Source organism: Hibiscus syriacus, unplaced genomic scaffold, assembly GCF_006381635.1.
Source record: "Hibiscus syriacus cultivar Baekdansim isolate YM2019G1 unplaced genomic scaffold, ASM638163v2 tig00110813_pilon, whole genome shotgun sequence".
Taxonomy (NCBI): Eukaryota; Viridiplantae; Streptophyta; class Magnoliopsida; order Malvales; family Malvaceae; genus Hibiscus; species Hibiscus syriacus.
Window position 1 is genome coordinate 829,936 of NW_024062871.1, and position 71,151 is coordinate 901,086.

General features: G+C 33.7%; 6 protein-coding genes and 5 pseudogenes across 12 annotated transcripts; 5 read left to right on the forward strand and 6 right to left on the reverse strand.

Annotated features, from left to right (window-relative positions):
* Nucleotides 1-675: 675 nt before the first annotated feature.
* LOC120141757 lies at nt 676-3,336 on the reverse strand (annotated as a pseudogene).
* A 6,144-nt stretch (nt 3,337-9,480) lies between these two features.
* LOC120141796 lies at nt 9,481-12,128 on the reverse strand (annotated as a pseudogene).
* Nucleotides 12,129-22,021: 9,893 nt separating this feature from the next.
* On the forward strand, nt 22,022-23,395 carry LOC120141797 (annotated as a pseudogene).
* A 1,091-nt stretch (nt 23,396-24,486) lies between these two features.
* Nucleotides 24,487-29,834, forward strand: LOC120141771 (extra-large guanine nucleotide-binding protein 1-like). Of its 2 annotated transcripts, none has more exons than XM_039156573.1 (8): nt 24,487-25,791; nt 25,880-26,017; nt 26,101-26,205; nt 26,303-26,488; nt 27,049-27,229; nt 27,573-27,814; nt 28,575-28,738; nt 28,914-29,834. In XM_039156573.1, the coding sequence occupies exons 1-8, from the start codon at nt 24,631-24,633 to the stop codon at nt 29,491-29,493; spliced, it is 2,757 nt and encodes a 918-aa protein (XP_039012504.1). In that variant the 5' UTR covers nt 24,487-24,630; the 3' UTR covers nt 29,494-29,834. The 2 variants fall into 2 exon arrangements, with proteins under 2 accessions (XP_039012504.1, XP_039012503.1); XM_039156572.1 differs by having other exon boundaries at nt 24,488-25,791; nt 27,570-27,814.
* A 784-nt stretch (nt 29,835-30,618) lies between these two features.
* LOC120141738 (putative B3 domain-containing protein Os03g0621600) lies at nt 30,619-32,047 on the reverse strand. Its single transcript, XM_039156535.1, has 3 exons — nt 31,596-32,047; nt 31,166-31,451; nt 30,619-31,041 (listed from the first exon to the last, which is right to left on the reverse strand). The coding sequence occupies exons 1-3, from the start codon at nt 32,019-32,021 to the stop codon at nt 30,959-30,961; spliced, it is 795 nt and encodes a 264-aa protein (XP_039012466.1). The 5' UTR covers nt 32,022-32,047; the 3' UTR covers nt 30,619-30,958.
* A 121-nt stretch (nt 32,048-32,168) lies between these two features.
* Nucleotides 32,169-33,731, reverse strand: LOC120141798 (B3 domain-containing transcription factor VRN1-like). Its single transcript, XM_039156586.1, has 3 exons — nt 33,659-33,731; nt 32,940-33,059; nt 32,169-32,831 (listed from the first exon to the last, which is right to left on the reverse strand). The coding sequence occupies exons 2-3, from the start codon at nt 33,045-33,047 to the stop codon at nt 32,169-32,171; spliced, it is 771 nt and encodes a 256-aa protein (XP_039012517.1). The 5' UTR covers nt 33,048-33,059; nt 33,659-33,731.
* Nucleotides 33,732-35,656: 1,925 nt separating this feature from the next.
* LOC120141715 (dof zinc finger protein DOF3.4-like) lies at nt 35,657-36,848 on the forward strand. Its single transcript, XM_039156512.1, has one exon. The coding sequence runs from the start codon at nt 35,900-35,902 to the stop codon at nt 36,629-36,631; it is 732 nt and encodes a 243-aa protein (XP_039012443.1). The 5' UTR covers nt 35,657-35,899; the 3' UTR covers nt 36,632-36,848.
* Nucleotides 36,849-52,117: 15,269 nt separating this feature from the next.
* Nucleotides 52,118-53,098, reverse strand: LOC120141743 (transcription factor MYB1-like). Its single transcript, XM_039156539.1, has 3 exons — nt 52,947-53,098; nt 52,693-52,822; nt 52,118-52,608 (listed from the first exon to the last, which is right to left on the reverse strand). The coding sequence occupies exons 1-3, from the start codon at nt 53,077-53,079 to the stop codon at nt 52,122-52,124; spliced, it is 750 nt and encodes a 249-aa protein (XP_039012470.1). The 5' UTR covers nt 53,080-53,098; the 3' UTR covers nt 52,118-52,121.
* A 6,882-nt stretch (nt 53,099-59,980) lies between these two features.
* On the forward strand, nt 59,981-61,727 carry LOC120141741 (annotated as a pseudogene).
* Nucleotides 61,728-64,742: 3,015 nt separating this feature from the next.
* Nucleotides 64,743-68,569, forward strand: LOC120141674 (peptidyl-prolyl cis-trans isomerase CYP40-like). 6 transcript variants are annotated; one of them, XR_005517792.1, is made up of 8 exons: nt 64,743-65,351; nt 66,248-66,748; nt 66,981-67,068; nt 67,172-67,224; nt 67,331-67,382; nt 67,484-67,588; nt 67,929-68,004; nt 68,374-68,410. XR_005517792.1 is itself a non-coding variant. In XM_039156468.1 (8 exons), exons 1-7 carry the CDS (start codon nt 65,181-65,183, stop codon nt 68,228-68,230), a joined length of 1,059 nt encoding a protein of 352 aa, XP_039012399.1. In that variant the 5' UTR covers nt 64,745-65,180; the 3' UTR covers nt 68,231-68,259; nt 68,374-68,569. The 6 variants fall into 6 exon arrangements, 3 of the variants coding, with proteins under 3 accessions (XP_039012399.1, XP_039012398.1, XP_039012400.1); XR_005517790.1 differs by having other exon boundaries at nt 64,744-65,351; nt 67,929-68,259; nt 68,374-68,427; XR_005517791.1 differs by lacking the exon at nt 68,374-68,410 and adding an exon at nt 68,222-68,259 and having other exon boundaries at nt 64,744-65,351.
* A 357-nt stretch (nt 68,570-68,926) lies between these two features.
* Nucleotides 68,927-71,151, reverse strand: part of LOC120141799 — an 8,386-nt pseudogene continuing 6,161 nt past the window's right edge.

Consider the following 71,151-nt stretch of genomic DNA (forward strand, 5'->3'; position numbering starts at 1 on the left):
TTATATAGACCGAAAAAAATTAAAAAACCTAAATGAAAAATAACTTAGCTTGGACACTTTTTTTTATATTAAACATTTTGTTAACATGCTATATCATCATTGTGACGCGCATTAAGGATACAATGGCAAATTTGTGGTTTATCAATAATGTTGGTGACTACATAACTCTTGCAATCTGAGTGACCAAAATAAAAAATTACTCAAACTTAATGACCGTGGATATCGTTTACTCTTAATTCATTTATAAATCAGTGTTTGGAGTAAGATCCCCAACACAAACCTAAGAAGAAAATATCCAACCCCGTATATTTGATGCTTTTGCAAAGTCAGCACAATTTGGCGTCTTATTAATCATACGAAGTAGAAGGGGGCATTCAAACACTATGCCTATCGCTGAATTCTGATTATTATTATACTCCTTCAGTAATTTTGGCAGAACACGGCATTTATTGATTTCAAACCATATTTCAGAATCTCACCCAATCATTTCTCAACTCCCTACCACCACCATTTTGATTTTGTACAACCAGAATTTAGGGTTAAAAATGGAGCCTATAATAAACTAAAAGCTCGAAGGTCACAGATTGAATTTAAAAGAAAACACACACGAGGGAATAAGGCTTTTGTACTCTAAGTTTGATCCAACGTGATTCTTCCACGCAGCATAAAATTAAAATACTTTTCATTAAATAAATCGTCACCCTTCTCCACTAGCCCATCATGACCTGCCCCTTTCATTATTTACATTCCATTGCACTGCCTCAAAAGATGAGTTGAATTAACAAATTTCCCCAAAAATAAGAATTTTAAAAAAAGAGAACTTTATTGTTTCTTAATTGTTATGGAGGAAGGACCTGCTCTATTGTTGATGATGATGTCTTCCCCTTCGTGTCTCCTCAACCGTTGACTCGTGTGAATCACAAACTTGAGTCTTCAACTTACACCCAAACCTTTTATTCAACGATCCTCTCCATCCACCGCCACGTGGACCTGCTTTCTCAATCTTCTGGATCACTTTCTTCATCGTCGAACATTCCCTCTCCAGTTGATGTACCCGCGTCCTCATGCTATCCATGTCCAGTCGCAGCACCTGATTCTTCCTCACAGCTACTCTCCACCTGCTACAACTTCTTCTGCCTTCCTCCCCACGTGACACCGCCACCCTTTCTTCCTCTTCCTCTTCTCCTTCCTCGTCCTCTTCTTCTCCTCGTCTCCGACAATCTCCCCGCATTCATTGGCGCCGCTTCCGCCGCCAACAACGTACCAGCAATGGCGTGGCGTAGTTGCAGCTGCTCGAAAAACAGCACTTGGACCACCGCGCGTAACGGCAACCGCTCGTTTTGTGCAGCGTGCGTGCATGCTTCCAGTGTCAGCTTTTGACAGTTTAACACTCCGCATATCTTTTCCCGCTCCGATTCCGGTATCCAAGGATGCGCCTGCAAAATAATGAGAGAAAAAAATCAATTAATTAACTTCAATCATTTTTTTAAAAAAAGAAAGAATTAATGCTCTTTTTAGTACCTTGAGGTATACATCAACAGCTCTGTAAAGTCCGTCGTCGAAGTTCCTAGCTTGATCAGGAAGTGAAATTGCGAGATTATAGAACTTATCCGGCTTCAAGTTGGCGTCAGATGCGATCTCGGAAAGGTAACCATCGATTAGTTTTCCGACGAGCATTAATGAAGGCAGTCTACTGCTATTAATAATGTTATCGTCGTTGCCTTCGATTTCGGCTTCGATTCCAGCAGCGCTTCTCTCTTCTAATCCATCCAAAAAATAACCTAAAATCCTCTCAATACAATCAACGTCATAAAGCGTTTCGTTGAGATTCGAATAGCTCGGGATTAACAGATCGTCTAACGTAGCTTGCTCTAGCTGGAAACCGATCTTCTTCTCCAAAGCGGTTTTGGTAGGTTCCGATGCGTTTAAAATATTAGCGGTTCGTAACAAACCGAATAAGAACTGCGTCGCTGTTGATGAACGGGTCTTTTCTAAGGGGAGGTTCGAGATAATAGTCTCCAAAAGCTCTCGCCGTTCACTCTCTGAAATAGCAGCAGCCATGGACGATGACGGTTTCCGATTTGACCGAGAAGTTCCAGGAATGTACTTCTTAGCGTAACACATAAGGCAGATTTCGATGACTTCTGGATTCAGATCTCGCCCTTTCAACGTTGATATGAAGCGTTTAAACAACGGTAAACTCAGCAATGCCAGATCCTCAAACCACGACTCTAGATTGTTTGTTCGAGCTAGAGCTTTTCTTCTCAAACCAGTTTCGATTCCATTCCATGAAGCTTGAGTCGAAGCTCCTTTAGCTTCAATCGCTCCGTCATTCACTGGCCAGCCAAACAGAGTCGGGTCTACAGAAGAAGCTCTCGAAACAATCGAATCAATCAATCTCTGAACAATGCCTAAAGATTCAGCTAAGGTCATCACTGATTCACACGATTTTAACGCTTTGATCGATTCTTTAAGGCTTTTAAAAACCGATTGAGAAAGGAACCTTTCGGTTTTGGAAATAAGGTTATCCTCAGAGTACTCATCAGTCATTTCCAGAAACTCGGCGGCGCAACGGAGAGGAACGATGGTGGAGGATGAGAGATCGATTTTAACACCGTAACAGAATTTGGCAGCGATCTCAAAAGTGTCCGAACCACCGGGGAAACCCTGAAGAGATATCCGGTAACGATCTCCTTCTTCGTCATCATCTTGTTGCTCTTGATATTCCTCTGTTTCTTCTTCTTCGATTTCAGTCTCGGTTTCACGCTGCTTTTGTTTGGCAACAGTTACAGTAGATGATTTCCTACCTTGCTCTTCTATTAACTGATCAAGCTTTCGGCTTTTTGATATCAAGGGAAACTAAAAGAAAAGGAAAAGGAAAATTACTAAGCAGAATATAGGTTAGTTTTAATCCCAAAGGACCCAAACTAAAATCAAAACCATACTAACCTTATGGAGATGAAACGTCATATCATCAACCTCAATGATGATATCAGTTGGTAATCCAGTGGCACAAAACCTGTAAATCAAAATAAGAAAAAATAAATAAAGGTTCCATTTTGTGAAAGATGAGAAACGAAAATAAAGTGAAAATCTAACCATGCTTGGCCTTTAGAGCTAGGTTTGTCAGCTGCCATTTTTCTTTCAGATGAAGATCAAAATGCTTTGAACTTCTAGAAACTAATCTGGAAAAACCTAAAGTAGATTCATTTTCCTTCTTCAAGTTTTAAAGTTTGGAGAAGAGCAGAAGAATGAATGGAAGGGGGTGGTGTTAGGTTTAGAAAGAAAAGGAAGAAGCAATTTGTAAAATAAAATTAGGTGGGGAATTGGAATAGTGGAAAACTCGAACGCGACAAATGAAAACTTCCACAAATTTCGAAAAAGGAGGAACAATTTTTTACATAATCTTTTGCTCTTTTGAATAAGAATCTCAAAGCCTCAACTACTCCAACTCTCTGTCTCTCTAAAATGTCAGAAGGGAAAAGGAGGACTGAGAAAAGATAGCTTTTTCGAAGAAAACCATATAAACAAAGCCGCAGCAATTAACCCCATCTTGCTTGGCTCCCATCTTAGTAAACAGTGAATTGTTTTATAATCACTAATTATTTTCTTTTAAAAACAATAATAACCATAATTGTGTTCAAAACAAAAAATAATGAAAGTTATAATTCATTCGAATGTGATTATCGAATTCAATTAGAATACAGTACTTGTAGTTTATCAATAATGACCTTTTAATTTCTTTCTATTGTGGTTACATATAGTCGACTCAAAGCTAAGTTTGCTTAATAGAATCATCAACAAAACTATAGACAGTGAGTAGTGTCTACTCCTTGATTTTGATTTTGTCCCATTTCTAAATATTGTGATTAAGACGCTTTATCTTTTCCATTGTACATCATAGCCAAAAGATTATTGATTTTTAGTTGCTTTCCTTATGTGGGAGCTTAATCAAGGTACAAGGTTTACAAGAAACCAAAATCCCACAAGCAAGAGAACAAAATTGTACTGTTAAAATTGCTTTGGAGTAAACAACTAATTGAAAAGGAAATTGATATTTCTTTCCTCATACTTTTCCGTTGAGTGGGGAAGAAAATTTTGAACTTTCGTGTGTTCATCAATAAAGCCACTGTTATTTAATAGTGTCATATGAAAATAAATGAGCACTGCCCACATTCTAAAGCACGTGACCCGCATAAAAGAGAAGCCCCACAGCTTAAAAATGGTTGAATTTTTTGAAGCTTTAATCCTTTTTTTCCATTTTGAATTTTTGTGGAAATTTCAGGTCTGAAAACCAAAGTTATGGCGCTGGATATCATTAATAGCAACTTGTCCGCCATTGTCAGCTATACCCTCTACCTTGCTTTGCATTTATGAGTACATTTACGAGGGAACTACCGAGGAATATTACATGGCTAATGGCCACCCATAAAAAAATTGAAATTGAAGGAGGGTAAATGGAGATGTAGATGGAAGAGAGGCAGGGGGAAGCATTGGGATTAGACATCGATTATTACTCTCATTGATTACTTCCTTTAATATTGTTAACTAACATGGTTTAGTCATATACATTCAGTTATTAAATATTAAACTACTAATATGATGATCAAATAATTAGGTTAAGATGGTGGCGGTGATGATGTCAAGAGCAAGCTTTTTTTCAAAGTTGAATCTTCTCATAATAATTGCCTTTGAATGAAACATGGAAGATAGACAAGATCATTGAATTAGTAGACTATTTGAAGCACTTTATTTCCGTATTATTCACACGGTTCGGTGAGATTTTTCTTTTTTCCTCTTTTTTTTCTTCTAATTTGAGTTCTTTTTCTTTTAAATAATAGTAGCAGTTAGTTTTAATTTTATTAATAGAAGAATAAACATTTTAATCGCATGGAGATTATAAAAATAAAAACAAATTAATTATGTAAATTAAATAATTTTTAAAATCATTTGAATGCAAAGATTAATCTTTTAAGGATAAAAAATCATATAAAAGCAAATTTAAATAAATAACTCGAACAAATTTTAGATACAAATAAATATTATTATTGATGATGAATGGATAAATATTATCAACACTAACATAAAACTACATATAACAATAATGACTTATTGATAAATTGACATTATTACAACTTAATCAGGATCTATCATCAGTAATTGTGAACGTTATCAATATCTAGTCCAAAGGTCTAAAATAGTGATAGATCAATGGGATAATCAAATAACATCATTTGAATATTGAAATGGAACGTCAAAGCTAAAAAAGGAAAAAAAGAAAAAAATTGTGCTACAATAGCAGATAAAATCATCAATCAATTTCACATAAAAAGGAAGAGACTAACTAGACAAAAAAAACATATATCATATTATCAGAGAATAAGAAAAATCAACGATCAACGATCAATTTAAGACTAATATCATAATTAAAAGTAAAAAAATACTAAAAAAATAACTAGAATTTTGAAACTCACTTAATATGATAAGGTAAGGTTAAATACCTTGTCATTTTCCTTTTATCTCCCACATAATCTGTCCATTAATAAATATCTCATAAAGCTCACTAAGACATTTTCTTTGGCGGGTTGAAGGTAGGAAAAATTATTGGAATTTTTTAAAAAATAAATAAAAAATACTTTAAAATAATAATTTACAAACATATTTTTTAGGAGTGTAAATGTATAGAGCATTTGGTAAACAGTTCGTTTATGTTCGTCTGATAAGTTAAATAAACGAGTATAAATAATTTTTTATGTTCATTTAATAAACAAATGAACTCAAATAGAGATGTGTTTGTTTCGTTTATATTCACGAACACACTCATTTATGAGCTCGTTTTTTTGACTCATTCATTTATGTTCATGAATAAGCTCGTTTATCCAGATCTCTTTTTTTCTTTTCTTTTTTTTTATATTTTAAACACTTGTGAAGATAGGGATTAAATTGAACACATGATAAAAGTTAAATTTTAAACTATGAATTTTAAGGAGTTTAAACACTAGTGACATAATTTTATTATTTTTCTTTAGCTTACCAATGAAAGGATAAAACTAAAAATTTAACCTATAAACGAAAGCTAAACGAACACCAAATAAACATATTCATTAACGCTAAATAATCACATTCGTGAACATATAAACTAACAAGTTCAAGAACATTAAACGAATATATTCGCGAACAATAAATAAACGACACGAATACATTATTAAAAATTTAAGCAAACACAAACACCTTAAAAAAAATAAACAAATAAATAGTAATATAATCTTAATCATTTAAGCTAAGTTCATTTACACCCCCTAAATATTTTTAATTAATTTTTTATTAAACAAAAAAATGATATCTTTTAGTTGACTTGACGTGACACGTAAGATAAATATATGTTCTATCATACGTATCTTTTACATATCCAGTTAACACCTAAAAATGATTTTATTGGTTCAAATAAAAGGTATGACTGAAAAAGCCCACCTTTTAAATTTTTTTCATAAAGAGCGCTTTTGATTTTACACTTTTATCATCTATTTTTACTTCCAATTTTAGATCGAATTTCAACATCACATTTCAAATATAAATTAAAATTTTCAAGAATGGCTATACAACACTAAAGTGCAAAGATTTTCTATCTATAGAAAATGAAAGTGTTTTTTGCTGAAATATGTTTTTCGTTTTTCAATTTAACCTTGTGCATTTTCAAAACAGTTTTATTCTCTTGGTAACAAATGCATTGTTAGCTTCTACGATCAATCAAAAGTGTTCATGAGAGGATATATTTTTTCTTGAAAGAAATTTAGTGGAAACTTGAGAAAAGAAAAATCGACAGAATGATTTCATAGTGGTTCAATTTTTTTTTTAAAAAAACTGTCTTAGTGATTCACATTAAAAATTTTCTCAAATTCACTAATTTATTTACCTTTTAAGGATAAGATATAACATTACAAACTTCTTTTGTATTTATACCACAGAACCTTAAGAATATATTACCTCTCAAAGAGATACAAAAGCAAACAAGAAAATAATCTTTATAAAGACAAAGATGTTTGTGAAAAAATAAAGCACTCAACCAAATAAACAATATAAGCTCACAAATGTTGTTATAAGAATAATAAGACTTTGAAGCTCAACCTACAAATCTCGACTCTAGAATGTTGGTATATGCTTTCTTGTTGAAGTTCAGCTAAACATTATGAACTTATAGCACTTTCACGAACTCTTTGGGCGTTAAACACATTTAATTAGTATTAGGGATATTTTGATAATCTAATTACATATATGACAAGTAAAATATCATATCTATAAAAATTATAAAACACTTCAAAATTTAAATCGAAAAAAGAGCTATAACTGAACGCGCCTATATCCTATGTAATCCAGATATATCATTTCTGGAATTAATGTTGTTTGATGGTTGTTTTCATAATTATATTTGAAATGAGTAGTATTCTCACAAATTATCTAAATGGTTTCCACAATTTTATCACATATACTCTACTATCTCAGTCAACAATGTGCGTCACTCGTATCCTGGACAATCGTTCAAGGCACATAATAGGAATTTGCGTTGAACCAGAGGTTACTTTTTTTCTTTTTGATGGTTAGAACGATATTAACAACTATAAAATCATTGTCAAATACACATGATATTTCGGTGTTAGGTTTAAGGAAGAAATCAAGGTTAAGATGACGATAATAGACAGTCAATCCCTTTTAATCTGGATGAAGAACCAGAATCAATGTATGTAAGGCGAGTGATCGATTTAAGTGGTATAAGGTATTATTCTCTCTTTGGAGAAGAAGAGAGAAAGAGAGACAGAGAATCCTCTCCTTTTTCAATATTGCAAGAAGGATTTTATAAGGACTCGTATTCTTGATATTACATGTGAGATCATGATAGTTGTTTGTAAGTCTTAAGATGAATAAATTTGATCGTTTGATAATAAATTTGACTCTAATATATTATGAGATGTTATTGGAATGACCATCCAGTTCAGTTGGTAGAGCACAAGATTCTTAATTTTGAGGTCGTAGGATCGAGTCCCATGGAATGCATTTTATAATTTGGAGGTCTCCTACGGAAGCTGCACCCAACCTAGTGTTGGGGGCAGTCTACTATCTTATCTCCCCCTTACCCCATTACATATGGGAACAAGGGACATCCATGTCATTCCGAAGCTTTAAATAGACAATAAGTACAAAAAAATTGAAGAACGTGGAGAAGGAACCGGTAAAAATAGTAAAGAAAGGAGGGTTCGAGACAGCGTAGAAAAGGCTGGAGACGGTGGAGAAAGGACTGAAATAGGCGGAGTAGGAGATCAAAAATGCCATTATTTTTGGCGTGTTTCGCTCACATGGATGCTGTGGCGAGAACCGAATTCCTCGGCGTTGTGGTAACTACTTTTATTATTAATCATGGTTTTCAGAATCGGACCGGTTAGGAAATCGGTCATGCTATCGGTTCATTGGTTCAATCGGTCGAATCGGTCCGACCGGTCGAAAGAATCAGAACGTCATAATTATTTAAAAAATTAAATAAAATATCAAAAATATTTAATAAAAAATAATTTTTTATATTACAATTCATATTCAAAGCAAGTCATAACATATATAAGTTAAAAACCATAAAATCAAGTGAAATAAAATGATTAAAATTAACTACAACATAATATTTAAGGTAAAACATATTAAATAATAAATATAATTATATAACTATAATTAAAAAATAAATTTGGGGCTAAAAAAATCATAACAAAATGATATTGTTTGGTTTAATTTTTTTTAAACAATCTCACATGGCTAAGAAACATAGAAGATCATCCCAACTAACTTTTATAAATAATAGAGGTAATTTGGCATTCAAAATCATGGAGCCTTTTGGTAAGCATTGAGTGAACTATTCTTTCACTTCAATCAAGCTCGAATTTTAGGCTTCAATCGAGCTTCTAATTTTTTTTTTGAGTTCAAGCATTTTCGAGTTCAAGTTTCAATATTATATTTCGAGTTCGAGTTAAACTTCATAATTTTTAGCTAGTGAGTTTGAATCTAGTTGAGCTTACTTTTAAATTTTTCAAGTTCGAGTCGAGCTCAGCAATACTCGAGTTCGACTTGGCTCGTTTAACAAACGACGTCGTTTGGTTTAATTTAAAAAAAACAAAATTGGCGGTTTTTTTCCGGTTTTCAGTCGGTCCGGTTTGGACGATTCAGCGGTTCTGGCCGGTTCACTAGTAACAATTCAACCGGTCTAGATTGAACCGGACTAGGCAACGGTTCCCGGTTAAACCGGTTGAACTGACCGGTCCGGTTTTCAAAACAATGTTATTAATGGTATTTTAGCGACTGAGGCCCAAAAATCTTGAAATTTTGTATGTTTTAAAGTAATTTCATCAAGAAATTAATTTTTTTCTCTTGAAACAAAATACTGCTTTTAGATTCTCATGAATCAATAAAAAGATCCCATTGAATCATATGATCATACTTACATAATTATCTAATTTGTGTTGATTTCTGTAAGGTTTGGTTACCCAACAAGCTATTTGTTGAAGGTGAGCTTTGGTCACTTAACCAATGATCATGGACTGAAACAGGGGAGCTAGTTTTAACATCATCCAAGGAAGGTAAACAGTTCCCTTCCATTTGCTTTACCATCAAACTCCGGCTTTCAACAGTCATCGACTTTTCGGCCGATGTCTTGTTACTTGAAAATGTCTCACTTTCGTCATAAGAGGATGGACAACAGGAAGCTGAAGGTGACCCAATACACATACATGGAACCCAAGCACTGAGCCTGATGCGTTCCAGCTCTTCCGCAGCTTCAAGCATGGTTGGTCTCATGTCTGGATGAAAAGAAAGGCATCTAAAGGCAAGCTCAGCCACATTGTGAATCGATGACAGTGTCCAAGAATCCCGATGTAGGTCGAGGTATGGATCGATTATTTCATCCATGCAGCCTCTTCCTATCCGGTCAGTAGCAAGTGCAGCCAAGTTTACCTCACAATGAGGACGTGAGAAGTCGACCACTTTCAGTGCAGATATTATCTCAATAAGCACAACCCCGAAACTATAAACATCACTTTTATCTGAAAGATAGAAGTACTGATGGTATTGAGGATCAAGATACCCTGGTGTTCCTTGAGGTGCGGTTGAGATGTGGGATGATTCAGTCATCCCAAGCCTGGAAAGACCAAAATCAGCTACCTTGGATCGAAAGTTGTAATCCAAGAGTATATTACTAGACTTTATATCTCGATGAAATATAGGCGGATTCACAGAGTGAAGGTAGGCAATAGCCTTGGCAGTTTCAGCAGCAATGGTGAGCCGTACGGTCCATGGAAGTCCTTCACCTCTCTCTCTCTGTAGATGCTGGGATAAAGTTCCGTTAGGCATGAATTCGTAGACCAGGATCGGCTCACCCTCCTCGATGCAGCAACCTAAGAGGCGGACGTGATTTGTGTGACTGACTGAGGAAAGGAGCTTAATCTCATTCATTACTTGGTCAATACTATCAGGGTCTCTATATCTGAACCTTTTTATTGCAACCAATTCATCATTGTGGAGTTTTCCAGCATACACTGTACCGTAGGCTCCAGTCCCCAACCTATGTTTATCAGAGAAGCCATCGGTAGCTCTTTCAATCTCTCGATACGAATAGAAAGGAACACTCGTGCTGCCGGCAGCTTCACATAGACGGCGCTTTGCATTCATCTGTTCATTTGAAGAATTACAACACCTTCGCACAAGGCAACATAAAAGAACCACACCGCTCGTCAGCAAAGCCCCCGCAACAAGCCCTAAGAAGAAAACAACAGGGTTCATTGGTTACTGGAATAACACAATACAGAAACAAGAAGAATGACGAAAACCAACATTCTATGGTGATTTATTGCCTAATTACCTCCAACTAGAACACCAACTCTTGTACCTCCGCATTTTCCAGATATGAATTTTGAAGCATTGCACTTGGAAACTGATAAGCATAGCAATGAGAAAGGAGTTAGTGATTTATCCAATTAGGGAAATTAGAAGCTATAATATTCAGTATCATACTAACAAAAAACAGTGCATCTATATCCCATTGGTTCAATCTAGTCAAACTGTTAGAAGGCTCCCACTTCGAGATATTAGCCAAGAATCCCATAATTTCCCTCCCAAGTAATCTAAATTCCAAGTCAAAAAACAAACACAGAGAAAAATGAAGCCAAACGGGTCATAAAAATGAGGCGTCACCCTTTCATTGGAAAACGAGCCCCATAAACGTCTACTTTCCCACTTCCCTCTGCTAAAGGTCACCCCATAAACAAAACAAACAATACTACTGATATAAAAAAGATCCGACTTACCTCGCCGGCAACCACCGCCTTCTTTGAATCCATCACCGTCAAACCCTTCATTGCAAAGGCACTGAAACCCCACCGTTTTGTTACCATTCTTAACTTTGTGCAACCGGCGTTTGTATCACAGTTACACTCTCCTTTGATCCACCATTTCAAGTTAACTCGCCCCATCTCCAATGAAAACGCCGAGTCACTCGCCGGGTCGGCTAAAATCGTAGTGGATGAAAACAAGAAACGGCACTGCGTATTATTAACTTCATCGAAACTCAGCAACCGCCCACCATTACTGCCGGTTAAACAACTCGTAGTATCGCTCTTAGCAACGCAAGGTTTGACTTTGAATGATCTTTCTAGAAACGTTGCGCTTATTTCACAAGGAGTTTGTAAGGGCTTGGAACAGTTTTCGAGCAGAAGATAATTGGCAGCTGAGGGCGCATAGTTTGCGCCGAATAGAACGGCGAGCGAAGCAAGCTGTCGGTCGCATTTGTTGGGAAGATCAACGATGATGTCGGTGGAAGATACTTTCAAGACATGGAAGTCTCCGATTACAACCCCGCTACTTGAGCTGCAATTGAGTTGAATCGGACAACCCGATGAGAATCCGAATGGAAATGGTAGGAATCTCGTGGAATTGCCGTTTACGCAGGAGCCTTGGCACTTGTTCTCCGAGTGAACTGAGTTTACTTGGGAGATAACGAAAAAAGATGTAACTGTTATTGAGAAATATAACTTCATCATCTTCGGATTCTCCATATGAAAACAGAGCAATCATCAACTACCTGAAAAGAAGATAGAACAAAAACAGAGCTTCATTATGAGAAACAGATTAAAATTAATAGATAATGTGTACTTGAAAATCCCAATAGAAAAAAGAAGATGGGAGTGATTGACGGGAGCTAAATTAGAGAGCGTACCTTTGGTTTGTTCTTCAATCACTGCAATGAAAGTAAATATGTTTTTATTTTATTTTTTTTTGAAATGAAATGAGCTTCAAAAGAAATTGCTTTAATCCTTCTCCATTTTCCTTTTTGAAGTTCTTTATTTTGGGATTCAGGTTTTTACTTAAAATCAAGCCATAAAAAAGGGGAAAATTCCAGGAAAAAAAACGAGACTTTTCAGAAGAGGAAACGAATTCGAGAAAGGAGAAAGAAAACAGAGAGTTTAGACAGAGTTGTTAAAAACGTCCATGTGTGTATAGCATATAGTTTATTTATTTATTTATCTGCAATGACTGATCTACCCTTGTGTTGGGGATCATGTGGGTGTAATTATGCGAAAATTTCGTTGAAGGCAGAGGGTTAAATGAAATGGACCCACCCCAGGGAATAATGCTGTGGTCAGCACGCCACCTAAAATAGGTTTTGACTAAATAATATGAAAACTGATCTCAGTGCTGGCCTACCACAAATATTCTCTCCTCCTTTAAATTTCTCAAATATATATATATTTTTTAATTTAGGATTTTGAATTTTCTATACAACATGATAAGCACATAATTGTTCAGTCATTAAAGTTGAAGCGATTAATCAATGACTGCCACTTGATATGGGACCCTTTTTCTTAATTGTACGGTCTAGGTGAAGTAAAACCCAAATTAGATTGTTGACTTGTTTGCATATGCAAATTGTATAAATAATCATACAATTTGTCACCAATCCTGCTTTCACATCCTTCTTTTATGTTTGTTTATCAATTTTATCATTCTCAACACTAAAACATAATCCAATGTTCAATAATATAAATAAAGCATCATGTGAATTCGAATTCGAATATGAATACATTTAATTATTATTTGAATTGAATGTTAAAATTTTAATTGTGGTTATACTATCATCAAATATGACAAATTTTAATTAACAATATTGATTTTAATGGTAAGTAGTTTGTTATTATTTAAGCATGTTTTGAGTCTGAGGCCTTGTATATTCAAAAAATTCTCGTTGTTGGGTGACTTACCTATCAAAATTAAATATCCTGATTAGTAGGGGCAAAGCTTCACCCTTAAAATATGGATGGCAAAAAAAAAATGCGACGGATTTTATTGTTTAAAATACTAAAACCGTTAAAGTCTTGTAAATGCTTGAAAGTCATCGCCAAAAGTTATAGTTTCACAAGAAAATTTGATTATAATTTCGTGCATAGAAATCTTTTGCTAACTCACTCGTATTTATAGTGGTCATTTCCCATAAAAGAAAAACTACTCATTAACTATCCCACTATCATATTAATGCACTTAATATCAATGTTAATATGTACGGTGAAACGTGGGAACTGGGAACAATCCATGAACCGAGCACCAAGCAATTGATCATGGGGCTGCTTATGTGCATTACAGACTTACAGTACTTAATAAAACTATCATGCACTGCACCCACGAACCACACTACAATCGATTTTTAAATTTCTTCTACTTAATTCTTATTATCCATAAATATTTAAATTTAAAATATGATGTATAATCATGATAATATTTTATCTTAAAATTTGAATAATATGTATAACCAAACGACCTCAGTGGTAAAAAAATTGTTATTATTTCTTGAGGTTTCGGGTTCAAGCACAGAATGTAAGGAGCATGATTGCTCAATATTAAATGGTTGAAAATTATCTTTAAACATATTCTAATTTGTACTTACCTTATATTAATCAAATTCTTTTTTGAGTAATATCTTTCATGTACATGGTTAATTAATTATTTGATTATTTATTTTTGGTTTGATAATCTAATTATTAATTATTTTAAAATTATATATAATGTTATTCTTTAATTTTATTTAGTTATCCGTGGTTAAAGATTAACGATAATACTACATGCAGTGAATACCTATTTCCTTTGACGAAGGTAATTTGTTGCCGTATAAAATAAGGTGAATGAATGATTAAGACAATATTGCCCATGCAGCCAAAATACTTGACTTAAGACAGTCCTATTGTTGACTTTAATAACATTAAAAAATAACGACAATAGCTTTTTTTTTTATCTATTTAAATGAAAAATCATTAAGGAATCCCGTTGTGAGTGTGGTTGATAAACAAAGGTGCGTATGCAATAAAGCGAAATTGTCCATTGGAATGTTGGTTCACAGTTACAACCAAACACACTAAAATATATCCATGGATATATTTTACCTAAACCATTTATTTTTTTCTTGAAGAAGATGAACTACTAAACCAAAAAATATATTATTTTGAAACATTAATCCAAAATGTGTTTCTACATTTAAACCTTTATGTATATAATAATTTCATGGACCTCATCTCGATTATATTTGGAATTAAGTTTATTGGATAAATTCATAAATATTTTTTAAGGTGGAGATACAATTATTAACAAATACAAAATTACGGATGCAAATAAAATTTTAGGGTTGACACTATTAGTGAAATAGATAATTAATTGAAGGGATTTCAAGGTGGACATTTACCCACTCTAGGCATAAGGTGAATCCATCACTAATCAAATAAGATTAGTTCCTCAAATGAGAGATAATTTTTTCTAATATTAAATTTTCATTCAAATTTCAAACATGATAATTTATTTAAGGAACATTGAACTCTTAATCACCATTCGATCATTAATATCTTGATAAATTAGAAAATAAGTTTGATAAGAGGTAAAAAAGAAAATATAATGTAAAACGATAGTGTTTGATTATATATATATATATATATATATATAGAAATTAATGTAAATTTTCACATGTTTTGAATTTAACGTCAATGTAGTTTACCATAATTTGATATCCATCTTAGTTGGTAAACAGTAAGTAGGTAACGAAAGTGCAATATCCACCGTAATTTTTGGTTAGAAGCAAATAAAAAAAGAGCAGCAAATTTGGACTGGTGTGGTCACCAAGGGATAAGGGGCGTTTTTACTAAAATATCACTTTACACAATAATTAACTGTCAGATATCATTTCTCAAAATATTACCTATATAGAATCCTTTCTGACACGGTGGCAATAAAGCACAGATCGCCATCCGCGCCTTCGTATCAGTCCGAGATGGCTCAACGTAAGGGGAAGGCACGGTTCGCCATATGTGCCTTCTTGGGTTTTTGACACGTACCACACCTTTCCTTTATTATTTCAATTGTTCGTCTCCCACATTAATTACCACCCGTCTCCCCCCTTCCTATAAATACCACACTCAACACAACCTTCAAACCACACTCAAATCTCAAATTCTCTCATTTTTCATATTATCAATCTTTATATTAAAAAGGTAAAAATATTTTCTATTATATTAGAATTATTTAATAATTTTTTATTTTATTAAATTTTATTGTACTATTTCTTTTATTACTTTTTGTAGTTATAAAATAGAAGGCGGGATGCTACATTTAGATGAAAATCATATCTCGATGCATTTTACCAATACAATAACAATTTTAAATTGTATTGTTATTTTAATTATTGTGAATGTTTTATTTATTTAATTTTTTTAGTATTAGTTTATATTTAAATTTGTAAACTATTTATTAAATTAGGTGAGAGATCGTGTATTAGATCCATTCATTCGTAACATTAAGTTAGAGATACCTACTCATGTTTAGGCATATTTAGCCGAGGTCGTAACGAAATATGAAGGGTACTGTAACTTTGAATCCAACCTTATTTTTACATTGGTTGAGAGGTGGAGATCAGAGACATACACATTTCATCTTCTGTGTGTAGAGTGCACAATTATGCTGAAGGATGTTTCCATACATTTGGGGCTTTCGATAGACGGGGATGTGATTTTTGGGTGGTGGATGGTGACTGGCATTCATTGTGCTAGGAGTATATTGGAGGTGTTCCACCTAATTTCAACAATGGTCGAATACTGTTAAATTGATTGGATACAATTTTTAAACATTTGAGTCGCGACACCTTCGAGGAACAGGTTAAAATGTATGCACAAACTTGCATACTACAACTCATAGGAAGGGTCTTGATGCCCGACAAATTGCGCAACCAAGTTCATTGTATGTGGTTGCGTCACCTCGTGATTTTCATGTTGCCTGGACACTCCTTTGGGGCTCTACAGTTTTGACATTTTTGTATAGGGAAATGCATCGAGCATCTGATTATCGATAAAATGCTATCGACGGATGTCACCTTCTTCTCCAGTCTTGGGCGTGGTATCACATGCCCTTTTATGTCCGGTCGTGAAAAACCTGTTGGTCTTCCCGCTATTGTTGAGGTAATTTAAATACTGAATTCATATATAAATATTTTTTTGAGTATATAATAAAAAAAATTCATTGAATAGGTGGTCAAGTGCAAGAAAATATCATTGGGATTTACCGTATGAGTTGGAAGAAATTCGACTACTCATTGATCAGAAGGCTGATACAGAGGTATGTATTTAAATTTTATTATTTACTTTTAGTTATCGTTATATAATTAAAATATTATTTTGATAAGAATTATATATATATTTGTTTTAGTTTCAATGGGATATATTTGTTTTAGTTTCAATGGGCTTCTTATTCTACTGAAGAAATGAGGATTTGCATCCCACATCACTTGAGAGGCTTATTAGATGTCAAAATAGTGGTGGTCTCTCTGATATGTTATGTTATTGTGGAAGTGACATCCTACTGATCGCGTGCTTCGCCAATTTAGTTTCGTACAATCTATTCTAGAAGCACCTAAGAATCTCGATGATATGCATATCATCGATAAACGAGACAAAAAAGAAGTCGGCTGGCTTCTGAAGCACATATAGAGTGGGTAATAATGATATGGGAGAACCGACATGGACGTATTCTCTATACGAAATCCATTTATGTGGATAATTATTCGGTTGATTTGATGCGAAGACGACGCCAATTTCATCTTCTTGAATTTCTCCATCATAGTAAACAATAGTTGAAATAAGCGTCATTTTGAGACTTTAAAAGATCGTGAGTCTTATATTAGAAATACGCCTAATTAAATATATAATATATGAATTAAAATATAAACTAATATTTTTTTTAATTTCACAATAATTTAAATAACACAATTTCATATTGTTACCGTATCGACAAAATGTCTCGATATATGATCCCGCTTTCCAATTTTAAAATTACAAAAAATAATATAAAATAATTAGTACAATAAAATTTGTTCAAATAATTAAATATAAAATAAATATAATATAATCAAAAATAATTTTACCATATAAAAACAATAACAAAATCTACTTAGGTTGATATAAGGAATTGATAAAAGTGAGAATAAGCAGGTAATTTTGATGTGATGGTGTTTGCATTTAGAGGGGTTGTTATTTATAGGGGAGGAGAGTGTTTAAAATTCGAGTTTTCAGGTTCGGGTAAGAATGGAGTACCAATAATTCAACGTGCATAATAGAAGGCACAAATCATGATATGTGCCTTTGGTACGTGTCAGAACCCAACGAATATGTGGCGTCAGCTCGGATAGAACCCGTGAAGGCGCGAATGACGATCCGCGTTTTATTGCCGCAAGTTAGAAAGGGTGCTAGATCGGTAATATTTGAGAAAGTGTGCCTGACATGTAATTATTGTGTGTAAGTGTTATATTTAGATAAAAACGCTGGGCTAAGGGGACAAACCGAACTCGTGAAAATGACTTTTGTTTGTTTATAAATGCCTTTGGAATTTGCATGCATGGCGTATAGTATTTCAACACATATCTGACGTTGGCCGGCGTAAATTGTATGGAAATTGACCTAAATCCTATCCTTCAGACTACGGAAACAAGATATCTCCACGTTTCTTTGTAAAGATTGATATATGTGGACCTATATTTGTCACATATATGATGAGAATTTTCTAAAAATGCTTTGTAAAACCACACAATCAAAGTGTTATAACTAAATCGCAGCAAACTAGTAGCGGTGTATGATGGGCAAATGGTTTCATTGACAGAGTCAAAGATGTGGAAAACTGGAAATTAATTAACATTTTGGAATGGGGCGGAAGAAAGAGGGAAGGAGGGGAGCTTTAGCTAAAAGTAAGTCAAGGAATCGCACATGGCCAGTTGTAACTCTAAACATGATTAGTGCAAAAATTGGACCCAAACTATATTATACCTTATGAGATGATTGTTTCTGCTTGCCCAACTGAAATTTGTAACATAGCATCTCTCCCTTTTTTTAAGAAAAATAGAATTTCACGAAGAAGAAGAAGAAGAAAATTCGTGCCCAAAAGAAAAGATAATGGTATCAAATCTAGGGTAAACTATAAAATGGTCCCTAAAATTTTAAGGAACTTTCATTTTAGTCACCAAAATTTTAAAACTTGTATTGGAGTCACAAGACTTTTAATTTATTTTCAATTCAATCAATATCATCATCTGACACTTAACGATGATTTATGTGACATATTCATAAAATTACATATGTTATTATAAAATATTAAAAAACATGTTTTAACATCAACTATTAAATCAACTAGAATAAAAAAAATTATAACATTAATTATAATTAATATAATTTTATTACTTGTTATCCTTTATTTTTCATTAATCTTTTAGTTTTATAATATAAGGTATTATTTTATTTATATAATTAATATATTTTAACTTATGTTATAAATATATTATTGTAATACTTATAATTTATATTACAATAAATTGCATCATATGTCTCAAACTATGATCCTCATTTTAAATTGGTCTATAAAATTTTGAACAATCTAATTTCATCCCTAAACTATGACCCTCTCTCTAAATTGGTCCCCCAAACTTTAGAATATTCTAACTTCATCCCCAAATTCATCCAAATATGTAATTAATTTCAATCATAGTTTAACCCAAATTTTGTTTTTTTTTTTCAAACACATAATAATATGATTTGGCCTAACGATTTTATTAACAAGGGCTGCGATATAGTTTGGGATGAATTGGAATGTTCAAAAAATTTGAAGACCAATTTAAAATAAGGTTCATACTTTGAAGACATGTAATGCAATTTATTCTTTATATTATATCAATATAAATTTAAAAATAAAATAATTAGTTTTAATTACTATTAAATTTAAATATTATTTGTTTAATTTTTTATATTTGAAATCGTAAACTTAACTTTTCTATCTTTGATTCTGGTTAATTAGCGGCAACACCACTCTTGATGATGAGCGCTGTCGTAATATTTGTTTTATTTGTCTTTTAAATTTTGTATGAAAACTTTGTTTTTCCTTTATTTTTCTTTAAATTTTTAATAATTTTATTTTTATAACACGATTTTGTCCGTATTTAAAAATTTTCAGTCGTTTGGTCATTATTTTCTTTTATTTTTTTCTCAAGGTTGGATTTGACATCCTCATGATTAATCAAGTTCGTGTTTATTTGTTATCATACTAATATTCTCAGTGTTAAACCATCGGATTAGATTTGGATACATGGTTTGTGTTCATAAATAGTTTTCTCATGTAGTTCGATTATTATTTGTAGTTTATCAGTGGTATTTCAATAGTTTGATCCATGTTTTTGTTAATTTTCTAATGTAATTAGATTTATTTATATATATATTTTGTTCGAGTTTTCTATTAGATTTTTAATTTTTTCCTTGTATAGTCATTGTGTGATATTAAGTGGCTTATTTTATGTGTTAATGATTATCGAAAAATATCACTATTATATGCTAGTTTATGATTATGGTAATAAATTTTTATTATTATTTTGGATATTTTCTCTTTTTAATATACCGACTGTTTCTATAAAAAAAACTTAGATATTTTTTATTTATTTATTTTTTATTCTGTTTTATAATATATTTCAATATAGTTTGATATATATTATAATTGATATTATAAATATATTCTTATAGAATTTTATAATTTTTATTATAATTAATATATTATCATTATCATTATTTTATTTTTCTTTTCCATTAATCTTTTAGTTCTGTAATGTAAATTATAAATAATATTTTAAAAATTATATGTATTTTAATTAATTTTATAGTTTATTTAAAAATTATATTCTTATATTATATTTTATAATTTATTTTAGGATTGATACATTTTCATAAAATAAAATAAATGGAAATAATTTCAAAATACTTTTATCTATTTAATTTTTAATTTTTTTATAACATCTTAGTTTGATCCAATGTTGAATTAGTAGACTCATTTCAAGGTTTTAGGTTCAATCTTTTTCAATATTATATTTATCTTTCATCAATTTCCAATGATGACACATATCATTATCGTATTTGATGATATTAATTTATTAATAATAAATACATGTATATATATCACATAAGCTAATATTAAGGAAAATGGTCAAAATGAAACCCAATTAAAATTTGGGCGTCTTCAATAAGTTTTAAAAGTATAGTGACCATAAAACAAGTATCCTAAAAGTTTAAAGACCATTTATGGAGTTTATCCTAAAATCTGAATAAAAGTGCTAATTATTCTACAAGGAGAACGAAGAAGCCCAATAACGATACATAACCCAAAACCAACAAATTGTGTAGGCCACTTTACATAGCCTTTCACTACCGCTAAATAATACTAACCCTTTGTGTTATATACAGTACTCCATGCAAAATGAAAAAAAAAAATTGGAGTATAAATGCCATTTTTGTGATCCCATAAATTAATATATAGATAGCCTTTCACCGGTGATAAAGCTTTTTCTAATAATTTAGAGTGATTAAAAGGTAATATCTGTTAATAAAGTTTTTTAGTTATTGACAAAGCACACATACTCTATAGATACAACTGTTTAAATCTATAATCTCAAGAGAAAACAACACTATCTACTCTAATCACTGAGATCACTCAACGAGTTCTTCACTAACCAAGCCCGTCCATTGGTAGATGTAGTTTGTAATACGTCACAGGACTCCAAAATTTAGGGACCCCACACTTAAAAAATTATTTTTTTCATGAAAAAAATTTAACAAAAAACCTTCTAATTTTCTCTCGTATTATTCTGAAGAATTTAATTGTAATCAAATTATCTTAAAAGTTATCAAATTTATGGTGTTTAATGGACAAAAAAATTCTTATTTATGTCCATCCTTATTTCAATCTTCTTAAATGTTGATATTTTACAATTTCATCTTATTATAAAATATTTTAGGTACATCATTTTAGAAAAATAACACAGGGACTACATATTTTTTAGGACGAGCCTCTCACTAAAGCTAAGTTAAAATTCCTAGAATTAATTTCCATTTGAATATGAAATGATCCTATAAATGAAAATCAAATAAAATCTATATTAGGGAATTTATTAACAAATTGTCTACCTTATCCGTTTAGGAAAATCAACATTCATTTCCAATATTGGGAATTATATATGACAAAAAAATAATACTGATAATGCTATTCTTATCCACAATCTCAATCCTTAACAAAGTAAAAAAAAACCTACATCTTCTGTTCTCCATTAAAATAAATTAAAAATAATACAAACGTATCATCTTTTGGAAAAGCCATTGAATTTAGTAACCAAAAATGGTTAAGATGAGAGTCCTGTTTGACGTGGGATAATCCAATTGGATACAGATGGAAACAATCCCGACGGAACATTCATAAAATCTTCCATGAAAAAAGGGAAGGGAAATGGCTCAAATTCATTGTTAGCTTGATACGTGGGATGCCTTGTAGCTTCATTTCGTTCATCCTTTGGAGGGGAGGGGAGGCAAATGCTGCATTTTTCTTGCCTTCCTCATTTCTTTTTCTCCTTCATCTTGGAATTTATTTGTTGTACGCTTTACCCTTTCATTGGATTGTTCATCTTCTCATTTTTTAGGTGCTTCTTCTGCATGGAAACCATTAGGTTTAAGAAAAGGGGTGGTTTCCATCTATGGTTTGAAGAAAAAGGCCCCTCTGTCGGCCGAAAGGTTGCCAGGCTAAAGAGTTCATCCTCCGAAGAAGATTTCAAATATGGTTCCACCGAAGCGATTAACTCTTCTTCAAGCAACCCGGATATTTCATCAATGGCAAGTACTCCTAATGATTCATCACCATCTTCTTTCAGAAAATCCCCGTGATCATCTTTCGTAGCCAGTAATAGTTTATGCCTTCTGTCGAAGAAACCAACGCAAGTCCTTGTAAAGAGTTGACAGGTACATTGGTACGTGAAGAAGGCCATGTATATTCCTTGGCGGTATCCGGGGATTTGTTATATACCGGCTCTGACAGCAAAAACATTAGGGTCTGGATGAAACAGAAGGCGCTTTCCGGGTTTAATCGCATGGTGGGTTGGTGAAAGCTATCGTCATTGCGGGAGAGAAGATATTCACAGGTCATCGAGATGGGAAGATACGAGTTTGGAGGGGTTTGAGCAAAATATCGAAAGTTCATAAACGACTTGGGTCAATTCCGACTCTCAAAGATTATTTAAAAAACTCCTTCGTACCTACAGCCTTTTTTGAAGTGAAGGGCCGTCGTAGCGGTCTTTGGCACAGACATTCGGATGCTATATCTTGCCTGTGTTTTAATGAAGACAAAACGTTGCTCTACTCGAGTTTCGGGATAAAACATTCAAAGTTTGGAGAATTTCGGATTGGAAATGCTTGGAATCTATTCGAACTCATGATGATGCGGTTAACTCCATTGTTGCAGGGTGTGATGGGTTAGTGTTTACTGGTTCAGCTGATGGATCTGTTAAGGTATGGAAACGAGAGTTAGAAGGGAGACGGCCTAGGCATTCACTGTCCGGTCATTGTTCAAACAAGATTATGCTGTTACAGCATTAGCGTTGAACCCTGATGGTACATTAGTTTACTGTGGGTCGTCGGACGGGCTAATTAACTTTTGGGACTGCGAAAATAATCTCTCCCATGGTGGTGGTTTGAGAGGCCACAAATTGGCTGTTCTTTCTTTGGTAACAGCCGGAAATCTTGTCATCAGTGGATCAGCCGATAAGTCGATTCCGGTATGGAAAAGATGTGGGAACGAGCATTCCTTGTTGACAACATTAACAGGCCATAACGGTCCTATTAAGTGCTCGGCGGTCGAAGATGATCATGAATCAACATCCGATGAAAACCAGTGGATTCTTTACAGTGGTAGCCTAGATAAGTCCGTGAAGATTTGGCAGTTAACGGACCAAACACTGCCTACACAATGCCTCAACGAGACCAATTCATCAAACTAGATTGCCCCGTCCACACCGTCATCATATTAGCATTAGTAAGTGATAGTGGGAAACATCGGCCCTCGGGGCTCCACTCGATCTCAGATTTCTACCTACTTAAATTTGGTTTGTTAACTATAAGTGAATAATTAGGATTGGCATTGTAAACCGATGTAACCAAGTTTGTTTTTAATTTTCAATCTTAAATACGAGAGTCCATCTAAATCATGAGCTTAATCTGGCTAAATTCTCATACGAAATCATAAAATTTTGATGAAAATATGAGTCAAAGTGCAGCAAATTAGGACTGAAACCACAAAATGTAGGGAGATTTCCAATAATAAAAAAAAACCAATCATTTTGACTTAAGATTACCAGTTTTGCAAAGGGAATTTCAAACTTGGAAGAAAATATTTAGGCAGTAAGAATTAAGCAACAGAAGATGGAAAATTCAATTAAACAACCGATCAACTCTACAACTGTGCTTGCTTGCTTCGTATCAAATCATTAAAGTGGGGTAAAAGCAACTTTAATCAATTAGCGTTTATTGACAAGCAATTTGTGAAAAATTATGGGTGTTTTCAATTCTAATTCCTTTGTCTAATATTCAAGGGGTTCGGAATTTTTAGTTGATAATGAACACATATGTTCGGTAAAGATCAATTTTAGAATCTGAAATCTTTAGAAAAAAATAATATCTTCTCTAATCGTCCATTAAAATCACTTATGAATTTTTACATAATATTATTAAATTTAATGGAACATTGATCTTTTATTTAAACTTGAAAATTTTCTGAGTGAAAATTCCATCGACTCAATCATTTAGACCAAATAAATTGAAAAAAAGAGAAGGAACCCAACAAACAGGAAAAGGAAAAATCCACAGGGAAATCCAAATTCCACCATGGCCGCTTTTTCCACTGATAGCTCCACTTCCAATACAGCAGCACTCAAATTTTCACTAACGAAGGGCTAAGCTAGGCAAGTTGGTCCCCCCCCCCCCACCTAAAAAGACAAGTTCTTCCCCGGCTTATACCCCACATGCTCTCCTTTTTCAAAACTTATAAATGATTTTAAATAAAATGTTTAGATTCCAATTCTAAGCCAATCCCAGTAGAAGCCCCAATTTCTAATCTTGTTTTCCTTGTTGTTGTGTCATTTTCCCACACCTTTCATTACCTTTACCTTCTCCTTCCCCGAATATAAACAATTATTCTTCCCCTCCCGTTTGTCTAATCCCTGAAAACCCCAAGAAAATGCCACCCAAGGAAGCTATAGTTTTGCCAAGCGTAGAAAATGTTGAAGACCAACAGTACTCTTTTGCGGTGGAATATACCGGCCCTCCGGTAACCTACGATCTTCCACGAGCTGTTCCAATCAACGTCGAGAAAATCCCGGTTGCCGCCGTCGTTTCAAAGGTACCACTTTCCGATACCGAACTCCATATACCGGTTGTACCTCCTATTTTAGCAACAGATCGTAACAAGTTCTCTAAAGAATTGCTTCTTCAACCCACTGTTTCACCAACTTCCGTTATTGCTTTCGAAGAAAGGGTTTCTGAGGATACTAATAACTGTTTGTTATCTGGGGAGTTGAGTAGTTACGAGTCTGGGGAGTTAGCTGAATTGATTAACAATAATGATAGTTCTTCGAGGTGTTTAGCTGCTTGTTCTGTTAGTAATGAACATTCGAGTAAGCTTGATTCTTGCGATTGCTTTGATAAATCGAGGGGAAGTTCGTCGCCGGCGAGGATTTCGAATGATAATTTGAATCAACCTGATTGGGGTTCTAACGAGTCTGTTTTGAGTTTAGATTACCCATCATCGCGGGTTTCTTCTCTTAAGATCGGGGACTGTAATAATGAGTCCAATGGTGATGTCAGGAGACCTCAGGTTGTTACTTTTCGAGATATTGAATCGGATGATGGACTTGATGAGGAATTTAGTCAAGATGAGGTGCAAGCTCAAGTTGTAAGAGTTCAAAAAGAGCCACAAACTAAAGGGAAGAAAGGGTTGTGCTATCGATGTTTTAAGGGGAATAGGTTTACAGAGAAGGAAGTTTGTATTGTTTGTGATGCTAAGTATTGTAGTAATTGTGTGCTTAGAGCTATGGGGTCTATGCCTGAAGGACGGAAATGTGTTACTTGTATTGGATTTCCAATTGATGAGTCGAAACGCAGGGCTTTGGGAAAGTGTTCTCGATTGCTTAAACGGCTGCTTAATGATTTGGAGGTAAGACAGATAATGAAAGCTGAAAAGTTGTGTGAAGCAAATCAGTTGCCCCCTGAGTATATTTGTGTGAATGGGCAACCTCTTTGTTATGAGGAGCTGGCTATATTGCAGAGTTGCCCTAACCCACCAACGAAGCTAAAGCCTGGAAACTATTGGTATGATAAAGTATCTGGTCTTTGGGGAAAGGTGAATGCATAATCTTTTAATGACATTGTTATTCTTTGCTACAATTCACATGTATTGTTAGGGAAACTGATTATTCTGAAATTGACAGGAGGGACAGAAACCTTCAAAGATTATTAGTCCCCATCTAAATGTTGGCGGTTCTATGAGGCCAGATGCTAGCAACGGAAACACACAAGTTTTCATAAATGGTCGCGAAATCACAAAAGTTGAACTTAGGATGTTGCAGGTTTAAATTTCTAAACACGTAAAATTGTTAAGATGGTTATTATTGTGCAAGATTGTTAATGACCATTTTGGTGAACATTGCAGTTGGCAGGAGTTCAAGTTGCAGGCAACCCACACTTTTGGGTGAATGAGGACGGTTCATACCAAGAAGAGGGACAAAAAAATACAAAAGGATATATATGGGGAAAGGTATGTAATATATGCATGCTTCAGTATGCCCTTTGCCTTTTTTTTGGATGAGATACTTGTATTACGCATTTATTTATTTGTTCAAAATTTAACTTAGGCTGGAATGAAGCTCGTCTGTGCTGTATTATCACTGCCTGTTCCTTCTAAATCTTCAAATCCTTGTGGAGAGTCACTTAACAGCATGAATAGCAGATCTGTTCCTGACTATCTTGAGCAGCGTACATTACAGAAGATTCTTTTGGTTGGATCTCCTGGATCTGGGTCAAGTACCATATTTAAGCAGGTAAATGATTATTGGGAATTACATTTTAACTTCTGTTGCTTTCTAGTTGTACTCATATGCAGATGGCTTTTCTTCACTAAAAATCGCTTGTGTAAGCCTCACATTCTCTTTGACTGAAGGAGATAGATGATGGTTTAAAAAAAGATATTTAATTGCATCAATCAAATTTATTCAACCGGCATTGGGGTTGGTTTGTATTCGGGTATATAATCCTCAAATGGTTCTATAAAGTTTAAATTTTTGAATGGTTGATACACAATAGTTCACAGAGATAATAGTGCGAATAGACTCTCAGGATAGCGTGTTACAATATTATCAATTCTTGATGAAAGGAAAATCTAGATTCCTAACTACTAGCATAGGAAATTATTCTTTATTCCTGAATTTTCATGAATCCTTGACTTCAGTGTTTATATTTACCACTCTTCCTGCTTTCAACTAATTAATGTTTTCTTAGGTTTACATGCTAATGTAAGACTACTGCTTAAAGATGAAATGCGCAATAGAAACAAGAATAATTGAGTAGTCAATTGATCTTTTAAACGAACGGATTGTTTCAGGCAAAAATTCTTTATAAAGATGTACCATTCTCAGAGGATGAACGTGAAAGTATAAAGTTAACAATCCAAACCAATTTGTACGGTTATCTTGGCATACTTCTTGATGGTCGTGAACGTTTTGAGGAAGAGAGTTCGGCTGAAATGAGGGAAAGGAGAAGTTCCAAGGACACTGAACCCGAAGGTGAGGCTGCATGTTGATTTTATTCTCCAAACCATCCTGTATACCCTCATTTGAAAATGGTTGTACTTTGAAAAGTGCAAGCTTGTTACAGCTGGAAATTAGGTCATACCCATCTCTAGCTGGATGTTCAAATATGTCAATGTTTATGCTTTTACAGATAGCTTTTTTGTAAGTAGCTTCTTTATATATTGGATATCTTTAAGGATTCAAGTCTTCAGATTTCCCCATGTAATTTTTTGAAGGGCGTTTCAGAATTTCATATCCAGCATGAGCATATAATGAACTGATTATTAGTATTGCTATTTGAAGCATCTAATTATTTCTTTTCATATTTTTTCAGCAGGAAGTAGTGATGATGCTGATAGCAAAACTATCTATTCCGTTGGCCCGAGGCTCAAATCGTTCTCCGACTGGCTTGTGAAGACTATGGTGTCTGGCAATTTGGAAGCCATATTTCCAGCAGCTACTCGTGAATATGCTCCACTGGTCGAGGAGCTGTGGAAGCACACAGCCATTCAGGAAACTTACAACAGGAGAGGTGAATTGGAAATGCTACCCGGTGTTGCTAGTTATTACCTGGAGCGGGTAAGATTTATGCTTGATACAAAAGTTCTTGTTTAAATTTTGCGTAACTTCTCAGAGAGCATCGATTTATATATCACTAGTTTTGTGTATCTGAATTCTGAAGGTTACTTGAATACCCCTTCCATCTTTCCAACTTGTTGCCTATAACTAAATTTCCTTCATGAAACTGGATATTCCATGAATTTTTTTAATGAAGAATTGGACCATCAGAATGTGGTTAGAGAAAAACATTAATTGGCTCAAAAGAAGTTGCCAACTTGTTTGTATTTCACTGTGAAGCATATAGGCTGTAAGGATTTGTTTGCAAGATGAACAGATAAAAACAGTGACACCATTTGGTTGTGAGGATATGGTAAGTGTGCTACTATGTAAGTTAAGAGTTTGTACAACACTAGGTTTAATTCTTCTGAAAAAAATAAAGATGTCCTAATGGAGGACCATAACATTTTAACAAAGAATCTTGCATGGTCCACAAGCTAGCTTCACCAGGCAAGTGGAGAATGACACATTCTTGTCTTTTGAGGTTCTTATGTCCTTAATAAGCAGACAATAAACTTGCCTTCTATTTCCATAATGTTGGGTGACCACTTAAAGTGGTCATCATCCTTGACACAGATCTCTCAAGCAATCTCAACTAGTATCAATGGTTGCACTTCTATGTCACTATATTTTCTGTTTTGAACTTTTGTGCCAGTATAGCCTCTATGACCCGTGTTTGTCTTAATTTTTCTCTAATGCTGTTTTTTTCACTATTCTTCAGGTTGTTGAGATATTGAAAACAGACTATGAACCTTCAGATTTAGATATCCTCTATGCTGAAGGTGCTACTTCATCAAACGGGCTTGCCTGTGTCGACTTTTTGTTTCCCCAATCTTCACCTGATGAAAATATTGACACTGCTGATCAGCATGACTCCTTGCTCAGGTAGGTCCCAATAGTAAGCACACGCTTTTACAAATGAAGTTATCTGCATTTTTTGAGGCTGTAGTAGTTCACTTGCTAAATCAGCACTCTGTTGTGATCTGCATTGCTCATTTCAAAAACTCATTATGTTATTGTCAAATGAATTTTATCCTTAAAAGTTTCGACTGGTTCTCAGGTACCAATTGATCAGAATGCAAGCAAGAGGATTTGGAGAAAATTGCAAGTGGCTAGAGATGTTTGAAGATGTTGGAATGGTCATCTTCTGTGTTGCCTTGAGTAACTATGACAAGTTCTCTGCTGATGGGACTAATAAGATGCTATTGAGCAGGAAACTCTTTGAAACCATCGTTAGTCATCCAACTTTTGATCAGATGGACTTCCTTTTAATATTGAACAAATTCGATATGTTCGAGGAAAAGATAGAACGGGTTCCATTGACTCGGTGCGAGTGGTTTAATGATTTTCATCCCCTGATCAGTCGTTATCGTACAAATACAAATAGCAACAGCATTAACAATAATCCTACCCTGGGACAGCTAGCATTCCATTACGTCGCTGTCAAGTTCAAGAGACTTTATTCTTCACTCACCGGGCGGAAGTTGTATGTTTCCCACATGAAAGGACTGGAACCCAACAGCGTTGATGCTGCTCTTAAATTTGCAAGTGAGATTCTCAAATGGGATGAAGAGAGGGTCAATTTCAGCTTAAGTGAACACTCATTTTATAGCACAGAAGCAAGTTCCTTCTCTCATTGACTAATTTCCAGGTCAGAAGAGGTCTATATTTGGTCATCAATGCCAGTGTACATACTACTCGTGTAAATGCACACGAGAGGACATTTGCACTTACTTGCAGCTGTAAGATTATGCATCAAGGCTGTTTTTGCCATTGCATCGGGTGTCATGCTATGGGGCTTTAAGAGGTACGAGCATACAAGTCGTAATGGAATATATAGTAAATCTCCATATCTTATACAGCAAGACCAGATGTATTTTTGTACAATGCTTTGTGTAGCTTCTACTATGTACATAATTCATTACATTCATTTGTAATATATGATGGAAATGCATGATTCAGTGACTGCTAGAATCTAGATCTCCCTAACTTGGCTCCACAAGTATATTAAAGTTGTGAAAGAAATCTCTTTTATGTTCTAATTCATGTACAAGAAAAAGCGGATCCTGTGTTGTTCTTGCTATCGTCAATCAGTTTGGACCACTCTTTGATAACTATGTCTGAGGAATCACTAGCCTTCATCATACTTGAACGGAGGGCCTGGAACAACACAAACCTTTGACTTAAGCCTGGCAACTCTAAACATAAGAAAGAGAAACAATTAAGAAAATTGATAAATCAACTTAAGAGAGAAAAAATACATAAATAATCTCATTTTAATATGAAAAGTAATTTTATATAACTTAAATATGAAAAAAATACATATAAATATAAAAATTCAAATTCTTATAATTCATCATCAAACCGAATGATGAAAATTTTAAAATATATCTATTTTCATCACTATCTTTGGGAACTTTTGGGAACTTAAAACATGCTAAAAAGAAGTAACAATTGGAAATATAGGTTCATCATATTACAAAATATAATCCTTACTTTAGGCACCTTCATCTGATTGCATTGTTTCCCTTGGGGGGGAAATGTTGCTCCTTTAATCTTCATGATGGAACCACAATCTTCTCTACGATCATGAAAACCATCATGGAATCACTTGCAAAGCATGCCGAACAGGTTACAACATAAGAGAGTTACTGCAAATAAATGTCCAGACTTGAATATAAACTTAAGGAGATATCTGAGTGCTTCCTCCATTATTCCTCATATCTACCCACAGAAGGAAAATAATTAATACACATGCCAACTTTTTTGCACTGATTCTTGACACAGCAAAGTCCTTTCGATTATTATTTTACTGGAAAATTCTAAAGGCACCTTGTTACAGATGAAATGTTCATATGATCAGAGCATCAGAAACATGTTACAATGTCATGGTTAACTATGGAAAAGGTTCTAACTTAACGATGCAGCGGACAGTTATACGTCGGACTAATTTCATCTCCGAGTTCTAAAATGGTTTGATTTGTTGAACCAATGCATCAATCGGGTCCAACCAGTTGGTATCTTGGATTGCCTCATTCTCCAGTAATGTTTGATAGCTTTGTGTTGTCTCTTCTTAGTCTTTGCCTGGAGAACATGTTTTTGACATCAAAATGCCGTCCAAACAGATTCTTCAGTTTTAATCACCAATCTTTCATGGAGTTCAACTTGTTGCTCTCCACTTCTATCATCTGTTTTTTTAACAAACAAATCCATGCATACTTATCAAATAAAGGATGAATATATATATATATATATATATATATATATATATATATATATATGTATATAGTACTTGAAATGTATCTTACTTACCCATTGATGAGCCCAAATTTGCGTCCTGATCAGCATGCATCTTATAAATGGTTATGTTCATCGAGGATTCAGCACCCTCGACCAGTTCAAAGACACAAGCATCACCAACTTCTAAATTATTATCCACGGAAAATTTACGCCAACCAGTACCAAATTTTACATGTGGCTTTGGTCCAGTTCTATACTGAGAACATATTACTGGCCATGATTTTCCATTTGAAAGGAGAAGTATGACCTCATTGTGCATCTTTGACAGATATTGCCTCGCAAAATTCGTTGGTATACACTGTTCAAACACACATGTCAATCCAGTTATTTATGAAAAGCAGAGAAAGCAAAATTTAACATTTCAGCCTTTTCATGTGCATTATATCTAAAACTTATAAGAACTTGGAAACGACCAGCAGCAGGCTTCAACTGAAAAACTCACCACTCTATTTGAATTGACATATGATGGCTGAAGTACAATAACAAAGAATGGATTTTCTGATTTGAAGGCACTGGCTATTTGAAGAGCTTTAGCTTTTTGTAGTTCAGTCAAGGGTTCAGCGCAGCTCGGACTTGCACATGATGGAGCCTTCCTTTTCGCCGGACGAACCACATCAGTTGAAGCTAATGACTGACGATAATTTAAATCCTGGCCTTGGTAAATGACTACTCTGAATGATATTTCGATACTGTTTATTAGCTCAAAGGCGCAAACATCACCGACTTGGAGATTGTTATCCTGTGCAAAAGTTTTCCATCCAGTTAGTAGCACCCAATCTAGCCTTTTCCCTCTTTGTCTTTGCTTTAAGGTAGCAGTCCAAGTTTTCCCACTTGAGTTGGAAAGAGTGACAGAACAAAGCTCTTTCATCAAATGTTTCCTGGCAAAGTTGATTGGTATGGTCTGCAAATAAGAAAATGGAAGAATAAAAATGAAAATATTAAAAAAAATTTGCTCATTTCTGCCATCTTCGTATATGTGTTAATAATGTAATTGATTGAACAGCATACAGAGGATCTAGTGGGAATTCAATTGATTGCTTACCAGTCTAAATTTGTTATCAGAACTACAACCAACATGGCATGGTTGCATGACAATCTTGAAAAATGGGCTCTCAGATTTGAAAGAATAACTAGCTCTCTTAAGAGCCTTAACCTTTTCATGAACCTTCAATGTCTTACGACCCGTGCTTTTATCACCATTTCTAACTGGACATCCATTATGCTCAACTTGTTGAGGTAGAAATCCAGACTTGTCGTTGCACTCGGTTTCAGTTTTGATAGTTTCATTGGAACTTCTCATCATCTTATGAGGCCGAGGACATGGCAATTGCGGTTTTCGGATCTGTGTGTAGTCATTATCTTGGGATTCATCGATGTTCTGATCCGGAATTTCGTCGGATCGCTCATTATTATTGCCTTTGTGTGGATATTGTATCTCTGAAGCACTAGTATCAAAGATGACTACATGGAATTTGCTATTCCCCTCATATCTAAAAACCAAAAGATACCCCAAATCAAGGGAGTAATGGTTTGAAAATTGAAGCCATCCATTCTCAAGACATATTTTGCTATCAGATTTAGTCAGTTCTACCTTCCATACTTCACCAGATGGGACCCTGAGTAGCGCCGGGCTTGACATTTCATTTCCATGATTTTTCACAAACTTTTGAGGAATTCCCTGTATAAAAGCACTCTTATCATCAAGATATACATAAACAAGTAGTAAAATACAATTACTTAAGAACTATTCAAATTAACAGATAAAAAGTGTTGGAAGAATACTTACAAGTTTTCCATTCTGGATAGTGTCTTGGAGAATCAACTTAAAGAAACTAGGTGAGTTGCTTTTGAACTTTAAATGCCCACTGCCTTGATGGTCAGAAGAAGAAGCCATGCTTGAACAGCTCTGCAAAGAAGTAAAACTGGAATTCATAGGTTGATTAAATAGAAAAGATAAATCTTAATATAGACAGCTACATCTGATTGAATTGTTTTCCTTCAGGGGAAAAAAGTTCCTTTAACCTTCATGCTGGAAAAATCATATTCGTTTGGACAATGAAAATCATGCTCCAGTGTGTTGAACTGGTTTCAACGCTGAAAGTGTGGTGAGGGTGTCAAAGTGTCTTAACTACCACACCGGAGAGCTGTTGGTAAAGTTAATCGTTTCTAGGATCGAGGGGGAGAAGTCAGATTCATTTAATGAACAAAGTTTTGTATTTTCCTTTCATCTTCTCTTCGGCCATTCAAAACAAAGATAGTAGTAATCTATCTGTATCGCAATTTACCAGTAATAGATCTAAAAATATTTTAATTTTTTTCTCATAAAATTTAAGAATAGACACCATCAATGATTAATATAAAAACTGCATATAGAGTATTATGAAAGAGGGTGGGAACGCAACCTTAACCTAAAGGAATAAGTTTAAACGCTTAAGATATTATAAGAAAATAAAGAATAACACCAAATTTAAGAAGGAAAGAATAAGAAAATGCAGGAGAACATACGTAGGTGGGAAGGAGAGGTTTGACGTTTATGGTGGTCTTATGTTTTTGGCTGTAAAATAGAGAGAATTTTAGATAGTAGATTCTAAAAGTGTGGTAATCAGCTTTTAACAACGAGAATTAGGGCAATCTTTTTATCAGTTGACTCGAGTTAAGACTGTGTAAAACATATCTTAGTTGGACTTGGACTTTCATAAAACCTAATTCTAATTAGACTCCCGCCCATTATACTTTCCGACTTGAAGATTGATTCTCCCATCGCCATGGTTGTACGACATCCAACTATTTAAAATTTAAGTCAATTTCTCTTTTAATTTTTTACACTAAATTGGTACGCGTAGAAAATAGAAGAATTCAAGTTTTATTGTTACTATAATACAATGTTGATTCTACTAAAATTATATTCAATAAATAATAATAGACTCATGGTTATAGTTCTTTTTATTATAATTTTTATGAAAATTTTATTATATTTTTAATTTTTTAACCATTTTTTAAAGATTAAATAAGCTTTCAATTAAAATTAATTATGATTCAAATTTAATTAAAATAATTAATTATACCTTTAAATTCAGTCAAAAAAATCAATTAGGTCATTTGTCACATTATCATTCACAATTGAATTAACACTGATCTTAAAAAAATCAATTAGGTCATTTGTTTCAATTTGATATTAGATCTGCAAATTTTTTGGTTAAAATATGTTGAAGGATTAAATTAATGATTTAGTAATATCTAGAGATTAAATTAAATATTAATCTTTTCATTGATTTATCATATCATTATTTAACGTTCATTAATGATAGAGTGATTATTTTATTATAAATTAAAAATTTTAATGATTATAATATACTTTTTAAAATTTATCGAAATATCAATGACTGTTAATGTAATTTATCCTGCACGAAAACGCAAAAAAAAAAATACATGATATATTAGGTTTTGCGCTTCATAAACTAGTATAATATTTACAAAGATTTTGCATAGGGACAGGGTTCATAACCTATGACACTGTTCAATTTTCCAACATTGAAGAGAGAATATGAGAAAGCATCTCTTCCTGCAATGGCTGCCTTCCATTCCTGGCGGAGCTATAAACATGAAACAAATCAACGGTGAACCTCTGAAAAGATCAGGAAGCAATGAAGAAATTAACAACGCTAGATGAGCGAGAAATCTGGCATGAAGATTGGGAAGAACCGAAGGTGTGGTACGGAGCAGGAATCCGGATACGGGCGTGACGTGTCGGAAAAATAAGAGAGGAGACCCAATAATAGAACCCCATGCGACCCGACACTATGATTCTGTCTGTACTATCCCACCCTCCATCAATCTCTCTATCCTCTTATTTCTTTGACCATGACTTCAGTTCTTTGTTCCAAGTCTTTTGGCTCGCAATGCTTAGCCAGAAACTGTCGGGTATTTGGCATTATTAGCTGAACCCTTCGGCATGCTTGTCTATACTACTTTTGGTTCAGTCTATTCATTGCTAGGACGATAGAATCGGCAAACATTTTTACTCAAAGCATTGGAGTCATAAGAGTTGAATTGAAAAAGTTTGTTGATGAAGTTCTGGGAAGAAAACTGTTGTTAACTAGAAATATCATGGACATCCTTAATATTTGCTTCCAATATGGCTGTCCAAAGTAAATTTGCTTACAACCTACTTCATTATGAATTTAGTTCTGCCATGATCAGATTTAAAAGTTGTATATTCTTTGAACTTTGCTGTCTTCTTTCATTACTGTTTACATGCATCCGAATTGCAAGGTTACCATTACAGAAACCAGAAAACTACACCGAATGGGACCATAACATGACTGCTTATCCATATCTGATGATTAACTTCTTCTTTTTTGGGCAAAAACCAACAAAGACCAAAAGATAGAAATATCCAAAAAGAACCTACTTAAACAGCTAAGAGTAGTACAACGCCATGCAGCATTGCTGGCTGATGGAGTCGACCCTCAACAGAGAGCGTAGAGCTCATTCTGCAGCCGACTGATCACAATCTCTTGCCTACAAAACACCGTAAAAGCCAGCTTTTTTTTCCACTATTCTCTCGTTTAACCTTCACAGTTTGTTTCACTGTCCCAATAGATTCTCTTCCTCTCCTCTCTCTCTCTCTCTCTCCCCCCCCCCCCCCAAATAAGAATAAACCCCCTCTTCACTCTCTCCTTAACATCCACAAGCATACACTTGAAGAAGATACTCTAACTTAAGGCACTTTTGTTTTGTCTCAAAATGACGTCAAGTTCCGGGGATCAAAACAGGCGTTTAACCAAGGCTCATGGAGCCCCACCACCGGAACAAGAGCAACTGCTTTGTCCACGCTGTGACTCCACCAACACTAAGTTTTGCTACTACAACAACTATAACTTTTCTCAGCCTCGCTATTTCTGTAAGTCCTGTCGCCGTTACTGGACTCATGGTGGCACCCTTAGGGACATTCCTGTCGGCGGTGGTACCAGGAAAAATGCTAAGCGTTCACGCAGGAACAGCAACAGCACCACAACCACCCATGGCACAGCTTTTTCCGCAACCAATTCTGCCACAACCACCACCGCCCCTAATCATCGTAACTTCCCATTACCTACCACCCCCGTTTTGTTGCCAATCTCTGCTAATCAGGGAAGTTTTGGTATTGGTGGAGAGTCCAAGGGAAATATTTTTGGAAGTTTTACTTCATTGTTGAATACTCAGGGGTCTGGTTTTCTTGCTCTTGGTGGGTTTGGGCTTGGTATTGCTCCAACGCTCGAGGATGTTGGATTTGGGCTTGGAAGAGGAATGTGGCCTTTTCCGGGCGTAGGAGATGGAGCTGCTGCTGCTGCTATTGGTGGGCGTGGCAATGTTGGGGCTGCCACGGAAATAGGGAATATATGGCAGTTTGAAGGTGCAGAGCCTAGTTCTGTTGGCGGAGATTGCTTTTCCTGGCCTGATCATGCTATTTCAACCCCTGGAAATGGTGCCAATTGAATCTTCTTCTTTTCTTAATGTTTCTAGTACAAGGTGAATATAGGGAGTGCCGAGAGTAAACAATTAGCCACATGAAAGTACAAATAGGACTATGACTTCTCTTTATTGTTCTTTGGTGACTTAATGCCATGGGATTTGGTTTACTTTGTCTGCCATTTTCATGCAAGGACATAGCTTAAATCAAAATGATTAGTCTGTGTGTAGTTTTTGATGTTGATATGCTAAACCTTTACTGCTTTAATTTCAAAAAAATTTCATGGGAGCTAGCCAAATAAAATTTCTGCTAGCGTTCTTGTTTCAGGATCACGGGATGGCTGAATGGTTTTTTTTTTTATTAATATCTTTGATTATTTTGTTTAACCAAATGGAATGCCAATTAAACATTGTGAAAGTTTATTAGTATCATGATAAAGATGAGCCTAAACAGTTCTGCTCCTCAATATCATTAAAAATGCCTCGTTTAATTTAAAAAACTAAAAGTTTCTTTGTCTTCCTAGTAACTCCTCAATATGGTATCTGTTATTTCAATCATATTGACTGGTACACATTAATTTTCTGAATTGATAGGTTATTAGTATTGTATTATTTTGTTGTTTGTATTAACTCACAGTCTTTTGTATTTTCAATCAAGAGTCCAACTAAAGATTTTAACAAAATTATGGGGAGAAATGAAGTCAGAATTCTTATCTGATAATTAATCAGAAAGAGCAGTAGAAATTAAAACTTTCAACTAAGGCTTAACTAAATTGATTTACAGAATCATTTGTAAGAGATGATGATGAACAAACCTAAAGTTTGAATTTATGTATCCATTGATAACCCTTTACATGGAGCAGAGGTGGATGGTTTATGGCCTACACATTTTTCTGAAGGTAGATATGTGATTAAAACAGTCCTAAAGACCATTCATTCTTTATATATATATACGTGTTTGATTTTTTGTATACATTTCATACAATATAAAAAAGTATAGATATTGAATTCATCTTATTAATATTTGTCGTACAATACTTTAGTTGATTTCGTTTCATTTAGTTTAGCTTTAATTTCGATTTATAAAATTTTAATAAAATTCAAATTATAAGGAATCTTTACGTCACATTACTGATGGCCTTGTCTCCAAAAAAATACGTCGGCTGGTTTAACTAGTGAAAGGCTTAAAGTCGAAAGCGGTATTAGAGAAACCAACTGTATTCCGGTAAAATAATCTAAAGCATCGTATTCGTCTAGAAGAAAAAAAATTATGTTTACATTATGACCTTATAGAACGACAATGACTTAAATATGTTCGTATTACCAGAAAAGCTAAAGGGTCAACGTGTCATGTTTTACTCCAATTACTTGAAATGCCTTTGAATAACATCCTTTTTTTGATTGGATATGGCTTTGACTATTCCTCAAATCTGCCAATTAGTCAACCATAGACATATTTTAGTTAATGTGGTATATATATATATTTCTAACCTCAAGAGTTGTATTCGTCTCACGATTAAATTGATGAAACTTTTAAATATTAATGATTACAATTATTAAATTGTTTTAAATTGTGAATAAATCGATAGGATATATAAGTTTCTAATATTAAAATTGTTATTATACTAGGTCATATTAGACATATATTTTAATTCTAGTAACATATATAATGACATGTTTATAATAATATTTTAATTAAAATATTAAATTATATATATTTTTTAAAAGCAATTCATTTATAATTAAATTAATAATTGAACAACATGTGTTGTATTTTACCCTTATATATAATACAATGCTAAATATGCTATTGTGTGCTAGTGGACTTACTTGATCTCCAAATACTAATTGGTGTTTGACAAATAGAAAATAAAAAATGGGTATATTTTCAAGTTCATTAATGGATTTGGAACTGTAATATGTAGGGACCAATGTCAAGATTATTGTTGGCTAGCTCAATGAATTATGTCATCTCTGTTGGACGTGAAATAATGAAAAATAAATAAAATCAACCAAAAAGGGAAAGGTGGGGGTTTAGCCCCATTAATAAACAACCTAGAGATCTCAATAAATTATTCCAGTGGATGGATAATAGTGGCTTAATGAGAGTCAACCCCTTAATAGGTTTGTTATTATATTTTAAATAAACATATTAAACGATCTTATTAGTAAAAATAAATTTTATTTTTATTAGAGGTCTCAAATTTGAGCAATAGCATTTGCAAGATGTATTTACATTATTAATAACTCAAAAAACATTCTAAATAATGCACGATCAACATTGATGGAACAATGCACCCGGAAACTCTATTGGCATAGTTGGAGGGCTCATTCGTAATCTCGACGGAGATTGTCTCGTTGGCTTCCAAAAATATCGTGGGATTTTTCAACCTCTCCACGCATAATTTCAGGGCATACTCAAAAGTCTTTACGTTGCATGGAATCATGGCTTTGAACAAGTCCAATATCAAATTGACTGTGACAGAACTCAAATTCATTTCCTCCATCGACACTCACGCTAGCTCGATGGCCCTTGTTCGTGCGATCTTAAACATATTTTCTAAAATTTGGATGGTGGATTTCGTTCTAATCCATCGTGAAATAAATTTTATTGTTGACTTTGTAAACCAATTTTTATCAAATGCACAAGGCACCATTTCCATGCACCAATTCATCCCCTGTCATGTAGAAACTCTTGCAACAAGCAAACCAAACTCACACTCCACTCAACACATCAAAACAACAAAGCAAAAACAACAAGCAAGATTTAAATGGTGATTTTTGTTGTTGTAAAAATTGGGCATATTAACCCACGATTGAAACTGTAAAAAGGATCGGTTAGATACATCCCAAAAAAAGCAGCGTAATAAGTGAAACAACCAGAAGCAATAAACATGGTTTTTTCTTCTAAATAGTCGAATAACCCCTTTTTTCTGTTTTCTTCTTCTTTTTTCAGTGCTTTCGTTTTTTCGTTTTTTTTGGATCTCAGTGAAACAACGTTTGTAGATTTTGAAAATAAAATACAAGTCTTTATTCAAAATAAAAAACGAGGCTTCCTAACATCCAACGAACCCATTTTATAGCAAAAAAAAATGTACAAAAAGAATTAAAAAGAGAGAGAGAGAGGGAATCGAGGTTACATTGAATCGTCGGAGTAGTCACCCGAGCCCGGAAAGCCAAACAGTCTCGGCCGTTTTTACGGCGATGAAGGCCGTTTCGTGCGAAATTGAGCCTAGATCTGTGACGAGAAGCCCGAGACGAACCTCTCGTGAATTTTGGTGCCCAAAAAGGAAAAAGTTGTATTTATAAAATAATTTATGGGGAAATCACGTTTTAGGTCCCACAATAATTCCCGTGTTTTTACAAAAATGGTCACAAGAAGGGACTGTTTTTATAATTTTTCATTTTATGTTTGTGCTTTAAAATTTTTTGTATAAGTTCAATTTAATCCCCCCACTTTTAGCGCATTTTTACACTTTAGTCATGAAATTTCGTGGATTGATTTTGTAATTTTGCCTTTTCTATGCATATGCTGTTACTTTTTAAGTTATTATCATTTTTAGTCCCCCAAACGTTGTCGTGTTTTTACATTTTGGTCATTGAACCTTTCGTTTCTAATTTTTTTTTGCAAATTTATCATTATGTTTGTTTTATTTTAATTTAGTCACTATTAGTTTCTGATTTAGCTATTATTGTTTTAATTTTTGCATTTTGGTCACTATTTATTTCCTATTTAACTACTAACTTTTATTTTCTTGCATTTTAGTAACTGTTATTTTATTTTATGCAATTAGGTCCTATTATTTAGGTTTATTATTTATTTATTTATTTTTTTAATTAAGTTTATTAAATGTTTCTCTTTTTAAATGTAGATTCTTAGATTTAATTTCGACATTCGAATCAAGCTTAGAATTTAGGACGATACTCCAGTTTAATTAGAAAGAAATTTGGATCGAGTTTTCGCATAAGATGCCCGATTACTCGAATCGATTGCTCGACTTTTAAAATTTATTAATAATTAATATTTTCTAAAAAATTAAGTTTAATAATTTAGAAAAATTAGGTTGTTAATTAGCCCCCAACTTTAGAAGTTATCAATTCAGGTCCTTAAGCTTTTAAATCTTTAGGAACTTGATATTTTTAGAACTTGACCTTTTTAGTCCCTGAACTTCGATTAGTGTTTTAATATTGACATAATTAAATAGGTTAAATAGAGCCTCCACTTTTAGTTAGATTTCAAGCTAGTCTTGTAAATTTGGGAATAATTCTAGTTGGCCCTCGCCTAAATGCTCGAGGGACCATCTCGATTATTCGATTTGATAATTGATTAAAATCAAATTGGATTAATATTATAGTCTATATTTAGGTTTAGTCCCCTAGGTTCCCTAATTTTCATAATTTGACACCTTAAGCTAGAAAAAACCTTTAATTTACCTTAGCTTAATTAGGACGAATAATAATTTGTTTGATGGCATTGTTTTTTTAACCTAAGGCAATGTTCATTTATTAGGGAATTAATAGTACATCTCTCGCAAGTATGCTCAGGGGATGACTACTGGTGATTCTTGAAATAGGTCGACATCCTTTTCAAAGATCGCATAATGATTTTAAAAAAACGAGGCAATGTTCGGTTATTAGACACAATAGTTGATCTCCTGCATTTATGCTTGGGAGTGAATGATATCGATCTCAATAAATGAATAACATTTCCAACTTTGCATTTGTAATGATTTTCAAATTAAATAAAGATCGAACTCAATTTTTGATTTAAAATATTGGATAATCAACTAGGTACAAATTTTTGGGCGCTTGTGGGGGTGCTAATCCTTCCCCACTCGTAACTTACTCCCGAACCCAATTTTTGGATTTTCATAGACCCTAAAACTCAGTATTTTGATAAAAATGAAATATTTTTATTAAAATCACCCGGTTTTTACGGTGTTCTAATCGCACCTTAAATGATTGGTGGTGACTCCTCACATTTCGAGAATTCCTTTCAAAGAGAAAACCCCCGAGTCAGTATCAGTCTTTTCCCCGCCCGAGCGAAAAATGGATCGACAGCTTAGCGACTCCACTGTGGACTTTGTTTTTTAAACAAATTGAGAGTCGAGCCACGAGTTTGTTACCCTATATTTAGGATTTTAAAAATTAAGAGTTCGGTCTTATTTCATTTATGGTTCATTATATTATTTCAAAAAAGAAAAAAAGATTTTCTCTTTTGTTAATGCTTACACTTTTGTGGAATTATTTAAGATTGTTGTATATCATAGCTCTGAACTCGAGTTTAACCCGATTTACCTAAGTAGGGGGAAACGTCACACCTCACGAAGAGCATTGTGCTTCCTTGTGTGGGTCTGATAAAGTACCTTTGGAAAGCATCCTAAGTTGCCTATTCGGATATCATATCCGAGGTACGCTTTTAGTGGTGTGATCCCCTGAGCTAAACCCAGTTTGCAAGTTTACAATGGGTCAGAATTGGGGTCAACCTTAGCAGTTGTAAAGACAGCTTGGGAACCTTTGCTAGAACCTAGCCTCATATAGAGAATTTAGTAAACCTACCCCGCTAGAGCCATGTGGATAACCTATGAGAGCTAGAACGAATGCAGTTAGGATTATTAATTTTCTTTGTATGCTTTATTTTTTTCAGTCTCAACTTTGAGCCAAATTTGATTATTTTTGCTATGATTACATTTCTTGGACTAACTATTTCAACTAACTCGACTATTTTTGTCTGGTTTCTACTAACATCAATTTCTTTTTGTATGGTCTTGTTGCATTTTTCATGAACATGACATATCATTCAAGGGTATTGATCCCTTAAATAATTGATCATTTAAAAGGTTCTTGAAAAACATTGCCCGCGACAATACCTTTCATTAGGATCAGTAGAATTTCGAAGATGCTCTACGCAGATCGCGTAACGTCAAGAGAGAGTCTACCTACTACGGAGACGAGCCAGACGTATGCATGCCGAGGTTATAAGGTGGACTCGAGAAGATTCGACGTCAAAGCCAATAGTTGAAGATCACGAACCAGCTCGAAAGAATTCTGAAAGTAGGATATGAAGTAGAAGCTTTGAAGACAATGCAGTACCCAGATGCTCACATGAGCTAGACAACTTACAGATGAACTAAATTTTTATTCCCCAGTATACCGAGACATTGTCAGTTTTTCGAGAATTTTTGTAAGAGCAGTTATTTTGGGATCAATGTCTTATGCATACATTCATTTTGCATGACACTTGCATTCCTTAATACATTTCTGAATCATGCATTAAAATATTCATTCATTAAAATAATGATAATAAGATAAGGTTTTCGATCGCAGTGATCTGGATTGACACTAGTAGCAAGAACGATTATCATCTGCACGACGAGAGAAAATGCCTAAAGAAATAAAGGATAAACTAGCCAAAATTGAGAGAGAACAGAAAGAGATGCAAGAAGAAATGAAGAGCAAGTTAGCACAACTTGAGGCTAATATTGCAAACTCTCTGCTCGATCTGTTGAACAAGGTAGAAGAAATGTTTAAGAGATATTTGACCGCTGTAAAGACCACTGTGGAAGACCCTACACACCCTCCGGGTTCTACACCCGTTCACTTTCTTGACACACCTTTTCGCATTAAGGAATCCGATCACCAGTCTGCTTCACAGTCAAGAACCCACAATATCAAGTCAGAGCTTCATTCTTTGCTGACTGTCCTGTCGTGTCTAGGCTGAAGCCAGGTGAACGTTGTACTAATAATGAGGTCCTTGACCTAAATGAATTAGCTAAAAGGGAAAGATTATTCAAAGAATGAAAGATATAGAGGAGGTGGTAAAATCCAATGAGATGGTTGATTCATTCTATGGGTGTGACGCCAAGGAGATAAGTTTGGTTCCCGATCTAGTTCTCCCACCAAAGTTCAAGATTCCAGACTTAGAGAAGTATAATATGACCTTATGTCCTTCATCCCACATCACTATGTACTATCGTCGAATGGATGACTACGTGGAAAATGAGAAATTGTTGATCCACTGTTTTCAAGATAGTTTATCTGGACCTGCTTCCAAATGGTATAACCAGCTAAAATGTACTCAAATTCATTCTTGGAAAGATTTAGCTAAAGCCTTTTGGAGTCAATACAAGCATATGATGAATTTGTCCCCTGATCGAATCACGTTTCAAAGCATGAAGATGAGACACAACGAGAGCTTCCGACAATATTCGCAATGATGGAGGGACGTTGCTTCTCAAGTGTAGCCACCAATGACCGAAAAAGAGTTCGCTATTATGTTCATCAATACATTAAAACCTCCCTATATTGATCACATGATAGGGATTATCATCAAGAATTTCTCTGACATTGTCATTGTGGGGAAATAATTGAAACAACTGTCAAGAATGGTAAGATATGAGGCTCTTACAGAACTGACGTCAAGAAAAGAGGCGAGGCCAATACAGTGATATCTTATTCAGCTAATCGTGGGACCAAACCTAGTAGAGTGACCCGAGAGAAGAACCCTATTGGTGAAATTCCAGTGACATATAAAGAGCTGCTCCCAGTCCTAGTTGAGAAGAATTTCGTGACTCCAGTTCAGTCTAAACCGAAAGAACCTTCATTTCTTGATAGGCATGATAATAATGCGGTATATAGCTACCACATGAGAAGCTCGAGGCATACTACTGAGAATTGTGGGGCATTGAAGCACAAAGTTCAATATTTAATTAATTTAGGGGCGTTGACATTTGAAGGATGATGGGGCATTCTGATGCAAACTGAGAAAAATCATTGCAACCACTACGAACTTTTGATGCACTCGTATATTATCTTGTTTGAACTTCTTTTCTTTTTCTTTTCATTAAAAAGTTTGTAAGTCACTTGACGATCGAACATTTTAAATGAAATGCTATCTTCTGAGGTTATGAACAATGAGTAATTTTCAGACTCAAAATTCTTTAAATATCCTCTTGATTAAAAGCTCTTTTAAGAATCAAAGTTATATATCTTTGACAAAATGACAAGATTGAAAACTGATAAAACAAGGACCCTTGACCTTACCACATATGATACATTTGAATCTCATACCATTCTCTTACAGGGACCATTATAGCCTCCTCCTCTTATGAGGAAATGATCAAAAGGCTTGGCATTCATGTATGAATAGGAGCGGACAACATAGGGCATCTCTTGTGTATGACATTGTAAAAATTCCTAGATTACACTTCTGTTGAAGACGTTCAGTGATGATCCTAATCTTCGCAAATGTAATAGTAGAATAGAAGAATTTGATTTAGGTCAATTGTTTGGGAACTGAGCTCTAAATGTGGGATTTTCTGCTTATCAAAGACACCTAGACTATAACAGGTTTTTCTCAATGAGCTTAAGAAATTTTGAATCTGAATACTCAAAAGGTTAATAAATTATTATTATACAATAAAGTTGAGTTATTCTGCTAAAGCAATTGGTTACAGAGACAACTCAAAAGCCCTGACTTTATGAATAGATTGCATTCGAACCATGAAATTACTCGGACACTTGGCAGTTCAGTGTTTTCTCCACTGTAATTGTCAAGTCGAATTTCTTGTGATGAGACGAACCCTTCAGCTAGCCCAATGTAGGCGATTATAAGATATATACAATAAAGTTGAATTCATCTAGCCAAACAATGGCAAATTAAATCAAGTTGATCTAATAATGAGTTCCGATGAAAATGGACTAAGGAAATTGAGGAACACCTATTATAGTCAACTTCACACAAGCACTCAGGAATTCTATATTTTAGACTGACGTCCCTACACTACCTCTGCTAAGGGAAGTCTATGAATCTTGAACAAATGAAATATTTCAGAGAACTGAAACAAAAGGGTTCTAGAAGTCTAGTAATTGATTATGCTAGTTGCGTCATTTTGTCCACATCTGATTAAAATGCCAAGCCAAAGAAGAGGGGCATGTTATAAGGTTCACAAGGACCGAAAAAGAAATGACATTTTGATGAATGAAACCTTAGAAACTTAAAGAGCTAACTTGAAACCAACCTATAAATTTTGACACTTTTCAAAGAGGTATAACTTTGAAAGATTAAAAGAGCTATTGATTCTCTTGATATTTACTGAACTCATGTTCTGTGATTTACTTCAATTGTGAGCCTAAAAGAAGGACATTTTTCTTAAACAAACTTTCCATATTCTGCAAATAAAAAAAAAGAAAACATTTTCAAATAGGACAATCTCTTCAGAGAGTTTTAGCCTAGAAATTGACAGAGGTCCCTCAGACCTAGAGGATCAGAATCAGAAGTTGGGGTAAATAATTTGAATGTTAGGGAGCCAGAAAAGTAGATTTTTGCAAAAGATGCAATGGTATGCCTTGGTATGGGAAAAATGAAGACGAACATATCAGAAAGAAAGCCAAGATTGGATTAACACCTTTCCACTGCTATTAATCAAGAAAAACATGCATTACACTTACATGAATTTGCATCTTTGTATCAAACATCCATCATCAGGATAGTTGTACTCAGCTACATTGTATAGATCATTCAGGAAAAAATGATATTAAAAGACAACAAGACGTCCTCAGCAAGAGGGAACAATCCTCTTCAGATTTAACATTTCCAAACAAATTTTGTCTCGCTTGAGACAATCTCATTTAATACAGAAAATTTATCTCATTCGAAAATGTTTTTCTTTAAAACCAGATTTGTCTCGCTTGAGACAGTTTTTACTCGAAAGACGACATTTCATTTCACTCAAGATTATTTTTATTAAAAGAACATTTTATCTCGCTTGAGATAGTTTCACTCAAAACAAAAAAAATTATCTCACTTGAGATTGTTTTTCTTAAAATGAACAACACCCCACCAGAGGGGTTAACTTTTCCTTTGCTCGATTCACGACATTTCGAATCAGCGACGTCACACTTGAGAGATCAACATATCGCTTGAGATAGTTTCGCTCGAAATAAAAGATTTTAAGAAACTAAGCTTGATTTTCAAGGGATTCTTGATGAGTAAGTCCTTCGGGCCATCAGTAAGTCTTTCGAGCATGATGCCTAAATCCTTTGGGTCATCTATAAGTCTTTCGGGAAAGATGATAGGTCTTTCGAGCCATCCATAAGACATTTGGGCATGATGTTTTCGACATTTCCTTTGCTTGATTCACAACATTTCGAATTAACGACGCCTCACTTGAGAGATCAACATCTCGCTTGAGATAGTATCACTCGAAATAGAAGATTTATCTAGCTTGAGATAATTTCACTCGAAACAGAAGATTTATCTCTCTTGAGATAGTTTCGCTTGAAACAAAAGATTTTAAGAAACTAAGCTTGATTTTCAAGGGTTTCTTGATGAGTAAGTCCTTTGGGCCATCAGTAAATCTTTCGAGCATGATATTTCAATCCTTTGAGTCATCTATAAGTATTTCGAGCAAGATGATAAGTCATTCGGGCCATCCATAAGACCTTCGGGCAGGATGTTTTTAGCATTTCCTTTGATTGATTCACAACATTTTGAATCAGTGACGCCTCACTTGAGGGATCAACATCTCGCTTGAGATAGTTTCACTCGAAACAGAAGATTTTATCTTTCTTGAGATAGTTTCGCTCGAAACAAAAGATTTTATCTCGCTTGAGATAGTTTCGCTTGAAACATAAGACTTTATCTCGCTTGAGATAGTTTCACTTGAAACAGTAGATTTTTATCTCGCTTGAGATAGTTTCACTCGAAATAGTAGATTTTTATCTCATTTGAAATAGTTTCACTCGAAAAAGAAGATTTATCTCACGAGAGATTGTTTTTCTTAAAACAAACTACGCCTTACTTGAGGGATTAATATTTCCTTTGCTAGATCAACGACATTTCGAATCAGTGACGCCTCGCTCGAGGGATCAACATTTCCAAGTAGAGAATTCATTACGAAGAGATTGTTTCCTTTGCTCAATTTACGACATTTCGAATTAGCGACGCCTCACTCAAGGGACGAACATTTCTAGTGGACAGATAATGATGAGAAGAACTTGGAGCTCGAAGTTCACTGATGGGTCGAACATATAAAAATTGGTGTTTTACGCCTTTGCTTTATTCTTGTTTCACAGCAATGAGCAAAGAGGAGCAGCTGTAAACACCAATTTGTATCAAATGCACAAGGCACCACTGCCATGCACTAATCCATCCCCTGCCATATAAGAAAATCTTGCAACAAGCAAACCAAACTCACACTCCACGCAACACATCAAAACAACAAAGCAAAAACAACAAGCAAGATTTCAATGATGATTTTTGTAAAAATCGGGTATATTAACCCACGCTTGAAACTGTAAAAAGGGTCGGTTAAATACATCCCGAAAAAAAAGCAGTGTAATCACTGAAACAACCAGAAGAAATAAACAATGTTTTTCTTCTAAATAGTATAATAATCCCTTTTTTCTTTTTTTTTTCTTTTCTTTTTTTCTTTTTTTTTCTTTTCTTTTTTTCAGTGTTTTCGTTTTTGTTTTTTTTTTATCTCAGTGAAACAATGTTTGTAGATTTCGAAAATAAAATACAAGTCTTTATTCAAAATAAAAAACGAGACTTCCTAACATCCAATGAACCCATTTTACAGTAAAAAAAAATACAAAAAGAATAAAAAAAGAGAGGGAATCGGGGTTACCTTGAATCGTCAGAGTAGTTATCGGAGCCCAGAAAGCTGAATGATCTCGACCGTTTTTACGGCGATGGAGGTCGTTTCGTGCGAAATCGAGCCTAGATTTGTGACGAGGAGCCCAAGACGAGCCTTCTAGTGAATTTTAGTAGCCAACGGCCACTGGAGGCGGCGACGGCCGACGATGACCGAATTCTAAAGATAAGGGAGAGCATCCTTTCTTATTTTTTTTTAAACTAAAAATGAAAAAATGTAAAAGGGGAAAAAAGTTGTATTTATAAAATAATTTTTGGGGAAATCATGTTTTAGGTCCCCCAACAATTCATTTGTTTTTACAAAATAGTCATTAGAAGGGACTGTTTTTATAATTTTCCATTTTTTGTTTTTGCTTTAAAATTTTTGGTATAATTTCAGTTTAATCCCCCACTTTTAGCGTGTTTTTACACTTTATTCATGTGTTGTAACCTTTTAATTTTTTTTTTGAAAATTCATGGACTGATTTTGCAATTCTGCCTTTTCTGTGCATATGTTGTTACTTTTTGGGTTATTATTGTTTTTAGTCCCCCAAACTTTATCGTGTTTTTACATTTTGGTCATTGGACCTTTTGTTTCTAATTTATTGCAATTTTATCATTCTTTTTTGTTTTATTTTAATTTAGTCACTGTTAGTTTATGATTTAGCTACTGTTATTTTAATTTTTGCATTTTGGTCACTATTTATTTCCTATTTAACTACTAACTTTTATTTTCTTGTATTTTAGTAACTGTTATTTTATTTTATTCAATTAGGTCCTATTATTTAGGTTTATTTTTTATTTATGTTGCTTGTTTATTTATTTATTGTTTTTAATTAAGTTTATTAAATGTTTTTTTAATGTAGATTCTTAGATTTAATTTTGAAATTCGAATCAAGCTTAGCAATTAGGACGACACTCTAGTTTAATGAGGGAGAAATTCGAATCGAGTTTTCGTATAAATGCCCATTGCTCGACTTTTAAATTTTATTAATAAATAATATTTTCTAAAAAAAAAACTTTAAGTTTAATAATTTAGAAAAATTAGGTTGTTAATTAGCCCCCCAACTTTAGAAGTTATCAATTTAGGTTCTTAAGCTTTTAAATCTTTTAGAACTTAATATTTTTAGAACTTGTCCTTTTTAGTCCCCGAACTTCGATTAGTGTTTAATATAGACATAATTAAATATGTTAAATATAGCCTCCACTTTTAGTTAGATTTCAAACTAGTCTTGTAATTTAGGGAATAGTTTTAGTTGGTCCTCACCTAAATGCTCGAGGGACCATCTCGATTATTTGATTCGATAATTGATTAAAATCAAATAGGATTAATATTAGAGCCTACATTTAGGTTTAGTCTCTTAGGTTCCCTAATTTTCATAATTTGACACCTTAAGCTATAAAAAGCCTTTAATTTACCTTAGCTTAATTAGGAAGAATAATAATTTGTTTGATGACATTGTTTTTAAACCTAAGGCAATGTTCATTTATTAGGGAATTAATAGTATATCTCCCGCAACTATGCTCAGGGGATGACTACTGGTAATTCTCGAAATAGGTCGACATCCTTTCAAATACCGCATCATGATTTTCTAAAAATGAGGCAATGTTCGATTATTAAACACAATAGCTGATCTTCCACATTTACGCTTGCGAGTGAATGTTATCGGTCTCAATAAACAAATAGCCTTTTCAACTTTGCATCCGTAATGATTTTCAAATTAAATAAAGATCGAACTCAAAATTTCCGATTTTAAATATAGGGTAATCGACTAGGTACCAATTTTTGGGCGCTTGTGGGGGTTCTAATCCTTCCCCACGCCTAATTGACTCCCGAACCCGATTTCTAGATTTTCGCAGACCATAAAACTCAATATTTTGATAAAAATAAAATGTTTTATTAAAATCTCCCGGTTTTTTCGGTGTTCCAATCGCACCTTAAATGATTGGTGGCGACTCCTCACATTTCGAGAATTCCTTTCAAAGAGAAAACCCTCGAGTCGGTATCGACATTTTCCCCGTCCAGACAAAAAACGGTGTCGACATACTCCATAGTCAAAATGGTTCCCAACCTTGATGGTTCCTTACGTATCCCTCTCGACTCCTCCGTCGCATATCACTAATTGTCTGCATGGGGACTTTAGAGAAATTCTTTTTTCTCAAGGTATGAATGTGTAATACTATGATTGTACGTCTTCTGTTGTTTTTCCCCGGAATGGATTAAGATCTGTGACTGTGTTCATCGATTATTCGTCAGTTACCTATATTTACAACTCTTTTATTCAACATTGAATTCTCTATAACAGTTTTTACCCAGGCCCCTTTTAGACTAAAATATTTATTGCTATTACATAATTTCTCTAATTGTTTTTAATTTGTTTGCCAAATTAATTAATGTGACGAATCAAAGAACACCTAAACTATACAAAAAGAAATCAACAAATATTATAATACACATAAAATATAGATAAAACATTATTCAATTATTTTATTTAGGTAGTGGTGGAGCTAGCATAAATGTCTAGCTTTGGTTTTAGCAGCCATTATTAATGTGATTTTCACCTAAAATTAATTGCTTGTTTGTGGATCACTTCTTATAATGACTAAAAATACTGAACTTTTGAAATAATTATTATATTATTTTTTATTTTTATACTTTTTTATATAAACATTTAAAGTATTAATATTTTTATTTTAAAATTAAAATTTGTTAAATATTCCAACATACTTAATTTTATATTTTTTATGTTGTAGTAACAATAATATCAATTGAATTATATATAATGAGTTTGATAACAGAATAAATTGGATTGGAAAGGTCGCTTCCATAATAGATTTTTATAAGATTTTATTCGGAATAGTTGATTAATAGATCAGATATCAATGATTAGACAATATATATAATCGGTTATTATATATAATATATGAGTTTTAGAATTTACAATCAAATGATGTGGGTATAGTAATTGATGCAAGACTAATGTGCAATAAATGGAAATTTTACTAGTTTTGAAATGAAACACGTGCTCAAGGTGAAAACTCAAAGGAAGGTTGAGTGGTGTTGGAAGTTGTTTTACTCAGTTTGGAACTTCGTGGTGTTGGAATTTGTTTTACTGATCAGTTTGGAACTTCGTGGTGAATAAGTAGGGTTTTACTAATATTAAAATATTTTTTTGGATGAAGATTACTACAAACAATTATTTTCCTTTTATTTTTATCTTTATTCCATATAATGTATCTTTTAGAATTAACTTGGAAAACTGATTTGAAATCACCTTTAAAAAGTTAAGGGATTATCTTCATTCTACCACTTCAGTTTATTTTAATATTTTATTTTAGTTATGTTCACCTTTCACGTCATGTTTTTCTAATTTTTAAATTTAATCAGTGATGGATTAAAGCTCATTCGATAAATTGTAAAGTTTGAATTACCATCAGATGAAGAAATACCTGTATTTCATGACCAATTTTGATATTGAAGTTGAACTCTAATTAAGGGTGGAGTTCTCTGCATGTTAGTTTAATTTATTATTTGATAATTATTATTCTATCCATTTAAACCTTCGGTTGTTTATTTTCTCAAAATAACCTTTTGATCACAAATATTTCAATCTAATCATTACAAGTCTTACTGGTTATATCCTGTTTTTAAGGAGATTTGTGTAATCATATTTAATGATTAATTACATATAAGAAACAAAAATAACTTTCATGGTAATTAATTTGCATAGAATATCATGCTAGTTAAATTTAAAAAAAAAAAAACCTAAAATATGAATCACTAGCAAGGAGAAATCAAGCAGCTACATTAATGTAACGAAGTAACAATGCAAGGGATATCCATAATGAAAATTGATTTATTTTTTTGTCTTCTTTTATCGTCTACAATAAATTAGTCCAATCATCTTCAAGTTCCAATGAATATGTCAGATTGTGGAACTCCATATCAAACAATGGTGCAACATCATCACTTTCAAGCACGTTGTTGTTCTCAAATATGCCCTCTGTCCCAATCTCTGAGAAATCCAAGTAATCAAAAGCATTAGGCATATCCAGAACATCGTTTTCCTTTGAAGATTCTGGTGTTGACCCATCATTGGTATCAACTGGGGTGGATGAAGGAGGGCATTGGCTGGTCTTAAAGTGATCATCTTCGTCAAGCGAGAGTAAGACCTTAGTGAAACGAGTGGCCTTTGGCACAATTACATTACGAGTAGTACTCGACATTGATTTTCTCAGAGATTTCTTGTCTTCACTTTCGAATGTCTTTGAGACATGGGAATTCGACTTTTTCGATAGAAAAGTGTTCCAGTAATTCTTGATCTCGTTGTCTGTTCGTCCTGGAAGTCTTCCGGCAATCAAAGACCACCTACAACATTAGAGTGAAAATATTGGAATAACTTAATAGAAAGGCTAATATCCAGAATAAAAGTAAATTAAAAAGAGAAGTTACCTGTTACCGAGAAGACGATGAAGTCTAATGATAAGGTCTTCTTCATCGGGAGAAATGTTACCTCTCTTAATGCCAGGTCTCAAATAATTCATCCAACGCAGCCGGCAGCTCTTCCCACAGCGATTCAAACCTTTATTTATTTATTAACCATAAAAACCAGCAGATGTAAAAGTAACAAGAAAGATGATAAACTGAAGATGGTAGGAAGAAGTAGAAAGAGTAAGAAAAGAAGCAATTTTAATTGATATATGTACCAGCTTTTTGAGGAAGAGATTTCCATCTGCCTTCACCATGGAGTTGAATGTAGTTGCTTAAAAGTTCATCTTCCTTCAAAGACCATGCTCCTCTATTCACTCCCTCTTTGTCACAGCATGGTTTTCTCCCCATTTTTTCACCTCCTCCTTTCTACCACCAATGTTCTTCCCCTACTTCTACTCAATTCATATATATATAGATACACGCAAGTAGAAATATACTTCTTCCCGTGTAAAATTGATTTCATTGAATATTTATTTACATAATTAATGAATTAATCAGTTCATGAAAAATGATTAAAATATTCCTTTTTATTATTAATGATTAATATTATTTAATATCTTTTTTATTTCTATCATTCTCGATATACCATCGTAGTATCGATCTTAGCTTTACACAGATATGGACACGAGATTTTATGTTCGGAGGACAAACTTCTAAAATTTTAATATGAGATGAACTTATAAAATTCTAAGGGATGGATATAGATTATTAACATAAAATACTAAGAAAATACCTAAAATATATAATAATTTAAAATTTTTAGGGGACAAACTTCTAAAATATTAAGAGATGATTAACTTTAAAATTCTAAAAGGATATAAATAAATTATTAATAGAAAATACAAAGAAAATATATAAAATATATAATAAACTCATACACATAATATTGTTCGATCACTTAAAGAATAATTACTATCCTTTATCATTAATATCACTTCTTAAGCTTTATTCTATATTATTTTTAGAAGTTGGTTAACCAAGGTTTTCGGATCGTTGGAATCCGCCGTTGGACAAATATAGAGGCTGACCATTTTGTTCAGTTTGTTTTATCTATTCCCTCTACTATGTTTTATGCTTATGAATCTCCAATCTGTATTTCGGATGTAATATTTTCAGACGGCTAATTTTATAAATATCGTTTTATTTCAAATAAATAAAAAATTAAATAAAACAACTTTTATAAAATTTATATATTTACATAAAAGATTTTCATTTACAGGTTTGACAAAAATATATATACACATAAATCCTATATATTAGCGGAGATGAAAAGACAATAGGTCGCTGAATGCTGAGGGGAAAATAAACAAACATTTCCTTTTTGGCAAGAAACTTTGGGCTTTCTTTGTCAATTTAACTTAACGAACACGATTAATTCTACTCTTAAAAACAATAATGCATTTCTTGGATCGATGTTGACTTAAAACTAATATTTAAAAATGTTATATTTTTAAAAAAATATTAATTATATCTCTATTATTATTCTTTTATATATAAAATCTTAAAGTTATAAAAAAATTGCAGTCCTCCAACTAATTACATTTTCTTGACGTGATCATTTTTTTGTTGCCCTACCGGTTTCAAGGTTTTGCCTTGATTAATTCGGACTGATTCGCGTTGCACATCTGACTTTGGTGGGTGAGTCTCCTAATAGGGATTTTCTACATACACAATGACTCAAACTCGAGACTTTACTTAAGCGATATCAAGTTGCTTACCACTTGAACCAACATATGTTGGTTATTTTACAACTTGAACCAACCTCTGTTAGTTCTTGCAATGATCATTAACATATCATGTCCACATAATTTATTAGCTAAATATATTATATGACAGTTAAATTTACTATATAAAAGTCAAATTTATTTATCCTGACAATCCACAAATAATTATCATCACCCTAAATATTTACACCAATATTAACTATATGTATATAAATCATGATAAAAGACCGAAGAATAGAAGATGTTCTCTTACTCTTTCCATCATTTTTTTCAACTCTTTTATTTTCTTTCCCTTCTAAATTTCTAACAATCATTGTATATGATTTTCTCATTTAAATCCCACAATCTCATTTAAATCATCAACAAATGTAGTATATATAAAAATTTAAATTATTTTATTATCTTGTATATAAATTATAGAGATATATTTGATATATATCTAGTGTAGAGCTTCATCAACTAAAATTTAATGTTTTATCAGGAAAAAAGAAAGTGTTTTTTTCCTAGTTTGTAGCTTTGTCGCAAAAAGAAAAGCCCAAAGATAAGAGCCAGTCTGGATATGCTAGTAGACTGTGGCCATATAAACAGTCCTATGGCCTCTCAGTCCCTAATTAGGAATCGAGTTCTCCACTTACAAAGATATATCGATAGAAAATCTGTGAGTAGGAAGAATTATTTGATGTAGTTTTACTGTTGACCTTTAATGTAATCATTGATATTCGAATCCCACTGTAACAGTTGGTTTCTGTTCTGGATCTTACGGGCATTAAAATCAAAAGCCATCTCCTCTACAACTGCATCATCTTAATCTGCCGCTTCAACTCCTAATAACTTTTCTCAACTTTCTCTGCCGTCCGATTCAGTAGCACCCAAGTCAGCTTCACTGCTCCCCACCTCCAACTGTTGTATAATCAGACTCATCTTCCTCAGTCTCTAAATCAATCGCCTCATCAATTAATAGTAATATTTATATAGGCGGGGTTGTTTTCTGCAATATCATATGGTTTCTTGAGCTAGACTTTCAGAACTAGCAAGTCCGGCTTGGAATTAAATATAAAGGGGAAGTTTTTTCCAGGCAGATACACTACAAGAACCGGTTAAATAAACATGAAAGCATCGGTTACTGGGGAAGAACATGCATGGCAGATCCCAAGAAGCAAACTGCAAAAATGGAATTCATTATATTATACCTACCCTATATATAATACCTGTTACGTTCTCCTAAGTTTACGCAAAAGAAAATTTAACTCCTCCGTGACCATATTCACTGAAATATGAATCATATTATCAACGCTGTTCCATGTGAAGAATATGATGTAAATGGATGCAACGTTGGTGAAGATGGTGACTTAACTCTTGATATCCCCAGACAATTATTACTAATGAATGCACTCTGCCTAGGGGGAATGACATCCATCTTAAATATCTTCCGAACCTGGATGGAACTTTTGTTTTATTTTCTTCTATTTCTGTTGCCAGGGGTAGAATGTATAATGGCAGAATCAATAAAGATTGGAATTGATTTTGGTGCAACTGATTTTTGCATATTTTTTCATAATCAATTACCTTTCTGATGCACGACAAGGGACAAGGTTTGGGAGACACCACTATTCTATTGTTCATCGTTCAACAACCATTGCATTACATTCCTTTAGCAGGATACAAAATGCTAAACCGAGTGTCTGATTTATATCTTCTCAACTGTACATTTGATGGGAGAAGCAAAATCTTATTTTTCCTTAATTCAGATTGCATTTTCTCCCATTTTAGAAACCAATTTAAGTCCCAGCATGTTGTTTCCTGTATAGACATGGCTCAGTCCTAATAACTTGGAGTTGCTTTTCTTTTTCCTTTGCAATTTAACTTCTCATTGGTTTTGTGTTAATATTGTTTTTTTTGACAAAATGAGTTTATTGTTGGTTTTCATGCACCTAAACATAAATAGGATCTATGGAACCCCAAAGATGCATTTTAAATTCATTCGGATGTTCATTGCTGCTCGAGACTAAGGAGCTAGCTGAAGTCACTAAATAAGGATTTTGACAAAATTATTAGGTGAAATGAAGTCATAATTCATATCTTATGATTAATTACACAGAGTAGTAAAAACTAAAACTTTCAACTAAAGCTTAGCTAAATTGATTTACAGGGTCATTTGTAAGAGACGGTCATGAACAAATTTAAAGTTTGAATTTCTGTATCCATTGATAACCCTTGACAATGAGCATAGGTGGATGGTTCATGGCCTACACATTTTTGCCAAGGTGGATATGATTGAAAACAATCCTAGAGATGAGGTAAAGCATTTTTTTTTGGATAATTAAAATTTTATTACCCAAAATCAGCCTGTACAGCAACAAGATACAAAAGAATCAGAGCAAAGTAGCAGTGATCAACAACACAAAAACAAAGATCACCCTAAATTCCAATTCCTAGAAAGAGTAATATTAACATTATTATTGCTATTGAATTTCCTAATGCTTAAGTGCAATCCAATTATATCTCTGATGTCATGGAATAATTCTTGAGCATTATTGGATCTACCTTGGAACATTCGCTTGTTTCTTTCTTCTCACAGTAAGTAGATAGTGGCATTAAAAGATAGCTTCAAAATTAGAGTGAGCATTGATTTGCCTTTCCAAGTAGTGAAAGCCCTTGCACAAAAAGTGTCCCACGAACAAGGGTAGAAGTGAAGTCCCGAGAGGGAAAAAACATTTTTCTAGATTGATGTAGCCATAGGACAGAGAAGAAAAATATATGATCCCTTGTTTCCAAAGGATCGTCACAGCAAATACATTTGCAGTCAGTGATTAGTCCCATACGGTTGAGTCTTTCTCTTGTAGGAAGCCTAGCAAGCAAATCCATCTAAGAGATTAAACTATGCTTAGGAATGTGCATGGGAAACCAGACAATTTTCTCCTAGGGGACAATAGCTTTCTTTAAACTAATAGCATCCCAAACTACTGTAATTGTCGTAATTCCAGCTTCCAGTACAGGACGATAAAAGTTATAAAATGGTCACCCGACTATTCATATATCCAAACTCGTCATTTTCCGTTAAAAAATTAGTAGTTTTTTGAGCTGGATGATAACCTGTTGACTGGATATGATAAAATATGATCTTAGAATATTTTGAGTTGTATTTTGTAGATCAACTTTTCATTTATATTATGTTATTGAACTAATGCTTGAATATGTAGTCGAGTCAATGCTTGAAAGCAAAGACGTTGCCACTAGACATCATTAAAATATGATTTCATTTTATCCTAATCAACATGTTAATGTCTAGCTAAAAAGGACATCAAATTCTAAACGGAAAAAGACGAGTTTGGAACATATGAATAGTTGAGTGACCATTTTGTAACTTTTTCATAGTCGAAAGACTCAACAAAACAATATCCTATAGTTGGGTGCCCATTTTATAACTTTTAATGATTGAGATACTCGACAAAAAAATTATTCTATAGTCGGGGACCATTTGTACACTTTACCTAATTTATATTTTATTAAAGATTGACACGTATATATATGTATGTACGAATGAGTCATATTTTTATTACATGTGACTCATTTAGATAAAATAATAATTTAGCATATATATTAAAATATGATACAAAAACATTAAAAAAAGTAAAATGATGATTTTAAAAGTTTAGATTAAATTAAATGAATATATGTAACTGTATTCGAGTACCTCCACCTTTTAAAAATTTTAGGAATAATGGCAAACATAAATTTATTTATTTATTTATTTTTCACAATAAATACAGTCAGGGATAAATTCACGTTGCCCTTGGTTTAACAATAAATATAGCTCGTGAATTCTAAGAAAAACAATCTTTTTTTACAAGTAATATAAATATTAAAATAATTCTTTTTAATAGGATTAATCGAGACCATCTCTATTCATATTATTAAAAATTAATATTTAGTGCTTATATATATATATTTGAGATTTCACTTAAACTTTTTTAGTGGGATTTTATTTGAGTCGAGAGTTTGTATAATTTTAGAGGCAAATCACGTGCTTAATTAATGTTATAAATAACTTGTTTGGTTAAAAACGATTTACATTGTGTTAGGTTACGAAACTCAAGGGGTATAACTTATGAGAATTTAATATTGTAGGAAATTTAAATGTAAAATATTTTGAAATTTATATCAATTAAATTGTAAAATTATAAATAACTTTTTTATCTAAAAAAATCATTTTAAAATTTCATTAACGTTAACGTGCTCTGTTTTTTTTTGTCTTGTCTTGTTTCTCTTCTCTTCTAGTTTTCTTATATTTTCATCACTAACGATGATACCAACCTTGATACTATGATACTTGATTTCTTTTTTCCTTTTCTTTTTTACATTCTCTTCCCTCTTGATTTTATGTTATTTTACTTTATTAATCTTTTTTATTTTTGCATAAAAATGATGGATGATTTTTTCTTTATTCTTGTAGCTCGTTGCTTGTTTATTCTTATATTACACATTTTATTTTCTTTTTCTTTCTCATGGTTAAATTTAATGTTCTTCTTTTCACATGACTCTTATTAGGTTATCTTGTTTATTTATTTATACTTCAAATACTCAAGTTGGATATTAATTGATATTCGTAATCATCAAAGATAAATCACAATTGAGTGACAATAAGACTAATTTGTCAACGAACCATCATTATTATACGTATTTTTATGTTTGTGTTCACATAACACAATTAATATTAGATTAACAAAGATATTTTTTTATATAAGAAAGAAAGAAATAATGAATACCAAAAATCTAGACGCAAGGGTACAATTGGTGTTTAAGTTACGTTTCTTATAAGGAAAGAAAAATCCAGAGACATATTCTCTTACCAAACATAATTTTTTCTTATAAAAAATGACGTTTTCAATTTAATTTATTCTAATTATAATATAATTCTTATCTCATCCATAACTAAAATACTCATTGCAATATTGAAAAGACCCAAGTACTCAAAGGTGAATGTCATGACGCACGAAATCTTAAAAATTAGTTTAAAGTCTCTTAATTTTATAAATTAGTTTAAAGTCTCTTAATTTTTATAAATTTTAATTTAGTCACCTCAAAATTTTTAGATATGATCTAGTTTAAAATTTTGTATATTTTTCATTAAATTCAAGTCTCATATAATTTGGCATTAATTTGACTTCAATTTTTTTAAAAAATAAAATAAAATTCTTCAAATTTTTTAAAATGTAAATCTAAACCTTCAAAAAAAAAAAAGTAAAACTTCAAATTATTTTATCAAAACAGTGGCTGAAAATACCTCTCCAACATATTTTCGACGAAATATACCCTATTAATGTTTCTGCTGTTTATGGTCAATTTTTACAACGTCTACAAAGTAATTTAATTTCCAAAAAAGCACAAAATATAAAATCTATTTTAACTAAGAAGTTTATTTAAACAATTCGCCGCATCGGCTTTACGGAACCTAAAAGATTCTTTACAAACATCGCTGAGTTACTGTACCGAGGTTTTAGCCTTATAACTTTAAAATCCGGGACGATACGTTTGTGAAACAGGCAGCGAATCTTGAATCTCTTTACCATGTCCATATGGAAGGAAAAAGGTGAACTAATGGAGTTGAGTTTAGCTTATGTACCAGGAAGCATTTCCGAGTTTCTGAAAGAGGTTTCAAAGATCAAAAACGGGTTTCAAAGATTATTGAAGATTAGTGATTTTGTTAAAAGATTGGAAGATGAGATGAAGAAAATCGATGCCTTTAAACGAGAACTTCCTCTTTCCATGCTTCTCTTGAAAGATGGTATTTTTTTTAGATTTTCGTGTTTAATTTTGATTTTTCTTTTTCTTTATGTGATTTAATTTGATTATTTTTATGGGGTTTTAGTGATTGAGACATTGAAGGAGGAAGAAATACGGTGTAAGGAAATGGAGGATGTATCAGTGACAGAAGAGTTGATGTTGCCATTGAAGAGGAATTCTGAGGAAAATGAAAGTGTAGATAGGGAAAAAGATGGCGGTGACAAGAAAAACTGGATGAGTTCTGTTCAACTCTGGAACTATGATTCCGACAACGTTGATCACAGCAAGAAATCAAACAAAGTTCCAGCACTGAATCTGGTAATTCCCAAGCTAGCCGTCTGATTGTTTTTGGTAAATAACTAGATGTCTGATTTTAATCTTATTTTATGGGACAGTATTACTAATCTTTTAAGGGGCATAAATTTAACAGAGAAGTGAAGAAGATCTGCGTGAGAACCCAATTGAACTTTGTAATGACAAAAGATTTAAGGGACGAGTGGATAAGGAAAATTTAGGACTTTCTCTCGTGTTTCCAAGTTCTAAATTGGGTTCTTGTAAGTCAATTTTGAAGAGCAATGACAGCTGTGGAATTGGTTTTTGCCCTTCCTGGTATTCAGACCAAAATCAAATTAAGTTTCAGACCAAGCATCAACAACATGAGCAGCTGCAGCATATGTAGAATTCTAGGAAACAAAGGCGCTGCTGGTCACCTGAGCTTCATAGACTATTTGTTGATGCTCTTCAATAACTTGGAGGTTCAAAAGGTTCGGCCCCTTTGCAAATAGAGTTATCAAATTTGATGGATTCATGTACTTAGTTTTGGAAGTAAAGTTTGTCAAGTTGAATTGATAGAACGTTTGTATGTTGATGTTTCACAGTGGCAACTCCTAAACAGATTAGAGAGCTGATGCAAGTTGAGGGTCTCACCAATGATGAAGTGAAAAGCCGTTTACAGGTTAATGTTCAATTTTCATATGAAATCCAAACATATTGTAGTTTTGTTACCTTCTTTATGTTTTACTGAATTCGTGCAACGAATGTGGTGTTATGTGCAGAAATACAGACTTCACTTCCGAAAGCTTCCGGCTTCTTCAACTGGTCAAGGAAACAGCCTATAGATTCAGCTCAAAATCAGTGCAATAATAAATACATGAAAGAAAACATTTCACAGTCTGGTTCCCCACAGGGTCCCCTCCTTGCCGGCACTCGTGCTAAAGGCCCGTCGAGTACCACCGGAGGCGACATCATCACAGAAGAAGATGATAAATCAGACGGCCATATTTGATGTATAGTCAGATAACTTGTTCCCATGAATTTTGCAATAACATGGGGAAACGGATCATAATTACAGTGACTTGGGAGAATTTTAAAGATATTTTTGCAGATACCATGAACTGTTAGTTTCTCTATTGGTCAAGTTCCTGATATGAATGTTGGATTTGTATGAACCAAAATAACAATCTTCTACAGAGTTCTTTCATTTGTGTTAAGACTTGATGACAACTAATGTACTTGAAATTTGGGTTTCTCCAACATTCTCAACAACCCTAATAGACTTCGTTTGCAATCATTGCTTTCGGAAATTGTTGATAGATTTGGATATTAGTGGGGATTTCACTTCATGATTTTTGTATTCAATAATGGAGACCCAACTCAAGCACCCATAAAATTTCCATATTCTATAAGATTTGATGTACATATTTTCTTGTTTCGTCGCCATTAAGTGAAAAGACTGGCATGAACTACTCTAAAGCAAACGTCAAAACAGATTTGATGTGTGCTTTGAGATAGGGATGAGGTAGTCAAAACATCGCATCTCATATAAATGATTTACATTGTTTAGATTATCTATTTAGAAGAAAAAAAAATGTACAAATTTGAAGCAAAAGACAGATAAATCGCTTTCACCGCGGCCACGGCCCAAATCCTTTAAACCCGTTACAATAGTCAGCTCATTGCCGTAATTTCCCTCGCCATTTCCATCCTACGTCGTAGAAAGAATAACCTAAATGTTGTGGACTTGTGGCGCGACCTGTAAAAGGTGGTCCATATGGGTGCCAGTTCCCGGTCATCGACCTTGAATCCCGGAAAGTTTTACACATCAAGGCAAGTTTTTTTTTTCTTTTAACTTTTCGGGGTGTATTAGCTTTGATTGTACTGAACTTCAAAATTTCTTTTTTTTGGGTTGTTTTATAGATTCACTGGGACGATGAGACTGGAAAGATCTTGAATATGGTGTTCGTTTGGGCTGATATCTGATGAAGGAGCTGAGTTGAAGGTTGATGTGCCTGTTGTTTTTAAAGGAGAAGAGGAATGCCCTGGTCTTAAGAAATGTACAGAATTTGCTAGAAAATTGGCCATTGGATGATTTAAAGGAGAAGAGGAACGCCCTGGTCTCAAGTAATGATTCCATTCATTAAATTTTTTTAATTTGATGAATTCACTAGTGGTGGTGTTTCTTCCTTAAAATTTTAAGTTCAAACAATTATATCTACATAAGATGTGAAAATTGTCAAAAATTAAGAAATATTATTATAATATTATTCTCCTTTTAATCATCGGTTATTAAGTAGGATGACAACATACATTTTATATTAATACATCGTTCTAAATCCTTATAAAAGAATCAAATTTACATTTTGATTCAATGGGTATCAATGCCTTAAAGGAATTCTGAAAATTATAGTTTTGCCCTATATTTTAAAGATCTCTGCCTACAACATTTAACTTTTAATTGAGCACTTCGAATTTTAAAGGTGGTTCAAATAACATGGGTGCTATTGTACTTTTATTATTATTTTAATTATGCCCTAGCAAATATATATTTTCGAATGGAGAAGAAAGATAACCTTATCTATCTAATAGAGAGTTGTACATATGAGGGACCTAAGATGTCCCGTTCAACTAAATGACCTAGCATATTTTTAATTTGCCAAATTACAAATTAGTCTCCGAACTTATGAAAATTTATAATTTGGTCTCTAGTTGACATATTATTCTTTTTGTGGTTTGGTGACCATATTTTAAGTTCTCTCTCTCCTTGCTTGTTGTATGATTATTACAGTTGATTCATAAATATTCTCAATTGATAAATAAATTTAAATTTATTTTTATTTTATTTTAATTTCAAAACATAACGTCTCTTGACTGTATAAGATTATTAAACTTGGTAAAGGATGTTACAAAACCAGCTCGTTCCAGCGTCGCCCTCACCTGTATGAAATTATCCTTTTTGCTGGACTGCCTTGTTTGGGGAATATTAGGTTAGTTTGTGTTTGTTTGATATATTATTTTTCATTTGAAGCAAGTAATTGTATACTTGGAGTGGGGATAGATATACACATGGTGGGGTAGGTGGTTGTTGTGTTTATTTTTTTTGGCTACCTGACCCAAATCTCAAATGTAAAGTCTTCCATCTACTCCAACTCGACCTAGCGTTTACTCGTGTTCTACTCACCATAAAATTTACCTTAAAATTATCTTAAATTTTATGGTAAAAAACTAAAAACTATCTCTATCCGACTTGGCCCAATATGATAGACTGGTGGTGGAGTCTAACACATGCACAAGACAACTCTGAATCTCTCATTCATAAAAATCGTTAAAACTTGATTCTTACAAAATATTTTTATAAGATCAAGTCAAAACTCATCGAATTCAAGTATTGTAATCATCCTTCACTTGGAGCATGGTTACACATGAAGTGTAGCTCAATTTCTTGTAAACCTTGGTTCAGTTTCTTGAAAAATTTCTTTTAGAAATATACAAAAGTATTTACTGATCGGAGTAAATTTTGGTCTTGGAATGAATGGCTTGTGGAAAATGATATTCCAGTAGATAGAGTTTTACAACTACCTTATCTTTAACTTCCACCAAGCCAACAAACATCATAATTACTCTGTTCCGTTCGTCAAAATTTATGTTCAACCATTGAATCATATGCCCTAAAATATGAGAAAATAAACAACCTGCCTCGTCGATAATGGAAGGTGTGAATTTTATACGAGTTGAGGAATAAGCTCTCATGGAATTTGACTTATGTATCAACTCTTGCTCTGGTATTGATTTCAAGGTTTCGAAACAATTTGTCACGTAAAATGGGGAGAAAACCAAAGTTTTAAAGTAAGTGACATACCACTAAAATAAATTGACTTGAACTTTTAAAGTGATAATGATGATTTTTATAAAATTATCAATAACTGATAATAATTTCTTAAAATTAAAAATTAGTCATGATTTAACACAGAAGATGATAATTTTATCTAACATTATTATCAGATTTCATCAAATATAAATTAGCTGATCTTTTTTTTCTATATGTAATAAGATAAGAGGAGATATGATAGATTGTTTTAACATCAAGTTGAGAGTAACTTATGTGAGACATCTGAATTATGAAATACGCTCGGTATAAAATCAAATGACAGGCGGGCTCTGATCTGATAGTGTACTGGTGTACCATCAGAAGAGATATTGTACGGCTCCAAAGCCAAACCAAATCCTGTCATTTTGGACAGCTCCCTCATCCTCTCTTTAACCTCAAAATCTGTGTCATGTAAGGTCCCTAGACAGTTATCCGACGGTTCTAAACCTAAAACATAGCATCCACCGAGCCACACATTGCCACACTCTCCACCCTTAAAACAGAAACAGCTAAAACGTACCGTCACTGAACAGACAACCCTAAATGCACCTACCAGTAGCAGGATCAGCTGCAGTACCGTGGGGTCAGCACTTTCAGCCAGCCAAAACAAACCAACACGGCAAACGAACAGGCAAAGCCAGAAAGACCCTTTTTTTCTTCTTTTATCTTTTTTCCCCTCTTTTGGAGCTCTCACTTCTTCTTAAATAAACAAGAAAAAGTAGGATTAAGGTTGTTTTGGGTTATTCTTATTTTTTGTTGTTGAAGTAAAGAGTTTCTAGAGATAGAAGTGGGGGGAAATGGTGAACCCAAGATGTTATATGGACATAAGTATAGGAGGAGAATTCGAAGGGAGGATAGTAATAGAGTTGTATAAGGATGTTGTGCCCAAAACTGCTGAAAATTTCAGGGCTTTGTGCACCGGTGAGAAAGGCGTTGGACCCAACACTGGTGTTTCTCTGCATTACAAGGTTCTTACCTTTTTCTCTCTTTCTTTTAAACAACATTAACATTTATATGAAAATGCATGAGACTACGTTTCGTTTAACGTTTATTCCTTTTCTTTCTTCCTGGATTGTCGAAAAGTGTTTGCATTCTTTGATTTGAGTTTAGTGGGTGGTAAAGTTGGGGGAGGGTAGGGTGTTTGCTTTGAGTAAAGTAAAGCCCCCTTTTCCTTTGCGTTTCTGTTATGAAATTTAACTGACAAGCAGTCTCAGATCTTAAGATAAATGATTGATTGTTAGAGCTTACATTTTTTTCTTTGCACTTTGTGTATTATGTGATAATTCATATGATATAAAATACAATTAATTTAGGAGTGAAATGCTAGAATATTTATAGGCTCCAACTTCAGGACTTTTAGCTTAGAATTGATGTACAAGGGATAAAATGATGCAACAGTATGCATCAAGATTTATAAATATATATAGTTCAAAGCAGTTTGCTTCTAATGTTACTGCATGTAAACATAATATGCAAAATTTGAGAATAAAACAAACAAATTATGGTATGATTCAGATGGTTTCTTGATTGTAAGAAATTTCACTTGGGTTGAATGGTTGGATGCACTCGGTTTACATGCTTTTAGTCCTCATTTCATTTCTTAAAGGAAATTAGTGTTGCTCCCCACCTTGCCTTTACATTTGTGTGATCGATTTTTAGGGGTCCTAAGTTTATAAGCACACAAGCATGGCGCAGATCGCCTTAGAATTTGACATTTTTTACGAGATGTATGAGTTTTCTTTAAATTCTACAATTTAGACATTAACCACTTGGATATGACTATGCACTTCCAAATCGCCTTTTTTTTTCAGAAACAGTGTAGTGCTTTTTTTTAAAAAAAAATGTAAACAATGTTAATTTACAGGGTATGCGATTTCATCGGATTATCAGAGGTTTTATGATACAAGGTGGGGATATATCAGCTGGTGATGGAACTGGAGGAGAATCCATTTATGACTTGAAATTTGAAGATGAAAATTTTGAGTTAAAACATGAAAGAAAAGGAATGTTATCAATGGCTAATATGGGGCCTAATACTAATGGATCTCAATTCTTTATTACAACTAACCGAACACCGCATCTTGATGGAAAACATGTGGTTTTTGGGAAAGTTATAAAGGGAATGGGGGTTGTTCGTTCGATTGAGCATGTTGCTACCAAGGATGGTGATTACCCCACTCAAGAGGTTATAATTGCAGATTGTGGAGAAATTCCCGAAGGGGCAGATGATGGAATATCAAACTTTTTTAAGGATGGTGATATTTATCCTGATTGGCCGGCTGACCTTGACAAAAAGCCTGATGAAATTTCTTGGTGGATGGAGGCAGTGGACTCGATCAAAGCAGTTGGAAATGAGCAATACAAGGTATTTGATATCATTATAATGTCATTTGTGGTATAATTTGCACCTTCTTTTCCCTTTTTGTGGATTGCACATGTCATATTCTCTATTAATGAATGATTAAAATTTCTACTTCTTTGAATTATGAATGCCTAACTATGCAGCATTCCTTTGATTATCATTATCTGTTGTTTGGAAGTTTGATTTACTGCTAAAGTGCAACTCAGTTGATATTCCTAGCTGTCCCGTCCTACAGAAACAAGACTATAAAGTTGCTCTCAGAAAATATTGGAAGGCTTTGCGCTACTTGGATGTATGTTGGGAGAAAGAGGGCATCGATGAAGGTGCATAGCTTAGTTACTTTCTTTTATGATCGTGATATTATTGCTATGAATCCTTTGTTTTTCTGATAACCTTTTTCTTCCTCTTTAATTTCTCATTGAGCAGCGAAGAGCTCATCTTTGCAGAAGACCAAATCTCAGATATTTACAAACAGTTCTGTAAGATTTTGAATTCCTTTAAAATGTTATGTGATCTATGGTTCAAATGTTTAGGCATCTAGAATGGAAAATTTAGATCATTCCCATCTTCTTTCTCCTATTCTAGATTCTCATTAATGGAATCAGCTTTATAATGGTTGGTTTGGCAGTATGTGATAGTAAGGAGTTTCTCTACTTCATTACTTGTCGTCGCTTTTGCATATTGTTTACCCGAAATTGATGTTCGTTTCCTTTCGTATGTCTTTATTGTCTGCTTTAGGCCTGCAAGTTGAAACTAGGCGATCTAAAAGGAGCATTGCTGGACACAGACTTTGCAATTCGAGTTGGAGAAGATAATGTGAAAGCTTTCTTTCGCCAAGGCCAGGTCAAAACTAACAATCTCTGATATACAAAGCCAAGTTCCCCATTTCTTTTTCTTGGTTGACTATATAGGAACTTTCCCAAGCTCACGTATTTTGTAGTTCCCGTGAACTTTACTAGTTGATTTGAAGGTTGAACCTTGCATGTTTATATTAAAATATACTGAAAATTTCAGAATTTGTGTGTGTTTCTGTCAGTTAGGTCTGGTTTCTTATTCTTAGGCTAAGATGCATGCATGCTATGTGTTTGTATTGAAATGCAAATTGTTCAGACTCTTAAATGGGTGAATTGTAGTTTTACATTGGATGTCTTTTGTAAGTGCTTTGATTTTTAACTGATTTCAGGCATACATGGCACTTAATGACATTGATGCTGCAGTAGAAAGCTTTAAAAAGGCATTGGACTTGGAGCCAAAAGATGGTTAGTGCAATATTTTCTCCTCTCCTTGAAAACAATCTTCCATTTTCTTCCTCCCCTTTTATTCTTTTGAGGTTAAAAGGGGATTTTTAGGCTTTGAGTCATCGATTTAATTTGCATATAGAAATGTGTGGAACTTAAATGTTGAATAATTGTTAACCTAGATTATTTGCATTGTCCTTGGTACTCATTCATCTACACCGCGTTTTCTTCCCTACAGGCGGAATAAAGAAAGAACTTGCAGCTGCGAGGAAGAAGGTTGATTCATCATCTATTCTTTTATTAAAAGATGTTAAATATATAATGCTCTCTTTCCTGCACTTCCCTTTAAATTCATCCCTGGAGGTAACTGAATTCGTAAAATTACTGCAGATCGCTGCTAGACGAGACCAGGAGAAAAAGGCGTACTCTAGAATGTTTCAGTAGATCTTTAGCCAAAATTATGGTACAACAACTATGAACTACCTTTATATTTGCTTTTCTGATTATCTAAGTTTTCACTTTCTAGTAAATTATAGTTTGATATGTAGACAACCTGTACTTGAAGGATCGATTTTGTTACTTTTTTTCTCTACATTGTCATGTATCCTCGTCTTTTGAGTTGTTCCAGTAACTGGCCGTATTAGGGGAAAAAAATAAGGTGCAATTGTTTTTAATGGATTCCTGCACAAAAGTTTCTATCTTTTGATCGTATGATGTGTATGTTGTTGCAGCCTTTAGTGTATGCAAAAAAAAAAAAAAAAAAACATGCTCATATCAAACATGTTCAAATATCCAACAATAAATCACTATTGGGAGTAATATTGCTATAATCCCTCACAAGAAACCCCCAGGATCTCAATTAATTCACAGAAAAAAGCTAACTCCCAAGTTTATTCAGAGATAAAAGTTTATCAAAGGAAAATTTCAATTTTCTTTCAAGCACCTAGGCCCCTTGACGATGTTTTCGCTGTTCATGGAGTTTCCTGGCAAATTTGGGCAGGGCTTCTTCATTTATAGGCCCTCCCTCATCCTCCTCTAGTTGGCCGGTATCGTAGTTCAGCTTTGAAACTCGTTTCTTCAGGAGCTTGTTTCCAATCTCCAAAAGCTTCTGTAAATTCTGAACACAATTGATAATATGGATATGATTAAAGAATGAAACGATCTCAATATAATGAATTTCTCAACGAATCTATCAAATCATACTTGAATGCGGATATAATTTTCTATGCAGCTGCTGCTTTGAAAAAGAGCGGATACATGAAAATCGACCATATCAGAGCTTGCTTGCCAACAAAAATCAAGAAGTGGAGTGTTTCTATTGTGGAAGATACAATCCATCATGTTCCAATTATTGGCTTGAACTGCATCATACTTTGGTGCGTCCATGGAGGCAGTCCAGTGCCAAGTGAAAGCACAAGCATCCTCTTGCTTTCCATCAGGTTGATATCTTTAAGCTTCGCATTTCGCTTCAAACTTCTGTCCAAAGATGGTTAATAGCTACCATCGTCTACACATATATTTCACATTAAAAATGCTCGTTAGTTATCCGATATTTTGTTGGCTAATAACAATCTTTGAGCTAGCCTGGTTTGATTATCACAGGGTTGTTTGCAGCAACTCCGCTGTCGATGAGATCAAAGCTAGGATTTTGCCATCAGAACTCTTTGTTTCAAAGTGATGTGCGGGTAAAAGTGTCGGTGCAGCGTGTTAGATTTGGCTTGAAATTAAGTTGGCAAGTTGGAATTTCATCTTGGTTGGTGGTCAAACTTTGAACATGAGAATTTCATATTTGGTGGCTAACTTGTACACATTGGAAAATTCTTTGGTAGGTGGCCAACTTATTTTTCATGTTTGATCCTTAAAATATTAGGTTATTTATAAGTTTAGTCCTTAAAACTCAACTATAAATAGACCTAAGTATTTCATTAGAAATCATCCAAAAAACAAGTTCTCTCATCCTCTTGTATTCTTCATTCTCCCACTTTGGGAATTCTAAAGAATTTCATTTGTTATAATATTGGCAATATAGTGAAGTTATCATCCGGTGTGATGCCCGAGGAGTAGACGATATTATCGTCGAACATAGTAAATTTGGTGTGTTCTCTCCTTTATTGATTTTTATTCGGTTTTTCCATTGTGTTTCAATATCCAATAGTTTGACTGATTTATCCGTTGTGCAATCTTTGGTGGTTTTGATCTTGATATTTTAGGTCAATTTTGATACTACGTTCGTGTAGGAAATAACCCGATTTCCCCAACAATTGGTATCAGAGCTTCGGTTGAGGTTATCCTGGTGGTTCCATTGTTGAAAAGATACAGTTCGTGCTATTGAATATTGTTCGTTAGAATTAAAATGCCAAAATACGGATCAGTTGAGACATCAAGCTCTTCATCCGGACCGGTGAGGAGGATGATGTCAAATGCAAATTTCTCGGTGGAGTTGTTCGATGGATCCGGTCATTTTGGCATGTGGCAAGGCGATGTGTTAGACACTTTATTCCAACAAGGTCTAGACATCGCCATTGAGGAAGAAAAGCCCGAATATATGGAGGAGAAAGAATGAGGGAATAATCAATCGTTTGGCGTGCAGCATGATTCGATCTTATCTTTCCAGGGAGCAGAAGTATGGCTACAAGAACGAGACTTCTGCAAGTAAGATGTGGAAAATATTGGAGGAAAAATTCCTAAAGAAAAGCTCTCAGAATCGTCTCCACATGAAGAAAAGATTGTTCAGATTTGATTATCAACCAGACACCAGTATGAATGAACACATCACTGCGTTCAATGAGCTAGTGGCAGACTTATTGGGCATGGATGAAACCTTCAAAGATGAAGATTTGACCTTGATGTTGTTGTCATCTCTTCCAGATGAATTTGAGTACCTTGAGACAACGCTACTTCATGGTAAGGATAATGTTACCCTTAAAGATGTAACTGCTGCTTTGTATAGTTATGAGCTCAGGAAGAAAACCAAGAAGGAGAGTAAGTACGAAGCAGCGGAGGCTATGGTGACAAGAGGTCGCTCAAAAAATCAAAAGCTAAAGTGGAGAGGGAGATCAAAGTCGAAGTCCAGATTGAGAAAAGATGAATGTGCCTTTTGTCATGAGAAAAGACATTGGAAGAAAGATTGTCCGAAGCTGAAGAAGAAAGGAAAAGCTTCTCCATATG

Excerpts from the sequence above, each read along its gene's own strand:
- LOC120141771 (XM_039156572.1), top strand. The coding sequence starts at position 24,631 with ATGCCACCCAAGGAAGCTATAGTTTTGCCAAGCGTAGAAAATGTTGAA. Across the intron at positions 26,206-26,302 it reads AAGGATATATATGGGGAAAG|GCTGGAATGAAGCTCGTCTG; the intron begins GTATGTAATATA and ends AATTTAACTTAG. Across the intron at positions 26,489-27,048 it reads CAAGTACCATATTTAAGCAG|GCAAAAATTCTTTATAAAGA; the intron begins GTAAATGATTAT and ends GGATTGTTTCAG.
- LOC120141738 (XM_039156535.1), bottom strand. The coding sequence starts at position 32,021 with ATGAAAGAGCTTTGTTCTGTCACTCTTTCCAACTCAAGTGGGAAAACT. Across the intron at positions 31,452-31,595 it reads ATGTCAATTCAAATAGAGTG|TGTATACCAACGAATTTTGC; the intron begins GTGAGTTTTTCA and ends GTGTTTGAACAG. Across the intron at positions 31,042-31,165 it reads AAATTTGGGCTCATCAATGG|ATGATAGAAGTGGAGAGCAA; the intron begins GTAAGTAAGATA and ends TTAAAAAAACAG.
- LOC120141798 (XM_039156586.1), bottom strand. The coding sequence starts at position 33,047 with ATGGCTTCTTCTTCTGACCATCAAGGCAGTGGGCATTTAAAGTTCAAA. Across the intron at positions 32,832-32,939 it reads CTATCCAGAATGGAAAACTT|GGAATTCCTCAAAAGTTTGT; the intron begins GTAAGTATTCTT and ends GCTTTTATACAG.
- LOC120141715 (XM_039156512.1), top strand. The coding sequence starts at position 35,900 with ATGACGTCAAGTTCCGGGGATCAAAACAGGCGTTTAACCAAGGCTCAT.
- LOC120141743 (XM_039156539.1), bottom strand. The coding sequence starts at position 53,079 with ATGGGGAGAAAACCATGCTGTGACAAAGAGGGAGTGAATAGAGGAGCA. Across the intron at positions 52,823-52,946 it reads ATCTCTTCCTCAAAAAGCTG|GTTTGAATCGCTGTGGGAAG; the intron begins GTACATATATCA and ends AAATAAATAAAG. Across the intron at positions 52,609-52,692 it reads CATCGTCTTCTCGGTAACAG|GTGGTCTTTGATTGCCGGAA; the intron begins GTAACTTCTCTT and ends CTAATGTTGTAG.
- LOC120141674 (XM_039156467.1), top strand. The coding sequence starts at position 65,181 with ATGGTGAACCCAAGATGTTATATGGACATAAGTATAGGAGGAGAATTC. Across the intron at positions 66,749-66,980 it reads TTGGAAATGAGCAATACAAG|AAACAAGACTATAAAGTTGC; the intron begins GTATTTGATATC and ends CCCGTCCTACAG. Across the intron at positions 67,589-67,928 it reads CTTTCTTTCGCCAAGGCCAG|GCATACATGGCACTTAATGA; the intron begins GTCAAAACTAAC and ends AACTGATTTCAG.